We start from the raw sequence: 72,089 nt of genomic DNA, 5'->3' as shown, positions 1-72,089 counted from the left end.
GCTCAGAATAGGCAGAACATAACTAAAGTTATTAACATGTCATCTTTCTTACTTCCCTGAGGGCAGGGGCTACACTGAGAATTTCTAAGTCCCCATTTTGTAGGAAAACAAGTTGTTTTTTCACACTCTTTTTATGTTTAATTTGATTTAACATATTTGTTTTTACTAAAGGAGCTCTGTTTACATCCCTTTAAATAGTGTGTTTATAGTTTCCAATAGGATAAAAATAAATTCCAGGGACACTTTGTAGCAGGGCCCATTTAGGACTAGATTACAGTTGGAGCCCAATGCTTTGTGCACTTGCGTTGGGGCAAAAATGCGCCTTTACAGACGCACCTGTATTTCTACTCATATTACAAGTGGGAAGTAAATGCAATTGCGCTGTTGTGATTGCGATTTGCGCTTTGGTAAACACCTCTTCTAAAAAGCCGGTGTTATAGCGCGAACCTAAAAAGTGTCACAAAGCACATGAAAAAAAAAGGGCTAGATTACAAGTTGAGCAGTATTTTGGGTTTTTCGCTATAGCTATATGTAAGTCTGCTTGGATTTTTATTTTTGCACTGTGCTGGTAATAAAAGTTAAAAGCAAACCTTTTTTATCTACTGTTAACCTACTAGCGCAGAAATTAGAATTTAGAATATTGCGTGCGCGTGCATGTATTCCCCCATAGAACACCCTACTATCGCGCAAACAACATAGCATATTCACATTCCCCATAAAAATCAATGGAGAAAAAAAAATCAACTATCGCGAAAACAACATAGCATATTCTCATTAGCAATCAGAGAAATATTTAAAGTAAATACATAGTTAAAACCTTTATTAAATATGAATTTTGCATAAATATGTTTTTTCATGTTTTCATCTAGTTAATGGTAAAGGGCTCAATTGCACTTATATATGCCTATATATGTATACATCTGTATGTATGTGTTTATATGTCTACATATGTCTGTAAATGCATATATACAAATATAAATACATTATTATATACGTACACAAATATAAACACACACATATATATATATATATATATATATTTATATATACACAAACATCTTTAGACACCTGAGATTGCATATCTTTGAGCCCTTATAACTTTTGTGTGCAGTACAGTGTTAATATGAGTGTAAGTATACGTTGTAATGTATTTTTGAAGTGCTTTGTGCAACTTTTTATTTTCCAAAAACAGTTAACCACAGCTCTGAGATTGCAGTAAAGATTCTACCGTAAATCAAGATTGCACTTGTGAAATCGCAATTTCGCTCAGCTTTTAATTCCAGCGCAATAGAAAGGGGGCGCAAACAATCGCGATAACGTTAGTGCAAATGTTTGCACGCCACTTGTAATCTAGCCCTCAATGTACAGTACAGTAACACTCAGAATAACGCTGTCTTATAAAAAGTATTTAATAATAATATTGCACTGAGAATTTATAAGGGGTCAAAGTTTGGAGATGTCAGGTGTTACAAAAAAAAAAACCAGGCTGATAGTGCTTTTACATAAGGATCCATTGGAACAACTTTATTATCATATAGATCTCTTTAAATATATATGCATACAAATGTATACATATGTATTTATATGTGTATATATGTATATTCATTTGTATACATATATATTGCTGTGTTGTGATCAGGGTTACGTGAGCTGTGGCTGTGAGGCTTTCGGCATGAAAATGAGGCTCCATTCAATTCTATGTGGGAAAAAAAATCATCCGTGATTGTGCTCGCTGTTTAGCGTTATTTATGCTCCTAACCCGTAATCTCACGCTCAGTCGCATGAATGGAATTAACAAAACTGAGCAGAATCTAATCCAGCCCAAAACAAGCACATGAAATAGTTATACTATAATTTAGCCTTACCAATTGCTTAAAGGGATAGGAAAGTCAAAATTAAACTTTGATTCATGTGTTTTTAAAAATGTTTTATTTTATTTTTATTGGAAAGAAAATTCATACATACAGCAAAAAACTGTAATAGACACACATATCCAAGAGTGCAAAATTTTAACAAAAAAAATTACATTCAGCATCCATCAAGTTATTAAATCTCACGGCTGTGTCTAATTGTGCTGCATTAGCACTTTCCATTATTTAAGAAAATACATACAAATTGAAAAAGTAGTAGATGCTAGAGATGTGCATTCGTTTTCGGATGAATGTACATTCATACCGAAAATCCAAATGACTGCACCAGCAAAATTTAAAGAAAAGGAAAACATACTGATGAAATTCGTCAGTGTTTATTTGTTTCCTTTAAATTATTTTAAGAGGCATAATACTTACCCTCGCCGTGCTAACAGGAGGCTTCGCACGCTCGGCACCCGGGTTCACTCATTAATGGTACCTTAGTGATAGAGGCCTCCCACTGTACCCAGGGTTTTGAAGGGCTATTATGATTCCGAGCCACAATTTGAGATAAGTGAGATGCTTGATAATAGTGTAAAGGGTTAGGGACGCTATATCCACTGTCTTCCTTACTAAAGTAAAGTGTCTGATGTGAGACCCAGAGTTTTTGATAGGACCAAATAAATTGTTCCAACAATTCCTGCTGAGAGAATAGAAGGGAATGTGGTAAGGTAATGGGAAGTACTTGAAATAGGTATAGAAATTTGGGTATAAGCATCATTTTAATGGTATTAATATATCCCATCCATGATAGTTGGTTGTGTCATATGTGCAAGAGTATTTTAGTTTCTGTCTGTAAAAGATATAGGCAGTGGGTCTGAGCTGGGAGTTGGGATATGTTACAGAGGCCAGGGGTTTATGTATCATGAAATATGTTTCTTTACAAATTATGGAATATTCATGGTAGTATTGAAATATACTTTAGTTTTGTATTACTGGCCAGCAATCCACTTCACAATTTGGATGTGGCAGAGAGTTGCAGGTAAGGAATCCAGTTCAGTTTTTCCCCACAATCTAGACTTCACTCACCTGCTTTTGATGATTGTCAGTTAATAAACTCACAGCTCTGGATACTCACAGACAGCTGTACAGCTCCCAGCAGCACAGGCAGTTAACCCATGACCAGCTTGGGTGAAAAGCCCTATAGGGTAAATTACAAAACAAAAGAGTTAACATAATACACAGAGAGTCTTGCACTCTCTTGCAAGTACACAGCATGTTTAAAAGCAAAGATGGAAGAGTTGCATTTGACCAGACGGTTTCAGCCCAAGACCACATCTGTCACGCCGCTCCTGTGTCGGCTCCTGTGTCACACCGCTCCTGTTGCCATGGCCGTTGCCATGGACGCGGCGGTTTCTGTGGGTGTGCGGCGATGATGTCATCGCCGCTCGCCACTTCAATTCTGATGCCGGCTGGATCTCCCCCTCTCTTTTTCTCTCTCTCTCCCCCCTCTCTTTTGCTTGCTCTCTCCCCCTCTCTTTTGCTCTCTCTCCCCCTCTCTTTTTCTCTCCCCTCTCTTTTGCTCTCTCTCTCCCCCCTCTCTTGCTCTCTCTCCCCCACTCTCTTTTGCTCTCTCTCTCTCCCCGCTCTCTTTTGCTCTCTCTCTCCCCCTCTCTTTTGCTCTCTCTCCCCCCTCTCTTTTGCTCTCTCTCTCCCCCCCTCTCTTTTGCTCTGTTTTTCCTTCCCCCTCTCTTTTGCTCTATCTCCCCCCTCTCTTTTCTTCTTAAACGGGAAGAGTCCACAGCTGCATTCATTACTTTTGGGAATTCAGAACCTGGCCACCAGGAGGAGGCAAAGACACCCCAGCCAAAGGTTTAAATACCTCTCCCACTTCCCTCATCCCCCAGTCATTCTTTGCCTTTTGTCATGTCCTGCTGCGGCATGTTTTGGCAGTGCTGGAGGATCACAGCCCGGAAGGCTTGAGGGGTCCTCGGTCTTCCGCTCCGCACGACAAGCTGGGTTAGACGTGTGTGTGTGTGTGTGGGGGGGGTGACGTTAATCTCCTTGTTGTCTCCGATTTATCTTTTTCTTTGGGGTATCTTATTCCAGTTCTGAGCTTCAGGAGAATGGGATCTCTGACAGGCTGGCCCTGTCAGTGTAACCATTTTTCTTGGGCGTTCACCTGTGTGTGTTGCCCTCTTTTTCGTTGATCCGGTTAAGATTATTTTTTTTTTTTTGGAAGCTCATGTTTGATATACTTTCTCCATTGGGAAACATTTCTTCTCTGGAATTCGATACCAGCGATTTTGTGGTCACTTGGACACTTCTGTGGAAGTTGTATGTTAAGATATTATTTGCATAGTCTTAAGTTTTATCGATCCCTTCTAGTGTTTTAAAATTTTTGTGACCTGGTTCAGTTCCGGAATGCCCTCTCTAGCAGGCTGGTCCTGGTTGGGTGCTGGTTTCTGTTCCTTAAGGGTCTATACCATCCATGTGGTGCTGGGATATCTGGTTAACCTGGTTGGGTGGTGAGTTTTCTCTCAGAAGAGAGGTTTATTATGCTTGGGTTCCTTCTTCAGCACAATGTATTCCCTGTAAATAGGGATTCCCAGGGAGAGGAACTCCATGAGAGTTATTTTTCTTTTCTTTTAAGACTCTGCCCTTGACAGGGCTAAGAGAGGAGGCCTTTCGTTTATGAAGTCAGGCTGGTTCTCGTTGCTTCTTTTTGCGTGGGGCATCAAGGGGTTTGTTCAGTTCTCTTGGTCCTGTTCTACTAGTCTTGTGTAGCAAAGTGGGAGCCGGGAGCTCCATCTGGAGCATGATAAGTGCTAATGCTGCTAACTGTTGGCAGTTCTGGGGAATATCTGCTTATTCTGTGATAGCTTTTTCAGGAGTGCAGACTGCACTCTGTGTGAGTTATGGGTTCTGCTCCATCTCCGGGGTTGTCTTTGAATCTAATCTTGGTGCTTTGGACTTTATCCAGATTGGGGTAGAGGGTTTTTCCCCTATCTTAATTCTGGTAGGTTGTTGCAGAGGTTCCTTTATTACCCTAGTTGTTGAGATTTTAGATCTCTTGTTTAATATTTCTTTTTCCTTTCCCTTCTGGGAATAGGTGGAATCGTTATGGGCTTGGAGCCGGTGGGTCTTGTCTCTTCGGGGGCTTTGTACACAGTGGAATCTAGTACCTTTCAGTGGTACCTTTTTTCACCTGATATTTCTCCTACTGTTCCTTGTTCCCTTGGCAGAATTGGGGGATGAGGAAAGTGGGGGAGGTATTTAAGCCTTTGGCTGGGGTGTCTTTGCCTCCTCTGGTGGCCATGATCTGAATTCCCAAAAGTAATGAATTCAGCTGAGGACTCACCCCGTCAGAAGAAAAGAAAATTATCAGGTTAGCATAATTTATGTTTTTGCGCTCTCTTTCCCCCCTCTCTTTTGCTTTCCCCCCCTCTTTTGCTCTCTCTCTCCCCTCTCTTTTGCTCTCTCTGTCTGTCTCTCTCTCCCCCCCTTTCTTTTACTCTCTCTCTCTCCCCCCTCTCTTTCTCTCTATCTCTCTCTCCCCCCTCTCTTTTGCTCTCTCTCTCCACCCTCTCTTTTGCTCTCTTTCTCTCCCCCTCTCTTTTGCTCTCTTTTTCTCTCCCCTCTCTCTCCCTCTCCCCCTCTCTTTTGCTCTCTCTCCCCCTCTATTTTGCTCTCTTCCCCCTCTCTTTTGCTCTCTCTCTCCCCTTCTCTTTTGCTCTCTCTCCCTCCTCTCTTTTGCTCTCCCCCTCTCTTTTGCTCTCTCTCCCCTTTCTTTTGCTCTCTCTCTCCCCTCTCTTTTGCTCTCTCTCCCCTCTCTTTTGCTCTCTCTTCCCTCTCTTCACTCTCTCTCCCCTCTCTTGCTCCCTCTCTCCCCCCTCTTTTGCTCTATCTCTCCCCTCTCTTTTGCTCTCTCTCTCCCCCTCTTTTGCTCTCTCTCCCCTCTCTTTTGCTCTCTCTCTCTCCCCCCCTCTTTTGCTCTCTCTCTCCCCCCTTTTTTGCTCTCTCTCTCCCCCCTCTTTTGCTCTTTCTCTCCCCTCTTTTGCTCTCTCTCCCCCCTTTTTGCACTCTCTCCTCCCTCTCTTTTGCTCTCTCTCCCCTCTCTTTTGCTCTCTCTCTTCCCTCTCTTTTGCTCTCTCTCCCTCATCTTTTGCTCCATTTCTCCCTCCTTTTGCGCTCTCTCCAATTCTTTTGCGCTTTCAGGCCACACCCACTTCAGGCTGGCCACGCCCACTCAACCCGTTCCCATCAACCACGCCCCCGACTTGTTCCCGTTGCGCTATATCCCACTCTTTTGCGCTCTCAGGCCATGCCCACTCCCGCCCAACCACGCCCACCTGGCCCGTTCCCATTGGCCATGCCCCCCAACCCGTTTTTGTCGGCCACTTTCCATCACAGCACTCTCGTCAGCCATGCCCCCTCATCATGGCTACTCCGCCGATCACGCCCACAGACCCGTTCACATCCAGTCATGCCCCGTTATGGCACTTTGCCGGTCACGCCCCGTCGCCACGGCCGCTCCGCCCGGCCACGCCCCTGGTCAGCCCCCCATAACGTCCGCTTCCATACAACCTCTCTGCTCTGCTGTCAGATCCTAAACGCCAGGTATGTTTGTTCTCGCGCAGTCTCTACTGCGCATGACTGCATCTGACAAACATACCTGGCCTTTTATTATATAGGATTAGCACTTTTTTTTGCTTTTAGCGTCCTCTATATTTTTATTCTGGCTTTTTGATTTCTCTATTTAGAAGGGAATTGATGCTACAGCGGTCTTAGCTGATTATAGCCAGTGCATAAACCTTGTTTTGCTTGTTTAACTGTTATTTTTTCCACTGTCATAATTCATATAGTTTGGAATGACCATTGTATTGTTTACTTCCCACAGTTGGCTACCATGATTACTAGGGTGCTAGCTTCTAAGGTCACATTGTCATATAAATAAAATTATAAATTTTTCGAATTCAAATGTTAGAAGGAATGTTATTACCGAAATTCAAATTACAAATCCGAATGTTAATACGAACGAATATTCTTAAAAATTCTTAAATAAAATGCTATTTACAGTTTTCGAATGTCACTTTCGAATGTTTATAATTAGATCGAATGTCCACATTCGAAATTTTGAATTTAACATTCTATTTAACAAATACTACTTAAAAAATTCAATCGTTCATGTGGTAGGGAATCTAGTAAATTGATACATAGATACAAACATATCAATTTGAATGTTTCTATTTCGATCGAATATTGCATCATTCGAATATTACATTTAAAGAAAGCATTAGAAATACTATTACAAACATAAATTCAAATTGTTTTAATTCGAATATTGCATAATTCGAATATTACATTTAAATAAAGCATTAAAGAAATACTATTACAAATATATAAATTCGAATTTTTCAAAACGAATATTTTCGAATGTAATTCTAAAATTAGAAACCGAACATTCGAAAATTGAATGTTAGAATGTTATGTAAACATTCTGAAATTTGATTAGAACGAACGTGTTAAAATTTGTTTCATTTTTCGAATGTTGCGAAACTTTCGCCCATCCGTAGCCCATGCTCAGAATAGCGTACTATATGGTATTTCATTTCATTGCTGTCCACGAACAAGCGCATTTCTTTTTAGCAAATTATTGTATATAGTGTAAATCTATTCTTTTTTCTGAGCAGGACTAATTGCGAATATAGCAATTAGCGACATATTTGGTGCAAAGTAGAGAGTGAATTATTAGAATTCTTTTTAAGATTGGACATACATATTTTAGTATGTATATACACACACATATATATATATATATATATATATATATATATATGTGTGTGTGTGTGTGTGTATGTCAGAAATCTTTTGCAAACATATTTACATGTCTCTAAGTTCCTTTTTTGGTTCTAAAGTACAATATTGTCTGTCATATCTCTGTGTTTATTTATACCACTATATGTATATATTGTAAATGTATTATTATTCTGAGCAGGAATAATTGCAAATATAACATGTAATCAGAGTATCATATGTATTTATTTGCAAGCTATGGATATTTAAAAGGGATAGGAAATTAAGAATTTAATTGCACTACTGGGAGATAGCTGCTAATTGGTGCCTGCACACATTTGGCTAAATAGATGTGATTGGCTAAATAGATGTGTTCAGCTAGCTGCCAGTAGTGCAATGCTGTTCCTTCAGCAAAGGATAACAAGAGAATTAGGCAAATTTGATAATAGACGTAAATTGTAAAGTTGTTTAAAATTGTATGTTCTATCCAAATCATGAAAGAATATTTTGGGGTTTCCCGTCCCTTTAAGAGCTAGGCCAGGTTTCTCTCTGCACCTGTTTAACCCCTCCTGATTGCAATCTATTTTTAAAAAACACCCCTTCACAGGTGTTATAAAATGGGCTGGCATATAAAATGACATTTCTTACTGAAAAAGAAATTCAAGAGAAGGAAGAAATACACTGAAAATAGCATGACAGTAAAGAGGTGATTTTAATTTCTGCTGTATCTAATTCATGACAGCTTAAAGTTAGGTGGGCTATCCCTTTGAGCTATCAGCTTAAGATTATATTGAATCAAACATCAATTTGAATTTTAAAATCTTTGTCTAAAATATTACACTGTGTGTTCTAATGTCAGCATCAATGTTTATCTTTAATGCTAATTTCACATATACATACTTTCAAAGTATAATACACAATGTAACAAATGGCACTTACAAGTTCTGATGAGTAATCAATGACACAAGTATTGAGCAATTTGATTCTTTAGTGATAGTTTATAATGTGTATTTGAATCAGATTCGCTGATTTCATAAATCATGTGATTATGCATATTCCAATAAAAAGTGGTGGAAAAATTCACTAATGTGTGGGTTGTTTAGGAGTTGGCGTCATAATTGGTGCGAAAAGTGTGACTTGAATTACATGGCTTAAATATGGTGCACATAGATTTTAGCTATATTATGTTGTGTATTTCATTTTTATCTCTATATCTATTAGTGCGACAAGTCTGAGGCAAAACTTTGCACCAAATATGTAGAAATAATATTGTCCCCTTGATTTGTAATGAGAGACAAAGTTGTAGCATAATCCATAAGTAGTAATGTATTTTTCATGTTTTTTCCCTATATCTACTAGTGCACCAAATGTGGAACAATAATATTGTTTGATTTAGAAAGGGTATACAATTTTAATAAAGTTTCTAATTTACTTTTATTATGTAATATACTTCATTCTCTTGCAGCATCAAACATAAGCTTTCTCTGTTTTCAGACTCCTATTGAGTTCTATGTCATCCGCGACCTGAAGGGTGGCGGATTGAAAACCAGGTACGCTGAGTCGGAGAAAATGTGGGCGTAACTGTAGAAATTTTGATAACTTCGTGAGAGCTTCAAATAGTGTCGAATAGGAGGGCGAATAAACACATTTCCGCTCGAATTCCACAGGTTTTCAACTCGCATCGATCTGCGTCGGATTGAGATCGTGGGATTGTATGCTACGTCACAAAATTTCAACATTTGCCAATCTTGAGGCTTTGATAACTATGGCGGATCAATCTTGCAACAATTATGACACGGAATTCCAGCGTATTTTCGGTTGATGCTTTGATAAATATCCCCCATAGTATCATTATTAGTAATCAGTCATCCGTTTCTCACTCATGAAGGATACACAGTATCATATCGGCAAAATAATTACCCTGATTGGACGAATACTTGTCACGTGACCGGAAGTCGAAAGAGAAAATACACGGAGCTCTCATACAGGGCTTGTTCACGCAACAAACAGTGAGTCACTTAATCTTTTTACATCGTAGGCTGTGCCCAGCTGAAGATCCTCTACTTATTTTGTCTAGAGATGGTAACTCACAATAGCAGCACAAGTGCCTGCAAACAAGTCTTTGTTACTTTATAAAGGGAATATCCACAAGTATATTTTGACAAGTGCTCTTTTATGATTTAGTGGTCATCATCCAATATACTTTGTCGAATACAGTATTTACTAAGAGTTTTTTTGTAGTTCGATACTCATTTGTGCAATACCTATCTTTTATTTGATCCATATTTTTAGGATCTCCTCTGTTTATTAAATTTATCCCATTTTATTATCGTAACCATTTTATTTCTAGATGCCGGCATCCTTCTCTATGTACATATTTGTTTAACATTGTATGATTATTAGCTATTACATTTCTTTATTTGGTTTATTGGCATTTTAATCTTGGACTTTGTATACTCTTCTTTAATTTTGGATTTATATCCTTTTGATAGCTTGGTCTTTTTAACAGTTAGCTCTTTATTGTAGCTCTCACACCACCATCTTTTGTGATCACTATTGTATAGTCCATCTGCTATGACACACATTTATATATGTACATGTATTGATTATGTGATATCCTGTACAGCTAAGGGGTTTTGCAGGAAAAGTAAGATTAGCTAGAAATGGCTTTATGCTATCCTTCTGTTAATGTTTGTTTGTAAGTCACACTGGTGATTTTACTATCATTACAGGCTACTTCATAAACTGTCTTTCAAATGGGATTGCACAATTGTGAGTTAAAAAGTAGCCTATTGCAAAATTAATCCATCCTCATCACTGCTAAACAATATATACAGAAAGAGAAGCAGTCTACCAGTAATGAGCAACAGCTCAGTGGCTTGTTCTATGGCCTGGTTACCATCTGTGAGTAGCTTCTTTTAGCCCAATTGTGCTTTTGACAGTGGAGACCTTTCCTGAAGTATATCAGTCTAATTCCGCCTAACAAGGTCAGGCCAGGCCCAAAATATCTGGCAATTCTCCTCTGAACAAGGAAAATGGTAACCCCAGACGATTGCTTTGGCCTGCTAAAAAATATGAATGCCATTTGTATCTAAGCATGATGGGCATATTGGACATGTTTGCGCAATATCTATATTGTTACTTTTAATATTGTAAATGTACAGGTGGCCCTCATTTTGCAACGGTTCAATTTACACCGTTTCAGAATAACAACCTTTTTTCCAGTCATGTGACTGCTATTGAAAAGCATTGAGAAGCAGTGCATTTATTAAAATAGCCAGTAGGTGGAGCTGTCCGCTTGTGTTGCAGCAAAGCCAAGCAAGCTGAAATTAATCAGTTTAACCAGACCTGAGCTATCGAGCAGATTTCAAAGGAACAAGATCTTCCTGTTTATAAATCAGTCCAGATTGGAATGCATAGAAAGAACTGTTTGCAGAAAAATGCAAGTGAAGTCTGTGTTGTGAGATTATTTTATTAGGTTTATAATGCTGTTTAGGAAATGTTTTTGTTCATTTAACTTAGTTTAATTATATATTCTGTGTTGTGTGATTATTTTATTAGGTTTATAATGCTGTTTAGCATTTAAAGTCTTCATTTCAAAGCTTTAAAAATAATGTTTTAGGTGTTACTTATGACAATTTTGAGAGGGGCCTGGAACCTATCTCCCTCACTTCCCATTGACTTACATTATAAACTGGGTTTCAATTTACAACAGTTTCGATTTACAACCATTCCTTCTGGAACCTAACCCCGGCGTAAACTTAGGGCTACCTGTATTGGTTTTTTTTTATTAATATTTACTTTTATTGATTTAAATGCACTTTTTCTGGTTTAGAGTGATCTATATCTAAAAACAACAAGAAGACAAGTTTTCTTTAGAAAAAACTTATGTCATCTCCTTAAACTGAATCTGTAAACTTAAAGGGACACTGAACCCAATTTTTTTTCTTTTGTGATTCAGAGAGAACATGCAATTTTAAACAACTTTCTAGTTTACTCCGATTATAATTTTTTCTTTGTTCTCTTGCTACCTCTATTTGAAAAAGAAGGCATCTAAGCTTTTTTATGGTTCAGTACTCTGGACAGAACCTTTTTATTGGTGGATGAATTTATCCACCAATCAGCAAGAACAACCTAGGTTGTTCACCAAAAATGGGCCGGCATCTAAACTTACATTCTTGCATTTCAAATAAAGATATCAAGAGAATGAAGAAAATGTGATAATAGGAGTAAATTAGAAAGTTGCTTAAAATGTCATGCTCTATCTGAATCACGAAAGAAAAAATTTGGGTTCAGTGTCCCTTTAAAACTGCTCTATTGCAATATTTTAGCTGCAAAGAAGGTGTTCAAATGAGATGTTCACGCCTTTGTGAAAGTGTTTTTTAAAAAGAAACTTGCCTTGTTGAATGGGCTTTCAAACGGGATTGGGCCTTTGCGAGCACAAAGTCCAATCATATTCATTGTGCGTTTTATAGTGCTGCACCTACATTATTGAACTCCCATTCAAAAAGATGCAATCTTGTTTAGAAGTTCTATAATATTGTTGCACGTACTAAAAAAACGCATTATGAATGTGTTTAGACTTCTCATTCACCAAGGCATGATCCAGTTTAAAAGCCCGGTTTACTAAGGCGTATTTCCTTTTAAAAACATGTTCAAAAATGCACTATCTCATTCGCTCATCTTCTATTGCAGCTACACTACTGCAGTGGAGTAATTTCATGTTTTATATTTTCAGTACTGTTAAAATTCAGTTTAAAAAGATAAGTCCTTTTAATAGAAACCTATAGTCTTCTTCTTGGTTTCAAATGTAAATCCTATCAAACCAGAAAGTGGTGCTTTCAAATCAATAAAAGTAAATATTAAAAAAAATAATTTTAAAATATTAAAGTGTCAATAGACATTGAAACATGCTCAATATTTCCTAGGCATTGAACAAAGGGGTTCATTAAAAAAAAACTTTACTGAAACCTTAAAGTGTGAAAGGGCTATTCTGTATGTCAGTTTAGGGTGGCTTCCCAGGAACTGTCATGATACCAAGTACTTAACACACAAAAAGACCTTTTCAGGAACTGTTTTTAGTGAAAATACGTTTGTGGTTGCAGGTTTTTTACAGTGTTCTCCACAGAAAGGTTTGCCAGCTGGATGGCGTTAGGTCGGGCAACGTAATACTATTCAATATTGTAACATTTTCCGTCATTTAAAAAATGTTAATGAAGCTATCCAAAGCACAAATGAATTGCATAATTTAACATAAATTGATTAAAGGATAATTTGACCAACAAACATTGAAAACATTTCATATTAACTAAAGTTAGTTTAAAATTAGCTTAAATTTTAGCCAGATGGTCAGTAAAATTAGTGGGTGGTCCGCCTATTAGGGATGGGCGAATGTGTAAATTTTCGAATTTCGAACGAATGTTATTACCGAAATTCGAATTATAAATCTGAATGTCGATAAGAACGAATATTCTTAAAAATTCTAAAATCGAATGTTATTTACAGTTTTCGAATGTCACTTTCTAATTCGAATGTTTATAATTATATCGAATGTCCACATTCGAAATTTCGAATTTAACATTCTATTTAACAAATACTATTCAAAAGTTCAAAAGTTCAATAGTTCATGTGGTAGGGTGGGAATCTAGTAAATTGATACATAATAGATACAAATATATAATTTTGAATGTTTCTATATAGAATATTGCATAATTCGAATATTACATTTAAAGAAAGCATTAGAAATACTATTACAAACATATAAATTCGAATTTTTCGAATTCGAATATTGCATAATTCGAATATTACATTTAAAGAAAAAACATTAGAAATACTATTACAATCTAAATTCAAATTTTTCGAAAAGAATATTTTCGAATGTAATCGTAAAATTCAAAACCGAACATTCGAAAATCTAATGTTAGAATGTTATGTAAACATTCGAATTTTGATTCGAACGAACAAACGTGCTAAAATTTGTGCCGTTTTTCGAATGTTACGAAACATTCACCCATCCCTACCGCCTTTTTAAAAAAAGGCAGTGGGGAGAACACTGCATCAATTTTGGATTTATCAATACTTGAAAAAACACTGACCAATTCGGTCAGAAAGCAATAAGCCATTTTGGCAGGAAATATAAAACAGATTTTGATTGACCCCCAAGTATCATTTCTGACCTATAATGCATATATGATCGTTTATGATTTTACAATTTAGACTGATTGCAAAATTAATATTTTATCATCAGTTTAAAAAAATATTAATATTAACTCCTGTTTTGCACAGTTTCTCTAAACTATTATTCAAACCCACCAATATTTAAAATACCTTAATTTTAAAATTAATGATAAAATTCCAATAACCAGATTTGCTGAGTTTACCACAAGGAAAATATGATATTTTTGTTAATTGCATGTATTTTAGTGAAACATTTGACTACGTTAGTAATGAGACTGTTAATTATCATAGTGCACTAATCACTAAAAAGTTCAACAACAATTCAAGGCTATTGTAATGGATTTAATTCTCTGACACGATTAAACGTATTTCATTAAATGAAAAGCAAGAAAGATATAGCACTAATTCACAGTCCCCCTCCCACCCTGTTTATTTTTCTCATTGCCCTCTGCTCACCTTGACCCCTTTATCTACAACTCTTCAGATTTCATTGAAATTAAAATGATACAGTATCTACGTTTGTAACATGTTTTGCTGGCATGCAGAGAAAAGGAGATTACAGACCTTATTTCTACAGAAAACTAACAAATGGGCAACGTGTTCTGCAGTAGGCAAGCTTTTGAAATGAGGCCATCTCCAGTGATCCAGATAAGTGGTTGATGCAATATTGAGTATCTAAATAGATTATAATCCTATTAGGGAGATTTGGAGATGTTGCGCCATATGTTCATTTGGATTGTATTTCCCATAGCAATGAGCCATTTGAGAGAAGGTAAGAAAGCCAATATGACCAGGCCAGCAGAAACATAGTTTTCCATGCAGTGTCTATGCTTAATAATCACACCAGATGAAGTCTGCTAATTTAAATTATATTGCTAAAAAGAAATCAGGATACTAACTGCATTAAGTACAGACAAAATAAAATGTATTTGACTCAGAACCAACTCATGTACAATGTAGGAATGCGCCGTTTTATTCTTTTATTTCTTTTTAATAAGTGAGCTTTGAAATCAGAAATGTTCCTGATTATTTAAAGTAAAAACTTTATATTCTGACATTAATGTGAGATTTTTACAAATACATAATGTAATAATAATTTAATACATCATAAAAATACAATTATGATTAATGTATCATTGACAAATTTGAATGTGTCATTTAATTATGGAGAATATATCAATATTGAAATATTGCATTTTTAGGGAAAGCCGTTATTGAGCAATTGGTTGTCTCCTGCAGCTGTGTGTCTTTAGTTATTGTGCAGCTCTATGTCACATGTCTGAAGCAGCCTTACTACATGTAGGAGAGACGAGAGTTTGCAGGGCCTAGCTATAACACTCAGACTACAGCCTGGAAGTTTCTTATAAAGCAGTGGTGGACAACTTCCTATTCTAACATATTTTAGAAACTACAAAGGTTCATGAAACCCAATGTTTTTCTTTCATGATTCAAATAAAGCATCCAACTTATTATCTTGTTATCCTTTGTTGAAGGAGTAGCTGTAGCTATGGCTATGCAATCAGTTACATGATGCAATTAATCGCGATATGAGGCTATGCAATATCTAAATCATGTGAGGCTGCCATTTTGTATAAAAACAAAACAAACAAAAAAACAGTCTGAAACATGTCATGGCAGTCACACAAATGCTCTAGTCCAGCCCAGCAGCAGCACTGTTAACTCCTCCAGGGGGCAGACCAGGAAGCGTCACATCAGTGTCACAGCACATAACGCTACAGCCGCCATTTCACTTGCCTCATGGTTTGTTCCTCCAGTCCTGAGGTGTGCACAGACATGGAAGGTGGTGGATTGGTGGTGCTCTTTTCTCTGGCCTATTCAGTCTGCAGTGCAAATTGCAAAAAAAAACAAGCCACTGTTTTGAACAGTTAAATTATTTTTTAAATGCTAAATGTATGTTTAAAAATTGCAATTAATATTGCAATTGCAATATTTCATCAAAAACTGTGATTTTATTTTCATATCACACAGCCCTAGAGCTAGCTGAACACATTGGGTGAGCCAATGACAAAAAGCATGTATGTGCAGCCACCAATCAACAGCTAGCGCCCAGTAGTGCAGTTCTGCTCCTGAGCCTACATAATATAGGTAAAGTGGAAAGTTGTTTAAAATTGCACACTCTGGGGCCGAATGATGCCCCTGTTTCCGTGCGAGCCTTCAGCCTTGCTCCATAACTGGTCCACTGCCTCTGACGCTGCGGTCTACAATCTGCCCCAATCCTATATGATCGGGCTGATTGACACCCCCTGCTTGGCCGCAAATCTGCAGAGGGCAGTATTGCACAAGCAGTTCAGGTGAACTGCTTGTGCAATGTTAAATGCCGACATCGTATGCTGTCGGCATTCAGCAATGTCTGTCGGACATGATACGCTACAGTGTATCATGTCGGACAGACATTGATAAATCGGCCCCTCTATCTTAATCACGAAAGAAAAAAATTGGGTTTTATGTTCCTTTAAGAGCAGAATATAAATTTATGACTACACACTAACAATAACATATTTGATAAAAATTTACAGGGCTGGATTTAGAAAGAGTCAAAGGATCAGCACAATCACATTACATCCTTTCTGTTGACAAATACGTTCGGTTGTAGGCTGGTCAGGTGTAGCACCTTTCAGACCTCCCTCACTAGGTTCCAATCAACATGTAGAAGAACAGATGAAGATGGCACTCAGATAAAAGATAATACCTTTATTTAATAGAACAACATTTCACAAGCTAATTTGTTAAACATACAAAGCACAGTTTCTAGGCATAATACTTAAAAAAGGGGTCCATTCAGCTCATAGTGGGAGTGGTCTGGAGAAATTGACATCATCACTGACATCACCTATACCTTATACCTTTACACATTATCACTTTTAACCATTTAATCCCTATTATTGAAAGGAACACCTATTTAAAAACAATGCAGCAAGTTGCTATCTATTGAAAGGGCCAAGGCATACTTTTTTATTTAGCATCCTCATTATTATTATTAAGTAAGGATATTGAGTATAAATAGCATAAACTAAATCATTCACATAAGATAAATTGTTAACATTTAGATAAAAGGAAGCAGATCAAATTCCCTGTTTAGACCCTTAGGGTACATTGTATTGAGAGGCCAAATCCACGTGGCTTCTCTATTTAAAAGGTCTCTAGCCCTATCACCCCCTCTCATTCTTTTAGGGGAACTATCAATGACCATAAACCTAAGTTGGTTGGCTTGTTGTCCCATTTCTAAGAAATGGGCATGTACTAGGAGTTGAGCCGTATTTTTATTTCTTATAGTTGAATTGTGTTGGCAAATGTGATCTTTGATATTTTTGGTCGTTTCGCCCACATATAAAAGCCCACATGGGCATTTGAGAGCATATACTACATAAGTCGAATTGCAGGTGAAATATCCAGAAATATAATACTTTTTACCTGTATGTAGATGAAAAATAACCCCTCCCTTGATTACACTATTACATTGTGCACATCCAAGAAAAGGAAAAGTACCATGTCGAGGAGTGCCAAAAACTTTTTATGGTCATTACCAGGGCATTTTCTGGTCATCAAATGAACCAACCTCCTACCTATGGTGTTACCCCTATGGTAAGAGGCTCTAGGAATTTCTTGAACTTCTTTAATATCTGGGCATGCTTCCTTCAAAAGAAACTAACTTTTCTTAATAATAGAAATACCTTTTTACTCATTGTATTATATGTACTAGCACAATTCATTCTCGTTGGATTGGGTACTTTATTCCTGTTAGTAGGACCTCTTAGAGAATCCTCAATATTTTGTAATTCTTGTATATTATACCCCGCATAATAAATTTATTTTTCATTGAATTGGACCTAAGACGCTTCACCTCTGGGTCAGAGACAATTCTATTTATTTTAATCAGTTGGGATTTGGGTACACTCTGAAATACTTGTGGAGGATGAAAACTTTTTCTATGTTATAAAGTATTCCTGTCAGTCGGTTTCACAAAGAGATCTTTTTTTAAATTGCCATTGTGTTTAGAGACTATAGTATCCAAAAATTCTACTTTATTCAAATCCTCCTTACTGCTGAACTTCAAAAAAGATACTGCACTCTTAATGCTTAACTTGAGTTTCAAAAGTTTGTCAGGGGGCCCCGACACACAATAGACAAGTCATCTATGAAGGGGAACCAACCCTGACAATACTGTATAAACAATGGATTTTTATACACAAATTTCTCTTCAATAGCATCCATCACTAAAAAGGCATAGGATGGGGCCACATTTTACCCTATCTCTGTCCCTGTTTTTTGAATGAATAGTGTATCTTAAAAAAGGAAAAGAGTGTATTAACTACTTTAGCTGAGCATCATTATATAAATGACTAGTTGTTAAAGCTCCTCGTACACAGTCAATCCACACTGAGTGAGGAATGACAGTGTACAGGGAATTCACATACCAAGTAGATAAAATGCCTAATCCCTAATATAGGATTAACCTTGGGTCATTAAGGGGGACAAAATTGTATCCAAAAACTGAGCAGTGGGGCTTCATAAAAAACCTATCCCTGCAACTATAGGTAATTTGGGGTATTTATTAGCCTTTTGTGGACCTTAGGGACTACATAGAAAAAAGGTACTATTTGATGGGTATGTGTCAAAAATTCATACTAATATTTTGGTCAAAATCCGAGGGAATTAATTAAGATCTTAGATCTTGGCTTGAAAAATCGGATTTTGACCAAAAAATGTTATGAATTGTTGACCTACCCATCCAATAGTACCTGTTTTCTATGTAGTCCCTAGTCCCTTTATGAAAATTGCCATACTTCAGGTACATCCATTTTGCAGTTCAGTACTTCTAAGAATTTAAAAACATAATTATAGCACCCTTGGAAAGCCATCAAAATTAGTATGTTGCTAATTATATTCTCACAAAACCAAGGGGGTAGGGAGGGTAGTCAATATATCCAAAAGTACCAATATGTCCCAGCTCTAGGGTAGCATGACTTTGCCTAGGTACTATTCCACAGGAAATACAGGGAACACAGATAAATAAATTAATAACGATGGGAGCAAACAGTAACCGTATCAGTCTGTTATTAGGGTTAGATGGGCAGCAGCAGATGTATATATCTAGATATGGGACGCCTCCTTAACATGTATATGCAAACAGTCTGTTTACTCACAGTTTTCCTTGGAATCCTAGGAGGGTACGTCCGCCTCTCATGGGCACAATATTTCAATCACACCCCTGTGTGGTTTGCTGTCGACTTACAATGATCCACTGGGTAAGAGGCGATTGGGTCACTGTTCACGAACACCTTCAAACACCACAGGATTCAAGCCCATCTACAGGGGCGTGTTCAATACCGGCACAGTGAGACGACACTGTCGTCACTCACAACCCTCCTCCAATCGACAGCTCCGTAGACAGCCCATTAGGCAGGATCAACTGTTGGTTCCTGGTCACACAGACCTGCTCCAATCATTAACCCGTTCCACACCTACTCGTAGTAAAGGCGCTCCATACGAAACTCTGATATTGTTCAAAATTGTTCAATATTTCCCCGTATATTCCCGGAGCTTCCGTATGTATTAGAGGGACACAGCAGGGTGCTAAAGCTCTATCAGGCAAATAATAGAGTCCCAATAAGATAAAATAAGAGCAATAGCAAAAATATGTAAAACATAGTGTTTAAACCAGAAGTATCATAAAAACAGAATTGTCAAAAATAACAAAGAGAGGCAAGGGCACCTCTGGCTGGCTTGGCTTACGCGTTTCGGCATAGAACCGCAATCATAGCATGTGGAAGCCAGTCACAGGTGATAATTATATATGAGGTACAACAATGTCATTGGTTGAAAAACAACATAGGTCATAAAAACATCACGCCCAGTTAAGTTAACCCTTGATCTACTGGAGCAGATTAGGCACTATACTATGAGTATATATAAACATTTATACAAATACACACAAATGTGAATATATATATTACTTGTATTCTCTGGGTATATGATCTATTATAATGACAGTTTTCTTATGAACATTTCATTAACTTTTGTATTATTATTTGAACATGTATTCAGCTTATAGCAATTTTCAAAAGAAACAACAATGGACACATTCACTTAAAAGATATGCAAATTACATCTATTTAATTTCAACAACAGTTTAATTTAAAACTCCTCAAACTTGCATAATAGTGAATGGTTCAGGTTCATGATTAATTAATTTCACATGGGGAAAATGGAACATATAAACATATAAAGGGAATGTAAATTAAAGAGTTATGAAAGTGTAGTATTAATACGGATGCATTGTTTCATTGCCTGCTTTGTCAATGTAAATCTGATATAAAAATAAATGCAAATGTACCTTTGATAAAGCAGCTTCTCGCACCTCCCATACTTTCTATGCTTTGCAAAACAAGTTGACAGTACAGCCAGACAGAGGCTCTTTTCCTTTAGCTATTTGAAACATAGATACCAGTGCTTCTGGAGAGACTAATGCAGGAGAGCAGAAATCTTCAGTACAATTATCACTTTAATGTAACAAAGCACACACTTATAGTAGAAAATGAGTCGATTAATGACAGTCATATCAGCTGAATTAGTCATTTCTGACACCTCTGTCTGTAACAAGCACATGAGCAATCAAAATCAAAACTGTAGCACTAGCCAAATAAACTTCAATAGAGAAGGGTTAGTATAAAATAACAGTTAACACGGTGGTATGTATATAAAATTATATATATTCCTATATATTGGGGAGCTCCTCTGATCCCCTAACCCCTCAATGTCCAAACTTTAACTGTGGCACCTTGACAACATTACCTTTACCAAAAAACACATTATCTATTATATCTAGCCATATGTTTACCCAGTAACTACCTTAATCCTAACCCCCTGTCACTTTAAACCAAACTATACCACATCAGCTCCATCCTCTTTGAATTTAAAGGGACAGTCAACTCCAAAATATTTATTGTTTAAAAATATAGATAATCCCTTTATTACCCATTCCCCAGTTTTGCATAGCCAACATGCTTACATTAATATACTTTTGACCTCTTTTATTACTGTGTATCTAAGCCGTGTATCTAAGCCTCTTCTGACAGCCCCCTGATCACATGACTTTTTATTTATTATCTATTGACTTGCATTTAAGCCAATTAGTGCTGTGTTGTGCACAACTCAGGGAGTGAGCACAATGTTATCTATATGGTCCACATGAATAAGCAGTCTCCTGTTGTGAAAAGCTAATAAAAAAGCATGTGATAAGAGGCTGTCTGTAGTGGCTTAGAAACAGGTAGCAATTTAGAGGTTTAAATGTTATAAAGTATACTAATATATCAATGTTGGTTGTGGAAAGCTGGGGAATGGGTAGTAAAGGCGTTGTCTATCTTTTTAAACAATAACAATTTTGGTGTATACTGTCCCTTTAAGCCTAACCACAACTTAAGCCCGACATCCCAATTAACCCTTTTAAGTTATACCCACCAGCCCTTACTTCACAGAAACCCATGTGACTTATAAAGAAAAGGGGTGTATTGTTACAGGACCTGCAAGAAGTGGCCTAACACCCATAGACACATTATAAACATCACACCTTTAAAACTCACTGTTGCTGCCAGACAATATTCCAAGGGCACCTAGTAACAATTTTTTTTTGTCAATAGTGATATATCATATATCTAAAAAAAAAATCATCAATGCAATTGCCTGTATTTTTAAATAATATCATCTTATATAAATGTCAGCATCAGTGTTTATTTAAACCAACTTAACCAGAATTAAATGGCTTTGTCAAAACACAAAGAACCCCAATTATCAAAACCCAGATGGACAAGGTTTGCTTCCGAGCCCAATGGCACGTGAGATGGGGCTGTCAATCACCCCAGGCGAACATGTCCTTGGTGATTTTTAACCGCCAGCTAAGAGCTGACATACAGGTTCGGAAGCAGTGGTTTAATCACCGCTACTTCTTAACTATTGGCTCCAAGCTCGTTCATGCTTAGTCTGAGCTGTGAGAACACACGTAGGGCAAGGCTTTATCTTCCTACCGGAAACGCAAGACATATTTTACATAGGGAAAGCTTCTGTATAATTGTAACTTTATAATAACCTACCTACTGTAATCATTCACAAATACAATATAAATCTGTATTATAAAGTCAATTACATTAACATAACATTAAATGGAATAAAGTCTGCAATTAAAATGGGCATTTTATTCATTTTATAATGTGGATTAGTTTTATTTGTTGAAATTGTAGGAAGGAAAAAAATTAAAACCATATTTATATCATAATAAATTTGTTATTCTCGGGGACACCCGGGCGGCGGCCATCTTGCAGGTCGCACTGAGCTTCAGCTCCTCAAGCTTCCTCCATTGATCACCAATTTAAAGCTGCATTTCAACCATTGCCCTGCTTAAAATAGTGGAGAGGCTTGTCTGAAGAGGTCTGCATTCCAGAAATAGGGTTTTGGAAGGTGACTGGGCTTCACTACCCTCAGTACCGGACTTTTCACTTTGAGGCCTTCCCCTATACTAGAAGCCTCAGCCTGTCCCCACAACTAGCTGTGCCTTGAGTGTGCAGTCCTAAACTAAGCCTAACATGGGTCCAGCTGCTTTTTTGCTAACAGAGCTCAGCAAACTCTTGGATGGCTACCAAGTTGCCTTTGAAATAACCCTACAAAATGGGTTTCGCCTACCCCCAGCTACTAACAAAGTGGGAGTCCTGCGGGAAGACTGCGATCCTGTGGAGGCAGAGAGCGATCCCACGTTTGACCCCCGGCTGACAATCCCCATCTTCCCGAAGGTAATACATGCCGCTGCGGCAAAGAGTTATGGGCGATCTGCAGGACACCCAATTACCTTAATGGAGATCGGGAAACATCATAAGCTAAGAGCGGACAACATGCCCGCCCAGGAGCCAACCGATCTACCTATGGAACCGGATACTTACAAATCGGATAGAGGCTTCTATAACAAAGACCGGCATATTACAAAGAAATTTTCGCCACACGATGCAAAAAGCAGACAAAATTCATTGTCAGCCCTGCCCATCTCAAAACAAGATCGTGGGAAGACCACTGTGCAAAGGAGGCCTGACACAATCCCGGAGATGGCGTCAGGAGGAAAAGATGGGGCCTGCCTCGCCACGCACCTCGGGTCTGCTGGTCTTCATACGGCAGAGATACAGCTGAGTGCGGGGGTCTGGAACAACTCCTGTGTGAGCCCGGACAGCTTGCTCTTAGCGGGAGAATGCGCCATAGCGACGGCTCCATTTTCACTTCTATTACAAGTAGCCCTGTACAGAGTTGGAGTGGGGTAAATATGTGAACTGCTTCAGTATACTGCTGTCACTTTTCAAAAACGGCAGCTTCTTTTTCTTTTCTTTTATTGGGCTGCTGGATTTCAATAGACATAAACACTCTGGGACAGATCTAATTGAGTATTGTACAGGGATCCCTGAACCTGCCTAGCTTTGCCCTAAGTCAGACTTGACAAAATATTTGTGCATGGACCCTCTGACAAGTGACTTTATAGATCTCATGCTACTAACCTACTGTGTTGCTGTTTATGATGACTAGTGTGTTCTACAAAGCCCCCTTTACTTTTTCCCCGTTTATATATCCAGTCCACTCTATGCTGTACTTATCTGTTCTTTGCATTTATGTTTTTGTTTTACACAGCAGATGATATATAACTATAGTCAAACTAACAGTTCTGGTATGCCTTGTCATATAAGCATATAATGCCTCTAAAAATGGTGTATTATAGTATACTGTTACAGGTACAGAGAGTATGTCATTCCCAGGCATTGTGAATGGGCAAATATCTTCTATAACTAACCCAGATATTGTATATAATCTTAGTCGCTGCAGCAATTGCTTTGGCCATATAGAATATCATTAGTCACCATAAAGTAATTATACTTTCCAAATCCCAGCCTTCCTCTCTAGGCTCTCCCCACTGGTCTCTTTCCCACTTCAATAACTGTTATAATCCCCTATGCTTATGTTGTTCTCAGCCCCCATAACTTCCTATCACCCAACTACATGGGGTTCCACACTCTTAATTTTTCTAAACTCTTGTTAATGCTTGGCACAATATGCCTTATAGCAAATAAGCTTCATTATGATTTCTGCCCTCATAGACCCATAAGTGTACATTGAGAGATCAAAAAAAAAAAGAGGTTCAACATCAGGGACCCAAGAGAGGTCCCCCTAAGTTATATTTGTCCACTATAACCTCCATCACTCTCAAATTTAGGGAGTCCAAAAGTGGCTCCATATGGCATTCTGTAGGTTTTTAACTTGTTCAGCACACCCTGTTAGTGAAGTCACATTAGCTTTCCTTGTATTGACTGTATTTTGGGAAACCATTGTCTCCTTTTATTGTGCATTAACTGATGTTATATGTTTACCTACATTGAACCTCAATAAAAAACTTAAAAAAACTTAAAAAAAAATAAAAAAAATTTGTTATTCTCATCTAATACTCCTAAAAAATAGTGGCCTCCCCAAAGTAAACTCATTATTTTTTTCAGTGGGTTTATTTTATTATAAATGTAAACAAGCACCTAACAAACTTGTCTGGCTGAAATTAGCAGCTATTTTTTTTTCAAATTAGCTTTATTAATTCCAGAGCATTGTGAGCCTGTGCTCCTCCCATGAGATATAAGGGGGGGGGGGGGAATCAATTTGCGATCTAATATTTTGTGGAAACAAAGTGTTGAAACATTGCAAGTAGAAAATTGTAAAATTCATAAAGATTTCAAAACATCAACAAGTTATGAGTCATTCTCCATTAAAAATAAAATAAACAGAAAACATTAACATGAAAACAAAAGAAAAATTTAAAATAGTTGAAATAAAAATAAAAGCAAAACAACCTGATAAGCTGTGAAATAGCGAGCCACAACGGTGAGACAAAATACTTCATAAGGGTATTAGAGATGGATACCACTTGCTAGGCCTTAGTGTAGGGGAAAAATCCTCTAGATTGCCCACAGCCAGTCCATTGTTCTAAACAACAAGACTACGTTACCATAGAAAAACAGACCAGAGAATATTATACAGTTACTAACATTTACTTATTTTGTAAGTGTGTTTCCTAAATGTTCTGGTTGTAAATTATCGTTTTGCTTCATTGCTATTGGTTTGCATTTTTTTTGTGAGAGATGTATTGGGCACCTGTAGATGTTAATGGCAGGAACGTTCACTGTGTAAAATATAGGCGAAGTAATGCGCTATGAATTTCAGACATGATCTCACCTTCACAATGAGCCTCCTCTAATCTCACAAGTGCCTGTAAAACTAGGCAACTGCCTACATATAGAAAAATCCACATAACTTACTTTGGGCCAGACTACGAGCAGAGCTTTAGTTTGCGCTCTCGTTTGAGTGTTAAAACAGCAGGAAGTAATTTGTTGGTGTTGTTGAAAGTAAAAAGTTTGTGCTCTCAAATTCGTAACGTTTTGGTAACAAATACATTTTGAGAAGTCACAAACGAAAAATCGCATTCCCCCATAGACTTCAATAGAGCTGAAAAGTTGAAAAAAGTTGTGCAAACACAATCACTGTAATTTAAAAGTGCAACATAAGAAAATAATATTGCATATTTCATAATCCAATGTTCTGCACATAGCAGGATTTGCTCTATTTATTCTTAAATATATATATCTATATATATCTATATATATCTATATATATCTATATATATCTATATATATATAATATATATATATATATATATATATATATATAGATCTGATGGATGTTTGCACAAGTATATATCTATATATAAATCATCGTCCATACAGGATAAGCACAGTCCTTCAGTATCCACCATTGCCAGGGTGCACATTTAAATGTATTTGAGTGCCAAAGTTGAAAAACGGCACTCACTGGACTTTGCATAAAAAGTTATCTTTATTAGAACAAGTTAAAAGATGGTATAACGTTTCGAGGTTCTAACAACCCCTTTGTCAAATGCCCCAACATGACCCACCTCAGTGAACCTAAAAACATATGCCTGCATAAGCTCCTTACCGTGTTTAAATACACCCAGGTTAACACGAACTCCAACCACGTTGTCCCGTGTGTGTGACTTCAACACGCCACGCCACTCACCTGGTACATGTGGGGAGGACAGTTACCATGATAACCATATATACAAACAAGACCTTATGGGAGCATTAGCATGATACACGCATACTGCAAACACAGCTGCCACACCCCCACTGCCATTACCATCCTCCTACTGAGCGTCACATGACATGACGCTGTAGGGGCTTCAACTCAGCGTCGGGAAGGTCGTCATGGAGATACAATCTATCCTTAACAGCATATATATGCAGCATGTACTGAATAGATACATGTTATCAATATCATAAACGTCATACAAACAATGTTATAACAAAGTGTACACAGCAATAATGCGGATATTATGTATCACATACTATACATCTCTGAGACAATTAACGTGCTCCTCATTGTCATATCATTAATGCCTCTGAATAATATATAAACATATATCATGAAAACTAAATAGACAAACAATGAAACATTCTCTCTATGAAAATATACCACATTATCCATATCACAGCTATGTCATAATATGGTTATATAAACCCCTAACAGATAGATCTATTTACAATGTATGGTGTACCAAACTTAATCCATATCCTATCCTGTTTCTTCGATTCTAGTTGAGGTATGGTAGAAACCAGTGAGATTCTACTAGATCGAACAATCATGTATAATCATGCTGATGTATCCATGTTTAAGAAAGGCTCAATTGCCATAAAAGGGACTAAAGTCCATAAATGTGTTTAGTCCTCTGGGTATCACCGTATCCAAATCTTGGATCCATATGGTTTCTCAACGTAATAGTAGATTACCCCTATTGCCACCACGTATTGGGGGTGGCACATGATCAATGATTATTGTATGCATACTGGACACACTGTGCTTCTGTTGTAGAAAATTTCTCCCGACAGATTGATCTGATTCGCCTTCTTTATACGCCTTGTGTATAGCAAAGCGATGATTCGCCATACTTTCTCTAAATGTAGTCACCGTCTTCCCAACATATACCAAAGAGCACAGGCACATAAGGATATATATTATATGATCACTGGTACAGGTAAGTCTGTGGCGAATGGCATATAGCCTGTTCGTATGTGGGTGCTGAAACGATGCACCTTTCAACATACTATTGCATGTAATGCAACTGCCACACGGGATACATCCTTTCTTTGTTCAATGTAACCATGTACCCTTCTGATAACAAACAGTTGGATCCATCTTTACCAAAAGATCTCTTAGATTTTGAGCTCCTCGATACACCATCCTAGGTGCCCTCATGTTGCGGAATGGTAAAGACGAATCAGTTTCAACCAGTCCCCAGTTCTTGCGTACTGAATGTGTCAGCCTTTGATGTGATAGTTCATAAGTGGTCACGAAGTTAATCGAAGTTTGTTCCACATCCAAATTCTTTCCACTGTTTGGTGGTCGATTTTTGGGCATTCTCAGCAAGCTCTCCTTTGTCTCCAAAACCAGCTGGGTATCATAGCTTCTAGCTATAAGTTTATTGGCCATTTCCTCAAGTTGGATCATCATGGTAGAATACTCACTATTGTTACGTATCAAATGAGTGAGTTGAGAGGTGACTATACTTTTCTTCTGATGGTAGGGATGAAAGCTAGTGGCTAGCAGTAATGAATTACAGTCTGTGGCCTTACTGTATAATGAAGTGCCAAACCTGCATAGATTATCCTCCATTAATTTAAAGATATCAAGGTCTAAGAAATGTATAATCATACTATCATATTCCAGCGTATAGGGCTTACAAATTCATTCAGGTTGTTAACTAATTCTTTTAGCTCAGTTGTAGTACTCCTCCAGATCATAAAGAGATCATCTATGTATCTAGTATAATATGTGACATGACAATTTGACCAGGGTTTCATAATGAACTGCTCATACCATGCCATATAAATATTTGCTTAGCTAGGGGCCATATTAGAGCCCATAGTTGTGCCGGAAACTTGCAGATAAAAATCTCTTTCAAATTTAAAATAGTTCTTTTCTAGGCAAAGTTGGAGCAGCTCACATAGAAATTCAATTGGAGGACCTAGATATGCATCACTGTTAGATAAAATGAGTCTGACAGCCTCTACACCCCCCTCATGAGGAATGGAGGTGTAGAGACTATCCACATCCATAGTTACAAGTATATCATCTTGGTCTAAACCAGAATATTCTTTCAAAATATGTATTAGACTCGGAGAGTCTTTTAAATAGGAAGGGGTTAGTTTTAACCACCGGTTGCAAATAGTAATCAATCTATTTAGCCGTATTGGACAGCAAGGAATCTCTAGCGGAAACAATCGGCCACCCTGGTGGTTTTACCATACGTTTATGTATTTTAGGTAATAAATATAGAACAGGGATTCTTGGTGTATCACATGTTAAAAAGGTTAATTCGTTATCACTCAGGATGCCCGCTTCAGACCCTCTTTGTAAATATTGATCAACTTGTTTCTTAAAAATAGTAGTAGGATTATTCTTAAGTTTAATATATACATTAGAATCTGAAAGTTGTCTGAAAGCTTCCTCACGATAATCCACATAATCCTGAATGACTCAGTGAGAGCCTGGGCAAAAGTTAGAGTCTGGAGATGCAGGGAGAGTCTTTCTGCGAAAACATCCCGACTCATATTAACAGCTCCACAAGCAATCAGCGTTGACCAGTTTCCCTGCCTGCTTTCTACACTCAAGTCCATGTCAGGAGCGAGGCTACTAACCTGTCACACTTGAAGGGCCGTGTTCCTGTTCCACGGCGTAGATTCTGGTAAGATCGTTTCATTTTTTATTACTAATGATAACATAGAAGACAGGGTCACAGTGTGGCCCCTCTTTATCTTTACAGAATCAAAGGTTAATATTCCTGGAAGGGGTATTATTGAACAGGGGGGTTTATATTTAATAGTTACTCCTAGTTCACAGTGGAACCAATTAGTTTGACCAACCTGCATTAAAAGGACATTATAGTTAGTTTGTATTTTAGAACAGACTCTATTATTTCTGTGCCTTATTTCATATACCGGAGTTTTCCAGCTACTCACGTACACAGACCCATTTCTCACTTTTCTGACTTGACATGGCAGGGGTGGATACAGGAGCTAATGATATGGCTGACACAGAGTACACAGACGATAATTTTGCATCAGACCCACCAGAGGATCAAACTACAGATTACTGTTATGAGATTTTCGATCTCATTACAAGGAAAAAGTTTTTTGACCAAATCTTCTCAGACGATTTAGGTAAAGACAATCTAGATATAAGGAAATCTTTTAAATCACTACAACATTCCTTGACAACAGATTTAAGACTCATGTGGGATATTGTAGCATTTCAGAAATATCTAGATCATCAACGCATACCAAGAGGTTTAAGAATAAAAAAATACCCCTCTTTTGAGTTTGAAGACAGCACTGATATGGATGATTGGAATACTGCTTTATCTGAGTGCTCTTTTAAACTTATTAATATTCTAGTACGAGTTAAAACAAAGAAGCGTGCACAGTTACAAACGGAAATTAAAGTGAAAAAAGAGGACCTGAAAAATTATGAGCATTGCACCAACTATGTTGAAAATAAAAAGAAGATGGATGAGGCTATAAATAAATTTGATGCCGAACAAGCTTCCAGAAAAAGCAATAAATTCAATCGTGACAAAGAAGATTATGAACTAAATAAAGTTTATAACTGGGCTGCTGTTCGAAAGCAAAGAAAAGAATCATTCTGGAAAAATAAGAAAGCCAATAAAAGCAACAATATTGGGAAAAGTCAACAAGGTTCTAAAAGTGAAGACGATCTAAAAGAATATCCTAAGTCTATTCTGAAAAACAAACAAAAAAGAAAAGTAGTATTCAGCAACGATGGAGAGTCCACTGATTCAGATGTTACATCAAAGGGCAATGGGATCTCTTCCAGTTCCTCTATTCCCTCTTCTCTCTCCTCCTCTCCCTCTCTCTCTTCTTCTTCTTCTGCTTTTTTACAGGTGCCAGCTGTGGACGAACCAGAGGAGATCCAACGGACAGGCAGAGTAAAAACAAGAAAAATATCTCCAAAAGAGAAAGAAGAAAGAGAAGATGGAGAAGCAAAAGGTCAAGCAAAGAACAAAAAGAAGAAGTGAAGTTACCCATAGAGTCATCTGCCAAAGGGACTTTATCCACATCTTCTTGTGATTCAAGTGTGGTCAATATTTCGGACTACCCATTATCCAAAGAGGAAATTAAAGTCTTATCAAAAGGACTTGGGTTTGCACCTACCAACAATTTCTCAAGTTTCAATACATTATTAGATGTGAATAAATTTGTGCGCAAATTGTCCCTTAAAAGGTTCTTCGCACAGAATAGAGTTAATGATATACCTCTAAACAAAAATGTAACAAGTCTTCAACATAACCCCAATGTTTCTCATTTAGTATTTCAGGATGCATGTGCCTTAACTACTCTAGAAGATTTATACTCAGATAGTTATAATAACCAGGACTCTAATCCTCACTCAGTACCAAGACCTAACAAACACAATTCTGAGTTTTATCCAAAGAATTCTAGGGGTCCTCTAGTAAATGCTTTTCAAAAAGCAGTTCAGGCAGATATATTAAGGCTAGAAAAAGATACTGACAATAGTGCTGCCTCCCCTAATCTTACATATAAAGAAAGACTAGCTGTTAAGTCTTTAAGCAATAATAATAACATTGTTATTCGTAATTCTGATAAGGGAGGCAGCATTGTAGTCATGAACAAGACCAGCTATTTTGATGAAGCCCACAGACAGTTGTCTGACAGAGGCACATATCGTTTATTGAGTAGTAATCCAACAAATATTTTTAAACATAGTCTAAAACAACTTATTACTGATGGCATTTCTTTGGGAGTCTTTAAAGAACAAGATATGAATTCTTTGTTACCTGAAAACCCAATATGTCCCGTATTTCACCATGTACCAAAAATACACAAGAGTCTAGATTCCCCTCCGGGTAGACCCATAGTGGCCGGTATTGGTTCCTTGTTTGAACCACTAGGGGAGTGGTTAGATTCCATATTACAGCCTATTGCCACTTCGCAACTTAGTTATCTTAGAGATAGCTCACACCTATTAAACACATTAGATAACATCAATTGGCAACCTAATTTTACTTGGGTCGTTATAGATATAACTTCCTTATATACTTCTATTCCACAAAGTTTGGGTATACAGGCAGTCGAATTTTTTTTGCATAGGGACTCTAAGTTGGAATCCCCTATTATTGAATATGTTTGTGAGGTATTGAGATTTCTTTTGTCACATAATTATTTTTTATTTGATAACCAATATTATTTACAAACATGTGGCACAGCCATGGGGGCCAAATATGCGCCCTCATTTGCTAATATCTTTGTTGCCTGGTGGGAGCTATTATATGTGTATACGCCAATGAAGCCTTGGTGTGAGGACATAGAATTATTGGTACGCTATATAGATGACCTACTTTTCATAGTTAAAAAACCAGTGGATGATACACTGTTTCATGAATTCATCGATTTTTGTAACAATAATGAAATGGGTCTAAAATTTACTGGGGTTTATAATAGAGTAAATGTGAACTACTTGGATTTAACCCTTCAAATTATTGATAATCACATAGTGACCAAAACATTTAGAAAGACTACAGCTGGCAACACAATACTCCACGCCACATCTCAACATCCACAACATCTTATTGAATCCATACCCAAATCACAATTTTTAAGACTCAGACGTAATACCAAATCAGATGAGATCTATGAACAGCAGTCCATAGATCTAAGAAATAGATTAACCAGAAGAGGCTATAAGTTTCAGAAGCTAGAAAAATGCAGAAAAAATGTTAGTACTCAACATCAAAATGCCTTATACATTAGGTCTAAGGAAAATAGTTTTGAAGATTCAATAGTATTCACGACTGAATACAGCCAGCAATATCAGGATATTATAAACATTTTAAAAAAACATTTACCAATACTGGCCACTGATGATGTACTTGGTGAATACATCCACAAATTCAGATTTGTCCCAAAAAAGTCTAAAACACTGGGTCAAATACTATCTCCTAGTATGGTTAAGAATACATCCCAATGTACATCAAAAAATTGGCTGTCTAAAAAAGGCACTTATAAATGTGGGGCCAAAATATGCTATGCGTGTCCTAACATTCTACAGGGTGACACTTTTCACTGTTCTGCTGATAATAAGATCTATAATATAGATTTTTATGCCAATTGTTCCACTCAATATGTGGTTTACCTACTGACATGTAAATGTTGTTTGTGCCAATATGTAGGTATGACATCACGCAATGTCAGAACCAGATTCAATGAACACATCAGGGACACTAAAAACTATGAACCTGATTCTGCAGTTGCCAACCATTTTAATTATGTTCATTTCTCTAATCAAGCGGAATTGGCTCTGCAAATTATAGACATAGCTATAGTTCCCCCTAGAGGTGGTAATAAGTCTAAGATATTAGAGAAGAAGGAATTATATTGGATTTTAAAACTTAAAACACGTCATCCCATTGGCATGAATAGGGAATGTGATATCAGTTACTTTATTGATAATTAGACTATGTTCAATGTTCAATTTTCTATGCCTTACCATTTATGGCTTGTATTTTCTGTTTATTTGCTTTTTCCCTTCTTTTATTTTATTCTATAGTAGTTTTCTTTGCCAGCCAAAATTTAGAACACCTCATTTTGTAAGTTTTTCCTCTAATATTTGGCATACATTTTTAGGTCATAGAAAATCAAAGTATATATGTATATTTACCTACATTTATTATTTTTTATTGATTTCTTGCCTAAACTTACAATTTTTGGTTTTCTATTTGTGTAACCTGATGCACCTAATAACTTCATTATTAGCATTTACACTTTGTGTTTGTTTACTCTGTAACTTTGTTTATTAATGGTTAATTGAAATTGTCCTGTATCTACTCAGCACTATCTATGTTTTTAACCTGCTTTTATTTTGGCTGCTGAAGGGTTACCCTTTTTCTGTCTAGCCTATAAATAGTCTAGGTTGTTACATAGACAATAGTCTATGAGTAAGCGCCACTAGGGGGCGCGAAACGCGTAAGACCTTGTCCGTGCTGTTTCCCCTGCCTGTCAGTCTGCTTTTTAATATGGCCAAGTGCCTTCAATAAAGACTTTATATTTTACTATTTTTTCGTGGGTCTGAATTGTAGTGCCTGCCGCCTCTTCTTCCCGGGTTTATATATGATATTGTTTATTGTGTCATTGCTGCGTTATGTGCAAGATGAGGCTGTGGCAATGTGTGGAACTTTCAGGTTATTGGCGGAAATCTTGCGCAGCCATTTTTGGCTTGTTTTTCCCCAGTACAGGGGCGGTCCTGCCAGGCACTCCATGTGACTGGGTGTGCCTATCTCTCCTTCTCTGTTGATCTGTGGTGCAGGAGACGTAAAGCGGTTTCTGTGGTCCGGGTCCTAGGAGATGGTGAGTGCCCCGTCCATTGGCAGTATAAAGGTGCCCTTTTTATAAATTATTTAGCCTGATCTTTAACAAAGTCTCATTCCTGTGTTTATTGTGAGGAGGCTCTGGTAGATCAGCCTGTTCAACTATGTTCCACGTGCCTTCATAAAGTTACAACATCTAAATGTAAACGGATGTCTAGTACTACTGAGCTGTCCACCTCTGAGGGTTCTTTGTCCTGTGAGGTGCGTTCCCTACATTAATCTCCAATTGCACATGCAGCGCCCCGGGGTCCAACCGTTACTCCTTCGGGAGAGATTCGTTGGCCGTCAGACTTTGCGGACCAACTGTAATCGGCGGTTTCGAAGGTGATCCATGCCTTACCACGTTCTGCTAAGCGCAAGCGTAGGGTTTGTCTACGCCGATGCAAAACGCTAAGCGCAAGCCCAGGGTTTGTCTACGCCGATGGAAGATCGAGAGGCTCTATACGATGATGAGGCCCACTCCGACTCTTCGGAGGAGGCCCCTTCTGGGTCAGAGTCTGCGTCATCTAAACCTCCGGCTGCAGAGGAGCCTGGTTATAGGTTTAGGATGGAGACGTTTGGCTTTCTGCTGTGGCAGGTGCTTGCTACTCTGGGGGTTCTGGAAGCTAAGATCCCGGAAGAACCTGCGATTCCTAAGCTTGACAAGGTATATGAGGACAGGGTAGTACCTCAGACTTTCCCGGTTAACATGGCAAATATTATTAAGAATGAATGGGAGCGATTAGGTTTGTCCTTTTCCCCTTCTTCTTCTTTTAAAAAACTGTTACCCCATTACGAACTCTCAGCTTGAGCTGTGGGGGACCATCCCTAAGGTGGATGGGGCTATCTCTACGATCTATTCCCCTCGAGGATAGTTCGTTGTTTAAAGAGCCTATGGATAAAAAGCTAGAAAACATGTTGAGAAAGATGTTTCAGCAAAAAGGGTTTGTTTTTCAGCCAGCAGCGGCAGTTGCGGTGGTTGCTGGAGCTGTGACATATTGGTGTGAATCCCTGTGTTTAATGGTCGAGGGAAAGACCCCCATAAACGAGATACAGGAGAAGATTAAGGCGCTGAGGGTCGCCAATTCTTTCATCTGTGATGCCAATATGCAAATTATTCGCCTGAATGCTAAGGTGTCAGGTTTTTCTGTTTTAGCGCACAGGGCTCTGTGGCTAAAATCTTGGTCTGCGGACATGACCTCTAAATCAAGGCTGCTGTTCCTGCCGTTTCAAGGAAAGATCCTGTTCAGTCTAGGATTGGATTCGATAATATCCACGGTCACGGGAGGCAAGGGCTCTTTCCTACCACAGGATAAGAAGGCTAAGCCTAAGGAATCTACTTTTCATCCCTTTTGTGCAGACAAGGCCCAGCGCCAGCAAACCACTGCGAAAGTGGACCAGTCCAAGGGATCTTTGAAGCCGGCTCAATCTTAGGACAAGTCTAAGCAGAGCAAGAAGCCAGCCGAGACGAAATCGGCATTAAGGGGCGGCCCCCGACCGGTCTCCGGATCATGTAGGGGGCAGATTATCTCTATTCTCAGGCGCATGGTTGCAGGACGTTCAGGACCCTTGGGTTCTAGAAGTTGTCTCCCAGGGTTACAGGATAGGGTTCAGATCCCATCCTTCTGAGGGCAGATTCCTTCTGTCAAACCTGTCTTCAAGACCAGAGAAGAGAGAAGCCTTTCTAGAGTGTGTGAGGGATCTCGCCTCTCTCTGGGTTATTGTACCAGTACCCCTAGCAGAAAGGGGTTTAGGGTACTATTCCAACCTTTTTGTGGTTCCAAAGAAGGAGGGCACGTTCCGTCCGATTCTGGACCTAAAGTATTTAATCAGGTTTCTGAGTGTTCCATCGTTCAAGATGGAAACGATCAGATCTATTCTGCCCCTAGTTCAAGAGGGACAGTTCATGACAACAGTAGACTTGAAGGACGCTTACCTTCATGTGCCAATTCACAGGGACCATTTCAGGTTCCTAAGATTTGCGTCTCTGGACCAACACTTCTAGTTTGTTGCCCTTTTGTTTGGTCTGGCGACGGCCCCGAGAGTCTTCATGAAGGTTCTGGGGGCGCTGCTTGCAGTGGCCAGATCCAGGGGCATTGCAGTGGCTCTGTACCTGGATGACATCCTGGTTCAGGGGCCGTCGCTCAGCCTTGCAGAGGATCAATCGAGGGCTCTTCTTCTTTTGCTCCAATCTCACGGTTGGAAGATCAACTCAGGAAAGAGTTCCCTGATTCCCAGCAACAGGGTGGAGTTCCTGGGCACGATAATAGACTCTATATCCATGAAGATATTTCTCACAGATCAGCAACACAGGAAGCTTGCGTCCACCTGTCTTGCCTTTCAGTCCTCCACAAGCCCATCAGTGGCTCAATGTATGGAGGTGATAGGTCTCATAGCATAGATGTCATCCCATTCGCCAGGTTCCATCTCAGACCTCTTCAATTGTGCATGTTGAGACAGTGGAACGGCGATCATTCAAATCTATTACAGCTGATATCCATGGATGCTCGGACTCAGAACTCCCTCTCTTGGTGGATTCGTCCAGAGCAGCTGTCCATGGGGACATCCTTCCTGAGACCGTCCTGGGAGATTGTGACCACGGACGCTAGTCAGACGGGATAGGTAGCTGTTTGGGGTGCCAGGATGGCACAAGGAAAGTGGTCCAGGGAGGAATCTCTCCTTCCGATCAACATCCTGGAACTACGAGCAATTTACAATGCTCTGAAGGCATGGCCTTCTCTGGAGTTGGTGAGTTTTATCAGATTCCAGACCGACAACATTACCTCAGTGGCCTACATCAACCATCAGGGGGGTACAAGGAGCTTCCTCGCGATGAGGGAGGTGTCTCACGACTGCTTGCTTTCAGCGATTCACATTCCAGGTGTGGAAAACTGGGAAGCGGACTTTCTCAGCAGACAATCCTTCCATCCAGGGGAATGGTCTCTTCACCCCGAGGTGTTTGTGGAGATTTGTCTCAGATTGGGAACTCTGGAGATAGATCTCATGGCATCCAGACTCAATTGCAAGCTACCTTGATACGGGTCGAGGGCCAGGGATCCCCAGGCAGAGCTGATAGATGCCTTAGTGGTTCTTTGGGGATTCAGCCTAGCTTACATTTTTCCACTGTTACCACTTCTACCTTGTGTAGTGGCATGCATTACATAGGAGCGGGCCTCGGCCATTCTGATTGCTCCTTCGTGGCCGCGAAGGACGTGGTTTGGGATGTCATCCTCTCCACCGCTGAGGTTATTCTCTTAGGCTGACTGCATGGAGATTGGTTTTTCTGAAAGTTTGAATGATACTCTAATTCAGGCAAGGAAGCCAGTCACTCGTCGCATCTACCATAAGGTGTGGAGGACTTGTCCTGGTGTGAGAAGCATGGATATCCTTGGCATAAGGTGAAGATAGCCAGGATTCTGTCCTTTCTTGAAGATGGACAAAAGGTCTTGCCGCTAGTTCCTTAAAGGGACAGATTTCAGCTCTATCAGTCTTGTTGCATAGGAGACTCGCTGAGCTCCCTGACATCCAATCTTTTGTTCAGGCTCTGTCTAGAATCAGGCCTGTCTTTAAACAATCGGCTCCGCCTTGGAGCTTAAACTTAATCCTTAAGGTTTTGGAGAGGGTTCAGTTTGAACCTATGCATTCCATAGACATTAAGATTCTGTCCTGGAAGGTTCTCTTGCTGTTGGCTATTGCATCGGCATGCAGAGTATCTGATCTAGATGCCTTGCAAAGTGGTCCTCCTTATCTGGTGTTACATGTGGATAAGGCTGTACTTCGCACTAGGTTGGGGTTTCTCCCCAAGGTGGTGTCTAACCATAACATCAATCAGGAAATAGTTGTTCCATCTTTGTGTCCTAAGCCTTCTTCTTCAAAGGAGAGGTTACTTCATAACCTGGATGCGGTTCGTGCCTTGAAGTTTTATCTTCAGGCTACAAAGGATTTCAGACAGTCCACATCTCTTTTTGTGGTGTATTTTGGGAAGCGCAAGGGGCAAAGGGCCGCTGCTACTTCTTTGTCTTTTTGGTTGAGGAGCTTGATTCACTTGGCTTATGAGACAGCGGGACATAAGCCTCCTCAGAGGATCATGGCTCATTCAACTAGAGCTGTGGCTTCGTCTTGGGCCTTTAAGAATGAGGCCTCTATTGAGCAGATTTGTAAGGCAGCTACCTGGTCCTCCTTACACACTTTTACAAAGTTTTACAAATTTGACGTTTTTGCTTCTGTGGAAGTTGTTTTTGGGAGAAAGGTTTTGCAGGCTGTGGTGCCCTCAGATTAGGGTCCGCCTTTTACCCTCCCGGTTTCATTCAGTGTCCTCTAGAGGTTGGGTATATGTTCCCAATAGTAATGAATGAAGCCCCTTTAGATGGAAAACATAAATTATGCTTACCAGATAATTTCATTTCCATCGAGGGGAGGAGAGTCCACAACTCCCATCCGTATCTGGACCTAAATGTATTCATCTTCTGGCACCATTTATACCCTGATATTTCTACTACTATTCCTGATTCCCTCGGCAGAATAACTGGGGGATGAGGGAAGTGGGGGAGGTATTTAAGCCTTTGGCTGGGGTGTCTTTGCCTCCTCCTGATGGCCAGGTTCTGAATTCCCAATAGTAATGAATGAAGCCATGGACTCTCCTCCCCTTGATGGAAATGAAATTATCAGGTAAGCATAATTTATGTTTTCTATGTGAGCTGCTCCAAATTTGCCTAGAAAAGAACTATTTTAAATTTGAAAGAGATTTTTATCTGCAAGTTTCCGGCACAGCTATGGGCTCTAATATGGCCCCTAGCTATGCAAATATTTATATGGCATAGTATGAGCAGTTCATTATGAAACCCTGGTCATATTGTCATGTCACATATTACACTAGATACATAGATGATGTCTTTATGATCTGGAGGGGTACTACAACTGAGCTAATAGAGTGGGTTCACAACCTGAATGAATTCATAAGCCCTATATGCTTTAAGCTGGAAAATGATAGTATAATTATACATTTCTTAGACCTTAATATCTTTAAAGTAATGGAGGATAATCTATGCAGGTTTGGCACTTCATTATACAGTAAGGCCACAGACCGTAATTCATTACTGCTAGCCACTAGCTTTCATCCCTACCATCAGAAGAAAAGTATAGTCACCTCTCAACTCACTCGTGTGATACGTAACAATAGTGAGTATTCTACCATGATGATTCAACTTTAGGAAATGGCCAATAAACTTATAGCTAGAGCCTATGATACCCAACTAGTTTTGAAGACAAAGGAGGGCTTGCTGAGAATGACCAGAAATCGACCACCAAAAAGTGGAAAGAGTTAGAATGTGGAACAACTTCGATTAACTTCGTGACCACTTATGGACTATCACATCAAAGGCTGACCCATTCAGTACGCAAGAAATGGGGACTGGTTGAAACTGATTCGTCCTTACCATTCCGCAACATGAGGGCACCTAGGATGGTGTATCGACGAGCTCAAAATCTAAGAGATCTGTTGGTAAAGACGGATCCAACAGCTTGTTATCAGAAGGGTACATGGTTACATTCAACAAAGAAAGGATGTTTCCCGTGTGGCAGTTGCATTACATGCAATAGTTTGTTGAAAGGTGCATTGTTTTAGCACCCACATACGAACAGAAGATATGCCATTCGCCACAGACTTACCTGTACCAGTGATCATATAATATATATCCTTTTGTGCCCGTGCTCTTTGGTATATGTTGGGAAGACGGTGACTGCATTTAGAGAACGTATGGCGAATCATCGCTCTGCTATACTCAAGGCAAGACATTTTCTACAACAGAAGCACAGTGTGTCCAGACTGCGTACAATGACCATTGATCATGTGCCACCCCCAATACGTGGTGGTAATAGGGGTAATCTACTATTACATCAAGAAACAAGTTGGATCCACGATTTGGATACAGTGATACCCAGAGGACTAAACACGTTTATAGACTTCAGTCCCTTTTATGGCAATTGAGTCTTTCTTAAACATGGATACAGCAGCATGATTATACATGATTGTTCGATCTAGTAGAATCTCACTGGTTTCTACCATACCTCAACTGGAATCGGAGAAACAGGATAGGATATGGATTAAGTTTGGTACACCATACATTGTAAATAGATCTATTTGTTAGGGGTTTATATAACCATATTATGACATAGCTGTGATATGGATAATTGTCTCAGAGATGTATACATACATAATATCCGCATTATTGCTGTGTACACTTTGTTATAACATCGTTTGTATGATGTGTATGGTATTGATTACATGTATCTATTCAGTACATGCTGCATATATAAGCTGTTAAGGGCAGATTGTATGCTGTATCTCCATGACAACCTTACCGACGCTGAGTTCCAGCCCCTACGGCGTCATGTCATGTGGGGTAATGTCAGTGGGGGTGTGGCCGCTGTGTTTGCAGTATGTGTGTATCATGCTAATGCTCCCATAAGGTCTTGTTTGTATATATGGTTATCATGGTAACCAGCCTCCCCACGTGTACCAGGTGAGTGGCATGGCGTGTTGACGTCACACGCACGGGACAACATGGTTGGAGTTTTTGTTAACCTGGGTGTATTTAAACATGGTAAGGAGCTTATGCAGGCATATGTTTTTAGGTTCACTGAGGTGGGCCATGTTGGGGCATTTGACAAAGGGGTTGTAAGAACCTCGAAACGTTATGCCATCTTTTAACTTGTTCTAATAAAGATAACTTTTTATGCAAAGTCCAGAGAGTGCCGTTTTTCAACTTTGGTATATACAGTATATATAGGAATATCTATTTCAAACTCGAACATATTCGACATTGGAATTTATAATATTTATTACTTTATACTTTATTAAATATGAATATTGCATAATTTATATTTTTCATGTTTTCATCTACTTCACTGCAAAGGGCTCCATATATATATATATATATATATATATATATATATATATATATATATATATACACGTGTGTGTAAATAATTTCAGTGAGAAACCCAAAGTTTGTGAAAAAGTTAACAATTGTTATATATGATTGTATTTGGGGGCCCAAATAGTGGTAACAAATATATCAAAATGTGCCTAGATCAATACTTTTGGTTGTCTACTTTAAAAATATATGTTGTTTTTATAGGTATATCACAAAAAAGAAAAAAGCTGTATTTCTGTTTAAACTGAGTGATAGCAAAAATGCTAAAAATTCTCTGGTATTTTGGGCAAGTATTCTCTGAAATTCCGGGTAGTGAAGAAGTTAAAAGGACATGAAACCCTTTTTTTCTTTTTCTTTCATGATGCAAACAGAGTTTGCAGTTTTAAACAACTTTCTAAGTTCTATTTTCTTATTTTCAATCTTCTCTTGGTATCCTTTGTTGAAAAGCATACATAGGATCAGGAGCACAATGAGACAAGAAAGGTTAAATGGGTCATTACCAGTGTTCCCTTTAATGCCACATTTACAGTTTGGGCCAGATTACAAGTGGCGCACAAACGATTAGTTTAGCTTGTGCGCTAATTGCGCTAAAAGTAAAATTTTAACACATGCTGGTTAGCGTGCATATTTCATGTTGAAAGTAAAAAGTTAGCGCGAAAGTGAAAGTCAGATGCGCTTCAACTTTATACCAGCTCGGGATTTCAGCTTTAATACTCCATGCGGCAATATGTAACAACCTTGCGCCGTCATGATACAGTTGTATGTTGGTGAATGCGACCCTCTCCACACATATCAAAGGAGTATGAAGCTGTTTCAGATATTCCTGCGGTACCAAGACAGGAATACATCTGAAATGGTACAATGCTTTAGGAAGGATAGACATCTTCAACAATGCAATGCGAACCAGCAAGGGTATCTCCTTAAAGTTCCATCTACTGAGTAGATCTCTAACATCCAGTATCATTGAGGTATAATTTATCTTTGTAAATTGTGCTAGATCAGCACCTAAAAGCACCCCAAGGTGCTTAATGTAATCAGTCTGCCCTTGTAGAGTTTCCAATGTCATGTCCAGAATATACATTTATTAATATTTATATTAAAGTGGGGGATACCTTTAAAGGGACAGTATACACCAAGTTTTATATAACTGCATGTTTAGACACTACTATAAAGAATAATATGCATAGTACTGATATAAAAATCCAGTATAAAACATTTTAAAAAGTTACTTAGAAGCTCCCAGTTTAGCTCTGTTGATGAGGTTAGGCTGGGACACCCAGTAAAAGGGACTGGGAGAACAAGAAGAGCAGACCCCCCCCCCCCTTTACTGCATAGGGAAAGACAGATAACCAACAGGAGCCTGCAGAAGTCTGTAAATGCATGTATACATCTGGCACTGTGGGGTTTGGTTAGGAGTCTGAAAATCATCACAGTATTAAAAAATAAGCAAAACTATACATTGTTACAAAAACACTCCCAGATGGGCTATGTAAATGGTTCATCTACAAAACATTTATGCAAATAAAAATCTAGGGTACAATGTCCCTTTAAATATTTTATCAGAAAGTGTATATTTGAGTGTAATACTTTATTTGAATGTATTTATTTTGTGTTTGGTGCAACGTTTTTTGTAACCCTTACACTTTACTCTAGCTCTTCAGGTGCGCCAATCCATTGAGCACAAATTGTGTCTGCGCTTGAGTGCATCCTTTTACTTTCAACTTGTAATTTGCACGCTAGTTAGTGCAGTTGTGATATAGCTTATTGCATCCTGCGCTAACAATAGCGCACCACAATTAGTCTTTAATTGGGGAGCCGCACCCTGCAGTTAGCATACATGACACAATGCAGACCTTATTAACTGTTTCACTGCTGAACTTCTCACAAAATGTGGCCTTAGAGGGAATACTGGTTATCACTGTTATCAATAGAAAATGAAAGGGCACAGGGGCATTGACTTAGCAAAAATCATTGATAAATTTGCTGAGAAAAAAGCCAGGAGGGTAAAAATAAAATTCAGTTAGCAAACAAGTCAAAGGCGTCCTGGAATATTGTTATTATTTGTATTGTATTACGAAGCAACAAAAAAAGTTTATAGCAAGTTCTTTCATAGTCATTCCTAAATGTTTTTTTTTTAATTTATACTGTTAAAAATGATTTATAATGAAATAAAGCCATAATTTGTTAGTGTAAATAGATATTCTATTTATTTATTTGTATTATTACTGTTCCTTTGAGTTACATGGGGGGCAAACCATTTCTTGTCACAGGGTCTGTCATTAGGTCGACCACTGACCATAAGATATTGTACAATCTTTTAGATGGTGTCTGACTTGTTATTGTGCATGTGCGGGGTATCCATATGACTCTTTGCTGGGGATTTAGCAAAAAGTATCTTCAAAGAGCGGAGGCAGATGGGATATTAAAGGGACATGAAATGCCAACATTTTCTTTCATGATTTAGGTTGAACATACCATTTTTGACAACTTTCCAGTTTGCTTCTATTATAAAATTGGCTTCATTCTTTTGGTATTATTTGTTGAAGGAGCAGCAATGCATTATTGGTTTGTAACTGAACACATACAGTAGGTGAGCCAATGACAATCTGCAAATATATGCAGCCACCAATCAGCAGCTAGTTCCTAGGCTCTTTGCTGCTCCTGAGCTAAACCTTTCAGCAAAGGATAACAAGAGAAAGAAGCAAATTAAATAATAGAAGTACATTGGAAAGTTGTTTAAAATTGCATGCTCAGGGGAGCTACACAGGTGTAGCTGAGTAGGTGTGCTGCACAGGTGTGGCTCAGGATTCAGCTCCAGTCCCATGCACGCTGGCGGTGGATTTTTTGCGCCTTACCCCAAGCCCTGGGGCAATATTCTCAGATAGTCAAGGAAAAACTGATCCGGAACCCTTTTCAGTGGCCTGTCATCCCACTGATGCTTGCTAATTCTAGCTATCTGGATCCTCACTTTTGGTAGCAATCATATGCTCTTCTACCTTACAGAGGATCACATTATTTCTCTTTGACCCCTGCCTATGTTCCAAGTCTTTGGCTGCCCTTCGCTGGAACCCCGCTGTCTGATTATACAATTCCTCTCTCCCCCCTGTGTATTAACCGACCTTGCCAGATAAACTACAATCTTTGCATTTCAATCTAATCCTACCTGCTGCCCTGTGTGGGCTCAGTTGCTGAGTCGCGGACCGGCTTTTTCTTGGTTTTCCCCCTCCCTCCCCCACCGGTGCTGCGTGGGAGGGAGACGGGTCCGGTGCAGGGGCTTCCTGTTTGGCTGGCTGTGGTGTTGGTCCGGTGCTGCTTCTCCCCTCCCACCGGTGCTGCGAGAGGGGAGCTGGTCCTGGCTGCCTTCTGGATCGTCGAGCAGGAAGTGGAGGAGCTGACTTCTCTCTGGGTCGAGTCGCTCACCAGAGTCATTGATTGACAACGGAATCGGCAGGCGGCTGGACTGCACACAGGGGGTGAGTTCTTCACATTGGTGACATATCCCTGACTTACTCTGCGGGTTGATTGCCCGACAAATTGTTAAGGATGATCTTCCAGAGGGGGTAAGCTGAGTAACATGGAGAGAGCTAGCGGTATTCAGAGCGGAAGGGCTACCGAGTAAGACATCTTAAAAGACCACTGGGTTTAATTACTGCTATTGACCGGGACTGTTAAACGGACAAATCTCTCATTCCCTAGTATATTAGGCCACAAAGAAAACACAAATCAACCTAAGACTATTTAAGAGAGAAAAAATAGCCGCTTAACTCACTGTGAAGACACTATAGGCTGATATCATGTTTCATTTGCTTAAAATGTGCTGGGTTTCAACATATGGATGTAACTAATTACTGTTTGTAATATATCTTATTGTGCCTAATTCTTCCAGTCTTACTAAGCTCATATTCAGAAATACTTAGACCATATTATGAGAAAACGATATAGAGGCTTTAGCTATATCTAAGCCCCAAAGCTTACAAAAGCAGCAAAAATATCTCTTACAACAAGGGGTCTCCATACAAAATATAGCAATTAATGTTGCTGTTTTAATTGAGTCTTAGACTACTATATAACAGGTTGATGAACATAGGGCTTTAGATTTTTTTTTAAAGGAGAAGGGAAGAAAAGAAGAAAGAGAGAAAAAGGAGCTCAAACTCTTATAGTTAAACCAGGTAGTTAAAAACTAACTAACTTATTGTGAATCTATAATTACAGCTGTTTCTTAGTCTCCTTGGATCCCCCTGGTGATATTTAAATTAATTAACAGTAAACTATATCTTCCACGAAAGATGACAGGAGGAAGGTGAAAAGTCTTATTAGACACTTTGTATTGGTGCCTGCTTAGGAAAGACAGGATAAGGTTTAATTTTGGAAGAAAATTGGTTACTTTACTATGCATATGTTATAAGCTGCCTGTGGCCTCCCTTTGTGTCCTCTTCTTTAGAAATTGACATAATCTATTTAAAGCCATGGAATACTAGCTTCTTTTGTAAATAAGGTTGTTGATATTTTTCAATTCATGTATATGTCAATGAATCCCAAGCTTTGTGTTGTTTCTATATATCTATACCTTAGAGTCTAATTTCTTAAAGTAGAATTTGCTGTTCTTTATATTTTGTGGGTGTTGAACTGAAACAATATATTCTTGGTCGTTGAAGGATTTAAAGGTATTAGCTAAATATCTGTCTATGCTTTATAAGAATCAAAGCCTGACATAATTTATTGACAAAGCTGTATTGACCTAGACAGGGGATGTAATAAGATAAGAAGGGGCTTAGGAGGAAGACATAGAGAGGTAGAGACACAGTTTATAAGACTATGATTTAAATATATAAATAGCTGAAATAACTTCTGGGTCTCGTTTCCTTAGGCCATATCTCTATATAGCTATGTGACTTAGGGTATATCCCTCTTCCTCCTTATACAACACTAGAGTTTTACTTAAATTAGATTAATTAGGTTACTTTTGCTGGCTTTATCAGTAATACCTTTTTGATATCCTGCTATTACCACTAGTCCTGGTAATTCGATCTGACATTGTCTCTTTTCCATATCCTCCTCTGGTTCTCGCATCCGTGGTTGGACCTCTTCACTCAACTAACTAAGTATCACTAGTTTTTTCACTCCCCTTCTTTCTTTTTTTTCTTTTTTTTCCTCACTTGACCGCCACTTACACATACCTATCCCCACTTGTCAATCTGAGAGCGCTTCTCGCCCTCAAATTAAACTCACAAACACTTTTGGTCTTGCACTAATTTTCACGTATTTTTGGTTCAACTACTCTTCCTTTTTTTTTTTCCCTTCTTCATAATTCTTCATCTATTGGCACATGGATACATTTTTTCATGTTTCACCTAAGATTCCCTCTCCGGCCATGGCAGCGAGGCAGAGAGATAGGAAAACGAAAGGTAATCAAGAGACAGTTACGGACACACAATCAGCTTCATCAAATATATCAGCGGTACAAGAACCTATTAACATGCATAGCCTTGTTGCTAATATATCTGATGCGCTCTCTCCCAAATTTGAGGCTCTTAGAGCTGAAATCAAACAAGATTTTCTATCTTTAACCCAGGAAGTCCGCCAATTCTCCAATAGGTTGCAGGAAGCCGAGCAGAGAGTCTCGGACCTGGAAGACCTAACAATAACGCATAGTTCTAACCTGGAAGCTGTAAATATTAGTTTACAAAAAATACAAAATAGGCTGGAGGACGTAGAAAATCGTTCTAGGAGAAACAATATAAAAATCATAGGACTTCCAGAAGAACAGCAAAATGATAATCTTGTCAATTTTGTATCAGAAATTTTGCCTAAAATCCTAAAACTGCCATCTACCTCATATCCCATCCCAGTGGAGAGAGCGCACAGGTTAGGCTCATTCCATGTAGAGAATAAAGCTAGAACTAAGCCTAGACCCGTTATAGCTAAATTGTTAAACTTTCAAGACAAACTTACCTTATTTCAGCACTACCGTAAACAACAGTCAGTTAAAGTTGGAGGTATTACAATCCTTATGTTTCAGGATTTTTCTGCTGATACCGCAGCAAAAAGAAGGGAGCTCGCTCCTATTTGTACTAGGTTTATACAAAAAGGATATCAGGCAACTATAATATTCCCTTATAAGTTAAAGGTCAAAGTCAACGAAGCTGTTCATTTCTTTGAGGAGGCTCACTTAGCTGAAAGCTTCTACAAAACACTGAACTCCCCGGTTCGATGATACTAGGTTTAAATATGAAGGCCTTAGATAAGATACAATATGTTGGGGGTTTTTCTTTTTTTTAGGGTAGACTGGTATTTGTTTAGACATGGGTCTCAGCGTCTAATTTCCTTTGGTGCGGAGAGGGCCTACATTCGTATATGCATCAAGAAAAGGAAGGGAAACGTCCTCTTTTATTTTTTAAAATGGGGGGCTTTTTTTTTCCTTTGGGGTTTTTTTTTTTTTTCTCTCTTCTCCCCTCTTTCTCTTCCTCCCCTTCTTTCTCTCTTGTTCCTTATCCCTTTATATATAAATGAGTACAGGCAGTGACAAATGCAAAATAGTGTCATGGAACGTAGGTGGCATATCTACCCTTATTAAGAGGAAGGCAATTCTTACTCAGTTCCGAAAAATTCAGACTGACATAGGTTTCATTCAAGAAACTCATTTATCCGCAGAAGAATCATTGAAACTTAAGACGGCTTGGGTAAAGGAAATATATTTTGCACCTAGTGTTAAGAGAAAGAGGGGGGTAGCAATATTAATTGGGAAAAAAATTAATACTGAAGTGGTACATTTTGAGGCTGACCCAGGGGGGAGGTATGTCATGTTGAAGATAAAGATCTCTCAGAAGATGTATACATTGTGCAACACATATGGCCCTAATATATTTGATCCAAACTATTGGATCTCTCTTTAGTCTAAACTTCTAGCTTACACGGAAGGGTGTTTGATTCTGGGTGGAGATTTCAATATGGCACCACAAAGCCCAATTGATAGGTTAAGACGAGATGTTAAACAACTGAAACAAAAAAAAGATAATTTAGAGTGTAAGATGTTTAAAAGAATCATGCAAAATCTAGCACTACGGGATGTCTGGAGACATCAAAACCCCTCTATCCAGAGCTTCACTTGTCTCTCGAAGGCGCACAAAACTCTCTCTAGAATTGATATATTTTTAATTGATGAACGCATGTTAATGAATGGGGTAAAATCAGACATATTGTCAATTCTCCTTTCAGATCATGCACCAATTGTGTTTGAGTTCCAGCTTTCATATCCACACCCTGCCTCATCGCGCTTCTTTTTTCCCTATTATCTAATGTCAGAGATAAAATTTAAGAACTGGCTTGTAAACAAATACAAGGAATATGTACATTTTAACAAAGAATTTTTGAACCGTCCTGAATTATTTTGGGACACTGCGAAGGCAGTAATGAGAGGGGAAATATTGTCATATAGTATCTCTTTACAAAAGAAAATTAGATCCAGAGAAAGAGAGTCATGTCAATGTCTGACTAATACTTATAACCAGTATCTACTTGATAAAACACCATTAAACTGGGCGAAATATGTTAAGGCAAAAAAATGAAAGGGATACCTTTGTATTGTTACAAGAAACACAGAGAATTAAGAATGGAGGCCAAGCTATATAGATATGGGAACAAATCGACAAGATGTTGGCCAAATTAATTAAAAATGAGAAAAAACAACCTGTAATAGATCATTTGCATGATAAAGGGCTACAGATCTCAAAATCGGATGACATTCTAAATACATTTTACGAATATTATCAGGAGCTGTATTCATATAAAACAAGTGATTCACAGAAATCTTTAGATTTCTGGAGGGGCCTCAAACATCCCATAATTACATTAGAAATGTCTAATAGTCTAAATGCTCCTATCTCCATAGAAGAAATAGAGAAAATAATATCTGAGCTTTCCCTAAATAAAGCAGCAGGTCCAGACGGTCTCCCCAGTGAATTCTATAAGATCCTGTCTAGTGAAGCTACCCTACATCTTTGCACTCTTTTTAATAGCTTTTTTGCAAAGGGTAATTGGATTCCTCCTTCATTTTCTAGTTCATATACAACTTTGATATTAAAGGGTGGAAAGGATCCTTCCTGTAAAGAATCTTACAGACCAATTGCTCTGTTAAATTCTGACTATAAAATCCTCACTGCGATTTTAGCATCTAGACTTCAAGGGATCCTTTCAGAGATCATACATACTGATCAATCAGGTTTTTTAAATAATCGTAATTCAGCTGCAAAAATTAGAGAAGCATTGCTAGTGATAGAATATTTTGAGGCTATGTCTAACTCAAATAGCGGGGGGGAGGACATACCTGACCTTGCCATTATCTCCATCGATGCCGAAAAAGCCTTCGATTCAGTATTTTATGAACATATCAAAACATCATTAAGGCGTTTTGGTATCGGGGGTAATTTTCTTGAATTTATAGGGAATCTGTATAAACAGCCATCTACAAAATTGATAGTAAATAATACCATCTCCTCTTCTATCTCTTTAGGCAGAGGGACAAGGCAGGGCTGTCCTCTCTCCCCGCTTCTATTTAATATCTCTATTGAGCCTCTGGCAATTAAAATTCGCCACCTTTTGGATGGTATAAAAATTCGTAGCACTGAAATAAAAATCGGCTTATATGCAGATGATCTGCTGCTTTATTTGGCAAACACTAAACTGAATTTACCAAAACTTTTTCAGATATTGGAACAATTCGGTTCATTCTCTGGTTATAAAGTAAATATGGCTAAATCGGAGATATTTTGGCTTAGGAAAAATAATACCTCCATATTGAAAACTCCCTTTCATCAAGTAACAGACTCCTTTAAATACTTAGGGATCCACATCCCGATAAGAACTTCGGATCTATATGCTCTGAATATCCCCCCGGTAGTAAAAACAATTAAGGAAAAGCTTCTGATCTGGCAAAAACTCCCATTATCACTCTCTGGAAGGATAGCTCTCTTTAAGATGGCCTTCCTTCCAAAATTACTGTATATACTTCAAAATACACCAATAATTCTCTTAGGAAAGGACATTCGATCGATTAACACCTCTCTTACTCAGTTCCTATGGCAAAACAAAAGGTCAAAGATTTCTCTCATGAAACTTTCGATACCAAGAGAAAGTGGAGGTCTTGACCTACCTGACATAAGGTTTTATAACCTTTCTTTTTTAGCTCGAAATGTAGTAGACTGGATTTCGTCTAATAATTATGTACTGAACAATGATCTTGAGTCCAGTGTTTGTCATCCGTACTCTTTAGCTGCGTTAATACATTTAGAGCCTAAAGAAATTCCAGCAGAAATTAAAAAATTTAAAACCATCCTTAACCCACTTAAAGCTTGGCATAAGATAGCGTCTATCTTAGCAATCAATAATAGAGCTTCTTATATCTTACCTGTAATAGGTAATCCCACTTTTCAAGCAGGCTTGGACTCGGAAGTTTTTAGAAAATGGCATACTGCTGGACTAACAAAGGTATTTCAAATTATAAACAAAGAAGGGAAATGTATTAAAACATTTCAGAAATTAAAAACAGATTTTGATTTGTCCAATAAGGACTTTTTTGCATATCTGCAACTAAGACATTTTGTTCAAGACCTAGTTAAGAAAGTGGGCTGGGAATGGGGACTGGGTATATTGGAAAGTTGGTTGGCTTTAACAAGGAATGGCCATATGTCGATTGCACCGTGTTATCATCTTCTGAGTACAAATAAAGGAGTCTCTGTATTGGCAAATTTGGTTGCTTACTGGAATGTATTAATTCCACAGAGTTATATTGAAATAAATACTATTCAATTATCAATTAAGAAAATTGCCCAAGTAACATTATCTGCAACCTGGAGAGAGGCGCATGTTAAACTCTTACATGGGGCATATTTTACCCCTAAGAGAGGCTTCAAATGTGCCAACATGGGATTTAATAAGTGTCCCAAATGTTCGCTTCAGGCAGCTGATCTAATCCACATGTTCTGGCATTGTCCAAAGATCAAAAATCTTTGGGCTAAGGTTGAATATTGGCTCAAGAATGTGCTTAAGATAGCAAATCTTTCACTTACATTATATCAGATAATATTTTGTCTTTAGAAAGAACCTGGCAGGCAAAATAATGAGAGAATAGTAATCTCTGCCATTCTTGCTACTAGATATTTAATTTGTAAAAAGTGGAAAGCTGTGTAATTCCAAGTATATCTGAGATTAAAAACTGCATGAAAAAGCAATGCATTTTAGAACAGAGAGACGCAGACTTAAATAATGATCAGGACATTAAAAGATTTTTTGACAAATGGGCGTTTTTTTTAAGAATTTTTCCTGTACCAGAAATGAATTATATAATCTTTCCTTTTAGGAATACAGAAATTGTTTTACTAGGGAATTGGTAAACATCAAAAGAGAGGTAGCACTAAAGCTGGCTCTCCCTTTCCTTTCCCCCCTTCTCTCTCTATTTTTTTTTTATTTTTTTTTATGATTTTGATTTAGCTGGGCTGCTTCTCTGCACGGGGGGGGGGGGGGGTGTATGGGGGGAGGGAGAGGAGGGTTCAGGGGGGGTCGAAAATAAAAACCCCAAGTAATGTCAATGAGTAAGCTGAATGTGTTATATCAATATGTAGACTAGTTAAAATATATCTGTATGCATAGCTAAATACAGTACCATATGAACGAATCTATGTATAATTTATGGATTATGTTATGTGTTTAAAGCTGTTTATATCTGTTCTTGCACATTTTCTTGGATTACAAGTAAAAGTTAAAAAAACTAAAATAAAATTGCATGCTCAGAATCATGAAAGAACATATTTGGGTTTCATGTCCCTTTAAATTAGTTTAGCATGTTCCAGTCTCTGTGCCTCAGCTGAGTCTCAGGTCTGCTGGTGACACTACAGCACATGTGGGGACCATCCAGGATCAGCCATTTTCACTAAAGATGGGTAAGAAAGGGGTTAAGTTTAGCACCTAGTCATTTACATCGACCCTAAACTATTGTGTATTAAACTTCTGCAAATGGGTTAAACACACAATAGAAGTAAACACAACTGAATCATCCACTTATAATCAAACAAAAAGGTCCTTAAACGTAGCATGTTCTAATGTGAGAGAGCATTTTCTTTTTGCATTATTCACATAGGCTGCCCTGATTGGCTTAGCAGCTGTGTCCAGCACAGAGCGGATTTGTATTGCTTCTCCAAGATTACAAGTTGTGCGCTAAACCAGGTGTTTAACTAATGCTAAACATTTAGCGGTACAACACTTTCCGTTACGCTACCGTTACAAGTTACAGAGAACCCTTCTTGTGTTGTGCGATATGGTGCAACAAGCTCCATGCCGCACAAAAGCCAAGGCCTGACTTGACGTGCTTGTGAACGTTTTCCCCCATCGACATCAATGGAGAGAAAGTGTTAGAAAAAAACTCACACCTGCGATCGCAGAATGGTGATTGCTATAAAGCAATCTCCATTAATGTCTATGGGGTCAAGAAGGTTACGTAAAAACCTAACACCCTAACATAAACCCCTAGTCTAAATACCCCTAAATCGCCGCCCCCCAAGTGATTAACCCCTAAACCGCCGCCCGACACAAAATAAACCTATTAACCCCTAAACCGCCGAACTCCCACATCGCAACTACTATAATAAACCTATTAACCCCTAAACTACCGGTCCCCACATTGCAACTACTAAACTAAACCTTTTAACCCCTAAACTGCTGGCCCCCACATCCCGACACACTAAATTAAACTATTAACTCCTAAACCTACCACCCCTAACTTTAAATTAAAGTTACAATATAACTAAATTGAAAATAAATAAAAACTTACATGTGAAATAAAAAAAACTAAGCTTAAACTATAAATAAACCTAATAAACATAACTATTTTTAAATAATAAAATAAACAAAAAATAAAAAACCGAAGTTACAAAATTAAAAAATCCTAATGCTACGAAAAAAATAAAAAAAACTATCATTACAAAATAAACAAACACTAAAATTACGAAATGATCCAAAATAATACAAATTAAACCTATTTTTCTGGGTTAGACTTAGGTTTTATTTATTTTTTGTGTTTGTTTTTTTAGATTAGGGATTTTTTATTTTAATGGGCAGCAAAAGAGCTGATTGCCCTTTATGGGCAATGGTTAGCTTAGTTAGTTTTTTATTTTGGGGGGTTGGTTGGGTGGGGGATTTTACTGTTAGGGGTACTTTGTAATTTTTTAGGTAAAATAGCTGATTGCTTCAGGGCAATGCCCTACAAAAGGCCCTTTATTGGTAGTTTGTTGTTAGATTGGGGTGTTTTTATTTTGTGGGGGATTTTTTGTTTTTATAGGGGTATTAGATAAGGTTTAATTTTTATTATTTTGGATAGTTTCATTTATTATTTTTTTTAATCTTAGATTTCTCATCTTAGATTTTCTTTATTTTTTGTAATTTCAGGTTTGTTTTTTTTAATGTTAGATTTCTTTATTTTTTTTGTAGTGTTAGGATTTTTTAATTTTGTAATTTAGGATTTTTATTTTTCGTTTATTTTAGTTTTTTAAAATAGTAATGTTAGGTTAATTTTAGTTTAAGCTTATTTTTTTTTTATTTCAAAGGTAAGTTTTTATTTATTTTAAGGTAGTTAGTATATTGTAACTTTTATTTAAAGTTAGGGGGTGTTAGGTTTAGGGGTTAATAGTTTAATTTAGTGTGTTGCGATGTGGGTGTGCGGCGGTTTAAGGGTTAATAGGTTTAGTTTAGTATTTGCGATGTGGGGGCCAGCGGTTTAGGGTTTAATAGGTTTATTATAGTAGTTTCAATGTGGGGGGCAGGCGGTTTAGGGGTTAATAGGTTTATTATAGTAGTTGCGATGTGGGGGGCCGGCGGTTTAAGGGCTAATAGGTGTATTATAGTAGTTGTGATGTGGGGGGTCGGTGGTTTAGGGGTTAATAGGTTAATTTAGTGTTGGTGATGTGGGGGTCGGCGGTTTAGGGGTTAATTCTTTATTTTAGTGTTTAGTGTGTTGTACCGCCACAACTTGTAATACGGGAGACCTGCCATTCCGTGCACAAAGGCCAATTTTTCAGCGTTATAGCCGTACCGTAAAACTTGTAATTTGGCCCATTATTAGTTAGTGGTAATGCTGTTTTCTCTTTATACCTTTACTATATTTGACTTGCGCTTGTGAATGAATATAGACTAGCGATATCAGTACGTGCAATTTAAAACTCAACAAAAATGTTCCATTCTGCTTGCACTAAAAGCTTATTGCACACACTTACTATCCTTCCTATAATGTTATCCATAAATTAACTGATCTTGTGGTGTATAGGTCAGATGTTTGTGTTCCCAAATTAAAAGGAAGCAGTGAAGTAATTTATATGCTCAATGTGATATCAGTTAATGCGCCATGGATATGTTTTATTTTATTATTAACAAAAAAGTGTTATTCTGATATCACACTGAGTACATATATTACTTTTACTGCAAAGTAACAATTGTGCAGATGTACATCTTAGGTAATATTGGTATGCCTAAAACATTTCATAAGATTTTATATTTTTGTAACATCATAAATGTTGCTGATTTGACTGTAATTTTTCATTTCACAGATTTGCTGGTGTTCCTAGGGTAAGTGCTGTTCAGTGGGTCAGCAGAAAATAAATCATTTATCATTCTAACTAGAATAGTGGTGGTTTTAAAGCTACTTATATTTTAATGCAGATTGAAATTATAATATAAAATGCGTAATTATGCATAGTAACAAAAATGTACATTATTTTTACTCCTTTTCCTGTAATGTAACTCAGACATATTGTGGGTTTTCCAATTCTGAGGTTAGGAAGTGCTCACTGCAGTGCAGACTCCATAAGCCTAACCCTGCTACATATGTCTCATTAAAGTGATGGTAAAGTTAACCGGTCTGCAAATTAGATTTGTAAAAATGTAAATGTGAAAGATGAAATATCTTTTTTTTCTTCAATAATTGCATTTGTATAAATTTTCTTCTCTTACTTACTTACTTGTTAGGGCTAGATTCCGAGTGGCACGCTAACAGTTAAGTGTGAGCGAAAAGGGGTTTATTGCAGTTTGCACACGTCGGGTGTAGTACTCAAAATACAAGTTGAAAAAGTCAAACGCGATCACTTGAGTGCAATTGATTTAACATGCGGGATAGCGCATCCTCACAGCTCTGGTTAACTATTTTGCAAAACAAAAAAGTGTCACAAAACACATCAACAATACATTACAAGGTATAGTTACACTCATATTACCACTGTGTGATAAAAATGATTAAAAACAAATTGCACAATAAAGTTATAAGGGCTCAAAGATATGAGTTCTCAGGTGTTAGGAAAAAAAAGGACTGCAAATGGCTTTAACATAGACATTACATAAATATACATGTCTAAATATCTATATGTATGTGTATATATATATATATATATATATATATATATATATATATACAGTATATATATATATATATATATATATATATATATATATATAGATAGATAGATAGATAGATATAGATATATATAAATACATATGCACTTATGTGTGTACATATGTATTTATGTGTGTATATATGTATTTACAGACATACATATAAACACATAAATACATATGTAAACATATATAAGTGCATTGGAGTCCTTTGCAGTTAAGTAGATGAAAACATGTACAATCCTATTTATGCAATATTCATATTTAATAGTGTTATACTTTGTATTTACTTTAAATATTTCATATTCCTATGTTCTGCATATAGGGGAATATGTTCTAACTATTTATAAATAGATATATATACATATGTGTATATCTATACCTATATACTGTATAATGTGTATATATATATATATATATATATATATACACATATATATAGGTATAGATATATATTGTACCAAAACATCAGATATATGTTGAAATATGTATTTATGCATAAATAGAACATATTCTGCTATGTGAAGAACATTGGAATGTGAAATATTCATATTTTCTAGTCTGGTTAGCGCACTTGAGAATATGCAGTTCTTGTAAAGCTCTACGCTTGCAGCCAATCAGCTTTGTAGCCACATGGCTTGCTTTTTTCAATATGGTGCCATGTCAAACCTAAAATGCATGCACATCTGATCTGGTTATATCTCTCTCCTCAGTTGACTTATGGTACTCTGTGTTTCGTATTAAAGGTCTGCGCATGCAGAGAGAATAAAATTAATACAGCTGTTCTCTTGTATTGATGATAACACTTCAACATATAACTTTTAAATCTAGATTATTTACTATCGCTTTGACTGGATACAGCAGATGTGATAAAATAGCATGCTGCAAAACCATTCACATTTTAGCAAAGAAATGCCAGGCCTTGTCTTCTGCAAAATGGATTGGCTTCTAAAAATAAGGCAATCAGTGGGTCTAATTTGGACACTGAAAAACAATTGCAACAAATAAAATATTAATGTTTTCAGAAGCTGTTTCCACTTGTCCGATATATTAATCTTATTTATGCTAAAGTAAGCTCTACTGAATATTATGTGCAATATTTCTGTTGGGGTGCCCAAATTTATGCACCTGTCTAATTTTGTTTTGATGCATATTGCACATTTTCTCTTAATCCAATAAACCTCATCATCACTACTGAAATATTACTGTGTCCTTCAGTTATTTGATAGATCAAAATTAAATTGCTGATCCAAACACCCAATTATTTATAAATGAAAATCATGGAAATTGTCAGGGGTGCCTACATTTTGCATACGACTGTATATATTTATTTTTTTATATGTGTATAAATATGTATATATATAAGAGAGAGAGAGAGAGTAAAAACACAGTCTCCATTCACCTCTATGTTTTTTCCCAAACACCCCACATAAAGTGAGGGGATTTAAACCCTTATAACTGCTTCATGCAGTTTTTATTTCAAATAAATGTGCACAGTCATCTTTATTTTGGGGGCAATTGGGGCATATTTTAACTTTTAACCAGAGGTCTGACCTCTGGTTAATTGTGCAAAGTGAAACTGCAAGCTTGCGGGAGCATGAACCAGCCACTTGTAATGGCTGGTTATTTAACGTGCGCCCACAAAGGGGCAAATTTGCCCCTCTATGGGTGCACGTTAAGATAGAGCTCCACTCGTAATCTAGCCATTAGGTGTTTTCCCCCCACTTTTTATGCTCTATTGAAGTCTATGGGGGAACATGTTTGCGGTTGCAATATTCTAACTTCGGCTTTTTGCGTGTCATGTTAGCGCTAGTGAAAACATTTTACTTTAAACTCATAATACACACGGTACCTCTAGTACTTCTAGCAGAGTAAGCGCGTGAGCAAGAGCAATAAATAGCGCTCCACTCGTAATCTAGCCATAATAAATTAGTATAAAGTGAATTCTTCTGCAGTCTGTTAAAGTCAGCTAGAGAAAGATATGCAACAGAATTAGCCTTGAGAAGTCAGCAGGGTGCATTTACAGCTCTAAGAAAATCAACAAATTTCATACCTAAATGACATGAAAAGGGCAAAATAACTTTTTATATATTAAAATCTTAAGGTGTTTGCTGTCCATTTCATAGGTGTTCCTGCCACAAACATCTATAGCTATGAGGTGCCAGATATATTATTTTCTCACACATCACATGCAAACAGCTAGCAGCATAGTTCATTTCGCAAACAGATTGTTTAAAATCTATGTCCCTGTGTATCGTGTGTTGCAAGTTATCTTTCAACTTCATCATTAGAAAGAGAGAAATGTTTCAACATATTTATTTGAAACAAAGAATGCAAGGCACATTTTTTAAATCAAACGGTCGCTGTGTGTACAAATTAAATTGAATTGTGTTATTTAGTATGCCACAGGTTTGCAATGAATATAAATGGGAACATTTGTCCTATCATTTGAATGTCATTTTTTAGACATTTACCAACTCTACTGATAATCAGACAGACATGAGCTAATGCGCACAATCTTTTTCCTTGGAGCTATTGTCTCAAGGTAATTTGAAAACGTGAGTCTCTTCCTTTGGATTTTCAATGTGAATTCTGTTTTACTAAATAAGGAATGAATGACATTCTTTTTCATTTATCAGTGGAGCTCTATCCAACTTGTAGGCTAACATACTTGTCCTGATTTTTGTTTTTGTAATTGCGGCTTACTGGATAATTTTCCAAAAGTATTTTGAGACCTTAAAGGGATATGAAACCCAAAATGTTTATTTCAAGATTCAAATAGAGTATGCAATTTTAAACAATTTTCTAATTTACTTCTATTATAATTTTTTCTTTGTTATCTTGGTATCTTTTGTTGAAAAGCACGGATGTAAGCTCAAGAGCACGCCCATTTCTAGAGCAGTAGTTTTGCAAAAATGTTATCCATTTGTAAGAGTACCAGATGGCAGTGCTATTATGTCAGTATATTTATGAAAATCTTAGTAGTGCTATCCAAATAATATATAAGTTTATGGCAGGGTTATAAACACAATCTTAAAATAATTTTCCTTAAAAATTGAAACCCTAATCAACCATGCATCTACTAGACCATACAATTAATATAAATATCTGAATTCTTTTATTTAGTTAATATCCATAAACATATTGAAGTATATTCGCAATAAAAGGAAATGAAACAAAATTTATATGCGTTAAAACCAACTCTTAAGATATGCTATCCTTCTTACAAAACCCAGAAAGATATACCTTCACAATTCAGCCTTTTATTTATTTAACACAATGGGACTAAAAACCTTTTAACATCCAAGCAATACAATTCTAAACAGTGTTTTTTTCAACAATAGGATAATATATATATATATTCTGCTATTTAACTGCAATTTATCTTAATACAGAATTAACTTACAATATCAGAACTTGCACAGATGATTTACTTAGCAAATCAGATACAGATTTAAACGATATATATATATATATAGGCTGTGAAATGCTAACTAAAACACACTGTTTCTTTAAATCTATTAAATACAAATTGACTATGCATATAACTTATCTTATAATAAAACTTTTATATACATCACCAAATAACAGCAATCCAGTTCCCTATTTTCGCAACGGATCCAATTTCACACCTCATATAAAATAAGTGTAATTGCAATGGAATAGGAGAAATATGGCCCACTTTGTTTTTGTAGTTTGACTGTGTCCCACGCAAAACAGTTTCAGTCAGTTACCAAACTTTGCAGCCAGTCTCTTCTTCCTTCTGCATCCACTATATAGTTTAATCATTGGTGTGAAATATGGGTGGCCCTTCGAAACCTTGTCCCTCTATTGGATAACTGGATATCCCATTTTCAACAGCCAAAAATCTTTCTGGCTGTAGTTCTCTCGTGGCAACACCGGGTGGCAGCTTACAGTACAACATAGCAATACAATACAGCGTTTCTGAACTTTTTTTTTTTAAACAACTTAATTATTTTCATAAAGTAGTTATTTAATCAGATTACACTCTCTGCATTAAATATATATAACCCCAATTACAGATGGTTAATATTAGGTTATTTTTTCTGATTATTCTGATACCAAATATGTTATATTATTAACATTTTATTATATTAAGGTAATTTAATACTGCTAGTTATTAGCTTAAAATGCATTATAATTTTATCAGTATTCTGGCATTTCTTTGCAAATAACAGCTTATTTTTATATCTCCAGATTGGTAGTATTTAAAACTCCTGATATTCTGCATTCACCCAGATATAGTATGTGACATTTCTGTGTGTTTCTTCCTGAATACATAAATCCTGTTTATGTAGATCTGAAATAAAAATAAATGTTAATGATCACTTCTCTTCAGGTCCATAAACATCTATTCATGTTCTTAAACACACAGAGGCTAAGATATTCATGCTTTCAAAATATACACATATATACATATATATATATATATATATATATATATATATATATATATATATATATATATATACACACACACATCTCATGTCCATTAAAACATATACAGTTGTTTTGAAATCATAATGTAAGCCATGTGCCTTCACTGTGTGCTGTATGTTCAGAGTCACACCTTAGCATTTGTCTGTGTTTTCTCTGTGTTATCTTAATCACCACATCTGGTATTTCCCAGGGTTAGTACTCGCACAGCATGAGCCACTCAAATAAATCTGTGCTAATTACCCGTCCCTTTTGAAAAATGCCTGTATTTTTCACATCTCCTCAGACGGATCGGCATCTTCCTTGGAGGAAACCAATATATGGGAATGTATCCTGCTCTAAGTATCAGCATGTTGTCATTTAACATTTGTTCCCAGGCAATCATGCAGAGGGTTAAAGAAACTGTGTTATATTTCAGTGTCTTGCTAAATTATACAATTGCATAATTTAGCATATTGAGTGTGTGAGATCTCCCAGAAACAAACCTTTGTCTACAGACCATGTGCACATCCACAGATTTATTAAATAAAGATAAATATACTTCTATATATTATTTAATAATATTTCAAATACCTTGACATAAATCCCCCTTTCTAATTCAAAAATATGTAGGACACATGTATTTGAATTGGATCAAAGTTAGTGGTATTTGGTGAGGATGTTGACCGTACACATCATGGACAGTCTTCTATGTAGATAGTCTGTCAATTTTGAACCTTCATGTTTATCAGTTAGGCATCTTTAAACTACAGTATGCCTTTAGTTCATTTGGGGATATGACACTTCATTCTCCCTCTATGACTTGTAGTTGGGATCTGGGATGACACGCTCGCAATTGATTGATATGGACCCATTTATCTATGAAACTTTCATTTTTGGGGATCCGTATTTTATAGGCCACTGGAGATATTTTGTCAGTAATGACGAAAGGACCTTTCCATGAGGGAAGAAATTTCTTCTCCCTAACCTGATCTCTTCCAAAGTTATAAAGATAAACTTTATCATTTATTTCATATTCCTTTTTGGATGTTTTGAGATCATAATAGGTTTTAGTGGCAGTTGCGGCTCTTTCTAAATTCCTTTGAGCAAATGCAAAGGCATATTGCAGGTGCTTTCTTAAGTTTTCCACATATTGATGTGTATTGGCAGCGTTTATCAAATTTTGGTCTGATGTGCGGTACAGCAGATGCTGAGGTAGAACCATTCTTCTACCAGTCATCAGCTCAAAAGGTGACATCTTGGTAGCACTACTTGGAGTTGCTCTTAATGCCATTAAGACTAGAGGTAGTTTTATATCCCAGTCTTTACCTGTTTCACTCACAAACTTTTTGAGGATTTTAACAATGGACTGGTTGTAACGCTCTACAACACCACTTGAGGCAGCTCTATAAGCAATATGGAGCTTTCTTTTAACCCCTAGTATTTTCCACATTTTTGTCATCACTTCGCTAGTGAAGTGGGTCCCCCGATCTGATTTGATTCTTTGGGGCAAAGCAAATCTGGAAAATACATGGTTGATGAGCAATGCTGCACATGTTTCATCACTATTGTTAGGTGCACTCTACCCATTTAGTGAACAGGCATGTCACGGTTAACATGTATTTGTTACCTCTTGATGATCTTGTTACTGGGCCAATAAAATCAATTTGTATATCTGACCATGGCATTACCATCCCCCTTTTCTGCAATGGCGCTCTATGCGTTGGTGCAGTGGGTTGGAACTGTGGGCAGATTAAACACCCTTGACAGTAGGTTTGAACATCTTTCAACATGTGTGGCCAAAAAGCGTAATCACGCAATATTTCATACGTGAGTTTGGCACCACGATGACCAGATGTGGGAGCATCATGGGCATGTTGAAGCATTAGACCTCGGAACTTGGTGGGTACTACCCACTGCTGGATGCCAGTTTTGGAGGTTCTAATTAACAAACCATCCTGTAATTTGAATTGTGATTTAGATTTTATTAAGATTCTCAGATCTTCTTTGCCAATACAATCATCTTTTGAGATGGGGTTGCTTTCAGGATCTTCTATGTGTTTATAGAAGATGCCTACAATGGGGTCTTCTTTTTGACTAGTTATCAGGTCCTCACTAGGAGAATCCTGACTCCATTGTACCAAGTTAGGTTCACTCTGTTGTTTTGCCTGGTTTCTGGTAATGGCTTCTACCTGAATTGCACCCATTAAATGGTCAATATTAAGGAGATTTCCAGTTATGGCTCCTTGTTTGGCTAATGAATCCGCAAGGTCATTGCCTTCCTTATCAGGACCTAAAACTCTGGAATGACCCTTGGTCTTTTTCCAGTGTATGGTTAAGTCATTGGATACTACCAGATTATCAATCTCGCAGAACAACTTGCCATGCTTGACTGGTTTGTTATTGCTTTTCTGCATGCCATTTCTTTTCCAAGTTGGCAGGTATTCAACAAAACTGTCACGCACATAATTTGAGTCAGTTATGATCACAAATTCATGAATACCATGTTCAATAGCCATTTCAATGGTTTTGAAAACAGCAGTGAGTTCTGCAACTTGACTGGATCTTGGTCCAATGTTGAAACCTACAGATATATTTGAGAATCCATTTGCCCCAGTTATACCAATGCCAGCGACTAATCTGCGCTCATTATCAATAGTGGCATGGTAAGAACAACCATCAACATATATCCAAGGTAATGTTTGACAATGGTCCTCATTGTACATTTTATATGGGGAAAGCAATTGTTCTTCCAGAAAATCATCTTCTGATAATTCTTTCCCAGGATCTCTAGCAGTACAGTCGTGGAGCTCAGCAAGCCCTTGTGCGACTGGATTCTTTTTATTCTGCTTGTAGCGAATTTCTAAGGGCCAGCCTTGTAAGGAAAGAGTCCACGCTGTTATGCGGCTATTAGACAAATTCCCATCTCTTATTCTCTCACTCTGCAAATATAGCAAAGGCTGGTGGGCCGTTTCTACAATAATTTTCTCGCCCTGTATGTAGCTGCGGAAATTTTGTAGAGCCCATACAGTAGATAAAAGGGCTTTTTCGCAATCGTTAAACTTTATTTCTACTGGGGATAGATTTTTGCTCGCATAAGCAATGGCTTTGTTCAAATTATCATGCTTTTGGTATAAAACAGCACTCATGCTTACATCTGTGTACCCTGTTTCTAAGTAGAAAGGTTTGCCACCTTCAGGGTACGCTAAGCAAGGTGCTTGAGTGAGTTTTCTCTTCAGCTCTCTGATGGCTGTCTCTTGAGACTCACTCCAGTGCCATTTAACCTCTTTCTTTAGAAGAAGTAGTAGTGGTTTAGCTAATTCCGCATAATTATCAATGAATTTGCGAGAATAATTTGTCATACCCAGGAATGATCTCAATTCCTTTAAGTTAGTTGGGTTTTTAGAATTCACTATTGCTTCCACCTTTTCCTTCTGGGGATTTAGTCAGAGGTAACTTCATGTCCCAAGAAATTTACACGAGTGCGGCACCATTGAGCTTTTTGTAGGGATAATTTGACACCTGCCCTTTTAAGTTGGCTGAGGACGTGTTTAAGCTCTGCGATGTGTTTTTCAAAGTCTGTGCTTTTGATTAAAACATCATCAACATAAGATAAGGTCCCCCTTTCCAGTGCGTCAGGCATAGCCTTATGCATGAATACAGCAAATTCATGTCCAGAATTTATGTATCCAAATGGAAGTCTCTGGAATGCATACTGAACCTTTTGGAAGGAGAATGCTAGCTTATATTGGTCCTCTTCATGTACCTTTATGGTCCAATATCCCTGTGCACAATCAATGGCAGTGAATATTTTGGATCCTTGCATTTGTGCTAGGCACTGGTCAATGTATGGTACAGGCCAGCCAGACATGTATACTCGTTTGTTTAGCTGTCTTAAGTCAGCACACAAACGCCATTGTCCATTGGGCTTAAGGACACATAGAATAGGATTATTATAAGAGCTGTGCACCTGTCTGATAATACCTCTTTCTTCCAAATTCCTTATGATCTCTGCAAGAGAATCATATGAGGCTAAGGGAAGTCTGTATTGTTTGACAAATACAGGTGGCGCATTAGGATCTGTTTGTATTCTTGCAATGTGCAAGTCTGTAGTACCACAGTCATAAGAATCCTTAGCGAAAATATCCTTGTATTCCATTAGGAGTTCTCGCAGCTGTTGGAGTTCGTCATCGCTGGAACAGCCATTAGCTAAGGATATTTGCTCTTCGACTATTTGCTGAAATCCTGGAAATATTTCAGGCTGTCCTATTTCATAGGCTTCCTCCAACCTAGAGGTGAGGTCCCCTTGGTTATAGTTTACATTGCTCCCATGACTCTGGGTATTGGGGTAATCTTGCTGTTTGATTGGCTGATCAAACACTAGAGAGGCTTCTTCAATTTTACAGATGCCTTCCTCTGAGCTGAAGGGATAAATAGACTGAACATTAAATAGACCCTCTGGCATAGATGCAAAGGATTGTTCTATTAATTGTTCTTCAGTTAAGTATCCTTCAGGTATTAGCCCAATTACATTATTCTGGAATCCAAAAGTGTAATAACTTGATTCCAGTGCATATCCTATGGCAGTTCCCTTGGATAATGTTATATCCTGTGGGGTCATGTTATGCACAACAATATGTATTGGAACAGTTCCAATATTCACCATAGGAGTGTAAGTCACTGTGACACCCAGATTTTGTATTCTATGGGAGAGGCAAATCAGTGTTTCAGAAGTTTTTAATTTCTGACCTCTCTTTACCTGTAAGGGTAAAAGAAACTTATCAGCCCCAGCAGGAATTATAACATCGCTAGATACCTGCATATTCACAGCATATGGCAATTGCTGGTTTGATTTCAGGGCTGCATTTTCATCCTGAAATACTTCAGGGTCCCCCTTTAACCTGCTCCAGAGGCAAGAATTAATCAAATCTATTTGTATGGCATATCTATGTAAGATATCATTGCCAATGTATATTTGATTATGGGGAGTATTTAAAACTAAAAACAGGTGCTTCACTAACTTATTGCCAATAGAGATAGATAATAAGCACTTAGCTGTGATGTTATAGCTTTCAGACCTGTTATCCAGGTTGTGGACACAGTGGTCTTGGGGAGAAAGATATTTAATCACTTTAGGTTCAGCTATTTGCGTTAATAAACCTTTGCTTATATAGCTAGCTTCCTGTTTTAAGTTTATTTTAGCATACTTGGTTTTACCAAGGTCATGTACTTGTATAGGGATAAATAGATCCTCTTTAACTCTCTCAATCCCTGTGAGGTATTGAGTGTGGCCTCCCCCCTTAGGGATTTTATGATCCCCCTTGTGGAGTGATATGGTTAATACATCGCCATCTAGGGAAATATTCGCTATCTTTCCAGGCGAAATTTTAAAAGTATTACCATCAGAGCCACTAAAAGGAGTCTGATCATCTATTTGTAGAATAGTGATTTCAGGTACAGAGTTATTTCTGAAATGAATCTCCACAGCATCTGGTTTCTCTTCCACCACGTGACAGCTATGTCGGGCGCAAGATATACCAGATTTTTCATAATTGATAGGCCGTCTAACTTGTGACCAAATTACATTATTTATGCAATCAATTATGGTGCTTAATCGTTTCAGGAGATCACTACCAATAATTAAACGATCAGTTGGCAGATCCACTATAATGACAGGGTGTCTTATGACCCTGTTCCCCAATTTAAATTTTATCCATGCAGTACCGTAAACTTTTAGGGAGTCACCCCCAACACCTATTAGAGAACCGTCAAATTCTTTTATTTTAGGTTTGTGGGGTGTTAGCTCATTTAGCTGTGTGTAGTACCTGTGGGATAAGATAGTTGCCTCTGACCCAGTGTCAATTAATCCCCTGATAGGGTTGGAGACTGAATCTTGCAGCTCAACTAATACATAATATCTTCCTGCAGTTTCTACCATTTCACACATAAAATTGGCATTATCATACATTTGTGGGCTTCGCCACATGTTACCTGAGTTTGCCATGTCATTCGATGCAGAGGAACCTTCATACCTACCTGTTTCCTCTATGACAGGGTCGGTTGGATTCTTTTGTACTGCATCTGTGGAGATAAGGTTAGGAGAGAGCTGCAAGGGAAGAGATTTGTTAACTTTTCCCGGATGAGGTTGCTTGTCATCACGGCCAAATCGTCCGTTTCCGGTCTGTGGGGAGATAACATGATTAGTATCATTGATATTTATTATTACATTTTGTATATCTCTCCCCTCCCCTTCAGGTGATACTGCAGTATTTATGACTGTGCCTGTGGTCCACTGCTGACCACTGGCTGTACCCCTAAAAAAGTATTGTTCGGTTGCTGAGCCGTAGATTTTTGACTCATATTAGCGATTTGTTCGCTCAACTGATTTATCTGGGTAAACAGCATATCTACCTGATTGTACAAGTTGCCTCTACCCCTGGGCCTATCTCTTGGTGCCCCATTGTACTGATTCCTGGACCATTGGGTTCCCTCAGAATCAGGGCCGCTATTTCTATTCTGGCGTGGTTGCCCCTGGGGTTCAGCTTGTTCAGCATTAGTACTTTGGGGAGCATTATATACCTGGGGTGTCTGGTTACCCTGAGAATATCTTCGCCGTCTATTGTATCTACCCTTGCGTGGATACCAATTATTTGGTGGGTATTCTCTTTGTGAGTAATTATTCACCTGATTATGTCCCCCACTTTGGTTATAGTCTCCCTGCGCCTCAACCTGTGTAGGGGGAGGGGCAGAATTAAACCTCTGTGGAGATGGCCTGTTTTGACTGGCCACCTCTGCATAAGTTCTCTTGTTAGACTCCAAATTGAGGGGTTTAGGTGACACCCTAGTTTCTGCTACAATTTTGGGTTTTGATTCCTTTTTAACCCCCTGCTCACTGGACTGCTGAATAGAGTATAATTTTGTACTCTCTTTGATCAGCCATTCCAATGAGCAGTCCTCATCAAAATCTCTAGCTAAGTTAATTTTGATGGGTGTAGGCAGTGCTTCAAAAAATAAATTTACAAATTCTGAGCCGTCAAATTTGGGATTATCTTCAGCCATACTGTACGCATTTTTCAATACAGAAAGGAATTCGATTGGACTCTGATTCGCACGACACTTTAAACCATATACCGCTATCTTCGCGGCAGTTTTAGTGCGATATTGCCCGAATTCTTTTCTGCATTGTCGTTTTACCCCATTCCAGGAATAAATATTCATATCCTTTAGTGAGGCAAAGAATTTGTGATGCTTACTGTCAAATACCCAAGGTAGAAATTCAATTTTCAATTTCTCACTTGTAACATTCATTATAGCTAACGCATTTTCAAAAGCCTGTAAATGATCAATTACAGATGTTGTTCCCTTATTGGAGAATATAGGTACTGCGCGTTGTGCGAAGGTGATTATTTTATGGGAATCATAGACTTTATCAGACTTACTCTGGGATTCTCTGTTAGAGTTTCCCTCCCCCACGCCAGCTGCGCTACAGCTGTCCTCTGGATTTACATCCGGAGGGGATTGTCTATTTGGGAAATCTATTTCTGACCCGTTATGGGTCATTTGTCTATGTTGTTCTATATATTTTCGTACCTCGTCCCTGACGCGTTCGCTAAAGGAGTTAGCATTATCTGCATTATTCTCACTGCTAATATAGGGGTTTTCATTATGGCGATATGACCTTTTTAAATCGCTTAATTCTCTCTGGCTTTGCGCAAGCTGTTTATTTAAATCTTGTATCTGCGCGATTAAGTCCATATTGTGCTTATCTAAGGTGGCTAGGTTTTGGGCAAATTCATCCATTTTATTTTTGGCTGTTTTTAAACCCTCTTCGCGTCTGCGCGAGGAACGAATACTATTTTCTAGCTCCTGTATTTGTCGTTTGTCTGTGACACAAAACGACATTTCGTCAATTATGTATATTAAAAGGGGCCAAGATTTTAGTATTAGTTCTTCTCGCTTTTTGGGATCTTTGCATTGATTAATCATTAATAATTCCTGGAAGAATTCATTCTCTTCATTCCACATATTATTATTAACGGTAATATTTTTAGCCCTAGTTTCAAGCGTATCCATAAAATCATTTAATTCACCCGCAATATTAAACTTCCCTTTAAGGTAACTTAAGATATCTTTCTTAAGGACCTGACCTTTAGTAATAGGTATGGTTATGGGACCAATTTCATTGCTATGTATAGAATTAAATGAGTCACTTCTGGCTACAGACATTATTATATTGGTTTAGTACTTAGTTAAACTAAAACGCTAATACAATTTTTGCCAATAAAAAGAGAGAAGGAAAATTTTTATATTTCAAAAAAAAAATATTATTAATTTTGAAATATGAAAAATTAATATTCCGAAATATGAAAAATTAATATTTTTGATTAATTTTGAAATATGAAAAATTAATATTTTTATTAATTTTTCAAAATTAATCTTTAATAATATTTCAAGATATTAATGTCAATCTCGAAATATGAAAATTAATATTTCAACCTTTCAAAAAAAATTATATCTTCAAAATATAAATATCGAAATATGAATTTTTTTTTTTTCTCTTTTATAATAATTTCTATTTACTTACAAATATATTATATCAATTATGATGGATATTATTAAATCTCATGCAAAGTGCCTCCAATTATTATGTCAGTATATTTATGAAAATCTTAGTAGTGCTATCCAAATAATATATAAGTTTATGGCAGGGTTATAAACACAATCTTAAAATAATTTTCCTTAAAAATTGAAACCCTAATCAACCATGCATCTACTAGACCATACAATTAATATAAATATCTGAATTCTTTTATTTAGTTAATATCCATAAACATATTGAAGTATATTCGCAATAAAAGGAAATTAAACAAAATTTATATGCGTTAAAACCAACTCTTAAGATATGCTATCCTTCTTACAAAACCCAGAAAGATATACTTTCACAATTCAGCCTTTTATTTATTTAACACAATGGGACTAAAAACCTTTAACATCCAAGCAATACAATTCTAAACAGTGTTTTTTTCAACAATAGGATAATATATATATATATTCTGCTATTTAACTGCAATTTATCTTAATACAGAATTAACTTACAATATCAGAACTTGCACAGATGATTTACTTAGCAAATCAGATACAGATTTAAACGATATATATATATATATATATAGGCTGTGAAATGCTAACTAAAACACACTGTTTCTTTAAATCTATTAAATACAAATTGACTATGCATATAACTTATCTTATAATAAAACTTTTATATACATCACCAAATAACAGCAATCCAGTTCCCAATTTTCGCAACGGATCCAATTTCACACCTCATATAAAATAAGTGTAATTGCAATGGAATAGGAGAAATATGGCCCACTTTGTTTTTGTAGTTTGACTGTGTCCCACGCAAAACAGTTTCAGTCAGTTACCAAACTTTGCAGCCAGTCTCTTCTTCCTTCTGCATCCACTATATAGTTTAATCATTGGTGTGAAATATGGGTGGCCCTTCGAAACCTTGTCCCTCTATTGGATAACTGGATATCCCATTTCCAACAGCCAAAAATCTTTCTGGCTGTAGTTCTCTCGTGGCAACACCGGGTGGCAGCATACAGTACAACATAGCAATACAATACAGGGTTTCTGAACTTTTTTTTTTTAAACAACTTAATTATTTTCATAAAGTGGTTATTTAATCAGATTACACTCTCTGCATTAAATATATATAACCCCAATTACAGATGGTTAATATTAGGTTATTTTTTCTGATTATTCTGATACCAAATATGTTATATTATTAACATTTTATTATATTAAGGTAATTTAATACTGCTAGTTATTAGCTTAAAATGCATTATAATTTTATCAGTATTCTGGCATTTCTTTGCAAATAACAGCTTATTTTTATATCTCCAGATTGGTAGTATTTAAAACTCCTGATATTCTGCATTCACCCAGATATAGTATGTGACATTTCTGTGTGTTTCTTCCTGAATACATAAATCCTGTTTATGTAGATCTGAAATAAAAATAAATGTTAATGATCACTTCTCTTCAGGTCCATAAACATCTATTCATGTTCTTAAACACACAGAGGCTAAGATATTCATGCTTTCAAAATATACACATATATACATATATATATATATATATATATATATATATACACACACACACACACATCTCATGTCCATTAAAACATATACAGTTGTTTTGAAATCATAATGTAAGCCATGTGCCTTCACTGTGTGCTGTATGTTCAGAGTCACACCTTAGCATTTGTCTGTGTTTTCTCTGTGTTATCTTAATCACCACATCTGGTATTTCCCAGGGTTAGTACTCGCACAGCATGAGCCACTCAAATAAATCTGTGCTAATTACCCGTCCCTTTTGAAAAATGCCTGTATTTTTCACATCTCCTCAGATGGATCGGCATCTTCCTTGGAGGAAACCCATATATGGGCATGTATCCTGCTCTAAGTATCAGCATGTTGTCATTTAACATTTGTTCCCAGGCAATCATGCAGAGGGTTAAAGAAACTGTGTTATATTTCAGTGTCTTGCTAAATTATACAATTGCATAATTTAGCATATTGAGTGTGTGAGATCTCCCAGAAACAAACCTTTGTCTACAGACCATGTGCACATCCACAGATTTATTAAATAAAGATAAATATACTTCTATATATTATTTAATAATATTTCAAATACCTTGACAATTTCCTGCCATGAATTGCTTGGGATGCCTAACTAGATATCTCTTCAACACAGAATATCATGGGAATGAAGCAAGTTTAATAATAGAAGTAAATTTGAAAACTTTTAAAAATGATATGCTCTGTCTGAATCTTAAAAGATTTTTTGGGGGTTTCATATCCTTTAAAGGGGGAGTGAAACAATATTTAATGGTAATATAAAATGTTTAATTACTAGTAAATAAAAAAACCTTTGCAATATACTTTTACTATATATATATTTTTTTCTTGCTATTGTTGTTAGACATGTGCATTCGGGATCCTGCAACATTTTGATTTCCACCATTAAAATTGAGTTATCTGCATCATTGTACCATTTTCATTGCAGCATTTTGAACTATGAAACATTTCGATATCTGCCCTTAATTAGCCACAACAGAGGAGCAAACGAATTCCCAAGATGATTTTCAAAGGAGATCTCCCTGGACTGCAAAATGATGCAACTCTTGCTAACAAATTAACAGTTTTGAACACTTTTAAAACATTTATTTTGTTTATGCATATTTTACATACAAATGCAAATGCAGTGCTTAATTGCTAATAAGTACTTTCTTAAAGATAGGACCCCATGTACGAAGCAGCGTAAGCTGCTCCGGAGTATTTGCGAGCCTGATTTCCCTAATGTAAGAAGCGGAGGCGGCAGGTCATAAGAAGCTGTCCGCATGCCTTTTAATACATGGGACCCAAATTGCTTTTATTAATTGAAATGAATAAATATTCAAACCATGAATTTAAAAGTAATTACTAATTAATGTATCCCTAACACAATTTTCACAATCAAAGGTCAATAAAACCTTAATAATAGTGCTACACTTACACAATATAAAACTTTACAAATTTCAATAATAAATGTCTAATAATCGGATCGTTTTACAAAAGGGGGGCTCAGTATAGTAAAAGTACACAAAATGTATTGTGCTTAAAAAATAGGTAATCTCAAGCATTCCTTAGGGAAACTATAAACACATCAGTCACCTGGATCAGTCATTCTAGTAGATGTTTGCTGGCTATACAATATAGATTTGCTAGGTCTAACTATGTAAGTAACAGCTAGAAAGGAATATAAAATATCTTGCTGTCAGCATATATTTCTATAAACATGTTCCAACATTTTGTCCCCTTTTCTTAACTTGGGTACAAAAAGCTAACATTAATGCCATAGTTTACATTCTCAAACAAATGTTAAAAAGCATAGAAATTCTAAATTTATATTCCCATATCTATCTATCTATCTATCTATCTATCTATATATATATATCTGTCTGTATATGTCAGTCTATCTATCTATCTATCTATCTATCTATCTATCTATCTATCTATCTATGTCTGTTTATGTCAGTCTATCTATCTATCTATCTATCTATCTATCTATCTATCTGTGTCTGTTTATGTGAGTCTATCTATCTATCTATCTATCTATCTATCTATCTATCTCTGTCTGTCTGTCTTATTTATCTATTTAAATATCTTATCTCTCTATCTATTTATATTGATCATTCTGCATATATGTGTGTATAATTATATACGTATACCCCACATAGAATTGTAGCATTCCTAGATCTTTTACGCATTGCTATGCATTGATTAATAGAGCTCTGTTTCCTTATTTATCTTAAAGTAATATAATATATTGAAACCATCTGGTCTATTTTTATGCATCTTTGGACATCTTATAAAGTGGATTACGTTCAATGATTCAGTCTCCGGAAGCACACATGGAATTACTGTATTAATTCACTGTTCTGTCTGTTAATAAAACCTATTGTTGCCCATGGAAAGCTCATTTTACTTTGCTGCAAATGTTGCTCAAATTAGAATGAATACAATTATTGATGTTGTCCATGTAAGGCTACAAACATTGATGTAGATGTGGTGTTGCCCATCAACCAATGAGAAGAGGCATATATGTGCTGCCACCAATCAGCAGCTAGCTCCCACTAGTGCATTATTACTCCTGAGCGTACCTAGGTATTCTTTTCAACAAAAGATACCAAGAAAACAAAGAAAAGTAGAAAGTAAATTGGAAAGTTGTTTACAATTGCATGCTCTATCTGAATCGTAAAAGTATAATTTTGACTTTACTGTCCCTTGAAGACTGCAGTTATCCTTGTGAGCCAATAAACTATTATATGGCCCTTATACATTTTTTTTCTCATCCAATGATCATTAAAGTAAT

Source organism: Bombina bombina, chromosome 2 (assembly GCF_027579735.1).
Source record: "Bombina bombina isolate aBomBom1 chromosome 2, aBomBom1.pri, whole genome shotgun sequence".
NCBI lineage: Eukaryota > Metazoa > Chordata > Amphibia > Anura > Bombinatoridae > Bombina > Bombina bombina.
Note: the sequence above shows the minus strand (reverse complement) of the source record.